This window comes from Hemitrygon akajei, chromosome 20, assembly GCF_048418815.1.
Source record: "Hemitrygon akajei chromosome 20, sHemAka1.3, whole genome shotgun sequence".
NCBI lineage: Eukaryota > Metazoa > Chordata > Chondrichthyes > Myliobatiformes > Dasyatidae > Hemitrygon > Hemitrygon akajei.
Genome location: NC_133143.1, coordinates 41,897,414 through 41,969,502, shown reverse-complemented (window position 1 = coordinate 41,969,502; position 72,089 = coordinate 41,897,414). Strand labels below are relative to the sequence as shown.

At 43.1% G+C, this 72,089-nt stretch overlaps 1 protein-coding gene across 4 annotated transcripts; it reads left to right on the top strand.

The window, feature by feature from the left end:
• Positions 1-22,728: 22,728 nt before the first annotated feature.
• LOC140713975 (C-C chemokine receptor type 3-like) lies at positions 22,729-52,285 on the top strand. 4 transcript variants are annotated; one of them, XM_073024660.1, is made up of 3 exons: positions 22,729-22,803; positions 44,175-44,222; positions 49,761-52,285. In XM_073024660.1, the coding sequence occupies exon 3, from the start codon at positions 49,781-49,783 to the stop codon at positions 50,819-50,821; it is 1,041 nt and encodes a 346-aa protein (XP_072880761.1). In that variant the 5' UTR covers positions 22,729-22,803; positions 44,175-44,222; positions 49,761-49,780; the 3' UTR covers positions 50,822-52,285. The 4 variants fall into 4 exon arrangements, with proteins under 4 accessions (XP_072880761.1, XP_072880762.1, XP_072880764.1 ...); XM_073024661.1 differs by having other exon boundaries at positions 22,762-22,803; positions 44,172-44,222; XM_073024663.1 differs by lacking the exons at positions 22,729-22,803; positions 44,175-44,222 and adding an exon at positions 45,165-45,278.
• Positions 52,286-72,089: the final 19,804 nt, after the last annotated feature.

The following is a 72,089-nucleotide window of genomic DNA, read 5'->3' as shown; positions in this document are numbered from 1 at the left end:
CTTTAGTCTCTGTCTATATGCTGGACATAACTTACAACTTATAACTTGTTTTTAACTGACATGTGGCTGTTGTGTTTTACTATTTATTGTTATGTTTATTATTTAGTGTTGCATTTGTTATGTTATGATTGCACTGCTCCTGGGAAACGCTGTTTCATTCTGCCCTGCAGAGCTGATGTACGGCTAGAATGACAATAAAGTTTTTGAATCTTGAATCTTGAAATAAAAGTGCAGCCAGGACCTTCCAAACTGTGGGCATGGGAAGGTACGGTATGCATTTTTGATGGTGGTATGTATATCAGTGGTCAAGTATGTTGTCTCTATTGGTTCCATGGGTGATATTTTGGCTGAGGTTGTTCAGGCACTTCTTCAAGCTGGCCTGGTTGAAATTTCCTGGAATTATGGGGAGAGACATCAGGATGTGCGGCTTCAAGCATGCTGATTACATTGTTCAGCTCTTCCAGAGCCTGCTTGACATTAGCCTGAGGTAGAATGAACAAATCTGCCAGGATGATGGCAGAAAACAACCTTGGTAGATAAAATGGACAACATTTGATGGGTAGATGTTCCAGGTAGAGTGAGCACAATTGACACAGAACTGCCATGTCTGTACACCTCGATGCGTTAATCATGAAGCATACTCGCCCTCTGAAGCAGCATTATGGGGGTGATTGATAAGTTCGTGGCCTAAGGTAGAAGGAGTCAGTTTTAGAAAACCTAGCACATTTATTTTTCAACATAGTTCCCTCCTACATTTACACATTTAATCCGGCGGTCATGAGGCATACGGATCTTGGACCTCCAGAAAGTGTCCACAGCAGGGGTGATTGATAAGTTCCTGGCCTGATGAGTTATGCAGCTCTAGTTACATGCACATGCAGGTCAACTCTTTGAGTGATTATGCAGGAAGTTTGAAGTTAATAACTCGTCTCCTTCTACCTTAGGCCACAAACTTATCAATCACTCCTCGTAAGGGGTGAAACATAGGTGGAAACAGGCAAGGCAAGGTAGGTTTAATCTTAGGCGGAAACGGGCAAGGCAAGGTAGGTTTAGTCTTAGGGAGAAACAGGCGAAGCAAGGTAGGTTTAGTCTTAGGTGGAAATGGGCGAGGCAAAGTAGGTTTAGTTTTCAATTTTTCCTGTTATTTGAGGAAAGGGGGAATTATGAGTGTGGGGGCAGCTTGTTGTTCTCGGTGTCAGATGTGGGAGGTCCTGGAGTCTCCTAGCCTCCCGGACATTCACATCTGCGCCAGGTGCGCCGAGCTGCAGCTTGATGACCTTCGTCTGGTCAGGGAGAGTGAGGAGTTGATAGAGAGGAGTTACAGGCAGGTAGTCACATAAGTGGGTCATGGTTAGAAGAGGGAAAGAGAAGAGTCAGGTACTAGAGAGAACCCCAGTGGCTGTACTCCTTGACAATAAGTACTCCTGTTTGAGTACTAAACACAAAGTACACTGCAGATGCTGTGGTCAAATCAACACGTACAAAAGCTGGAGGAACTCAGCAGGTCGGGCAGCATCTGTTGAAAATCTTCAACGGATGCTGCCTGACCTGCTGAGTTCATCCAGCTTTTGTACATCCTGTTTGAGTACTGTTGGGGGGGCCAGCCTACCTGGGGGAAGCAGCAGTGGCCATGTCTCTGGCACAGAGTCCGGCTCTGTGGCTCAGAAGGGTAGGGAAAGGAAGAGGAAGCCAGTAGTAATAGGGGACTCGATAGTTAGGGGTTCAGATAGGAGATTCTGTGGATGCAATCAGGAGACCCGGATGGTAGTTTGCCTCCCTGGTGCCAGGGTCCGGGATGTTTCTGATCGCGTCCAAGATATCCTGAAGTGGGAGGGTGAGGAGCCAGAGGTGGTGGTACATATAGGTACCAATGACATAGGTAGGAAAAGGGAAGAGGTCCTGAAAGGAGAATATAGGGAGTTAGGAAGGCAGTTGAGAAGAAGGACTGCAAAGGTAGTAATCTCAGGATTACTGCCTGTGCCATGCGACAGTGAGAGCAGGAATGGAATGAGGTGGAGGATAAATGTGTGGCTGAGGGATTGGAGTGAGGGGCAGGGATTCAAGTTTCTGCATCTTTGGGACCTCTTTTGGGGCAGGTCTGGCCTGTACAAAAAGGACGGGTTGCATTTGAATCCTAGGGGGACCAATATCCTGGCGGGGAGATCTGCTGAGGCTACTGGGGAGACTTTAAACTAGAATGGTTGGGGGTGGGAATTAAATTGAAGAGACTATGGGAGAGGAGGTTAGTTCAAAAATAGAGAAAGCTTGTAGACAGTGTGTGAGGGAGGATAGGCAGGTGATAGAGAAGGGGAGCGCTCAGACCGAAGATGTAGGGGAGAAGGAAGATGAAGATAGTAAAGTTGTTTGCACCGTTAGGGATAAACAGAGAGTAAGAGTTGGAGAATTTCTTAAATGCATTTATTTTAATGCTAGGAGCATTGTAAGAAAGGTGGATGAGCTTAGAGCATGGATTGAGACCTGGAAATACGATGTTGTAGCTATTAGTGAAACATGGTTGCAGGAGGGGTGTGATTGGCAACTAAATATTCCTGGATTTCATTGCTTCAGGTGTGATAGAATCAGAGGGACAAGAGGAGGAGGTGTTGCATTGCTTGTCAGAGAAAATATTACAGCGGTGCTTTGGCAGGATAGATTTGTCAGGCTTGTCTAGGGAGGCTATTTGGGTGGAATTGAGGAATGGGAAAAGTGTAGTAACACATAGGGGTGTATTACAGATCACCTAATGGGGAGCGAGAATTGGAGGAGCAAATTTGTAAAGAGATAGCAGATATTTGTAGTAAGCACAAGGTTGTGATTGTGGGAGATTTTAATTTTCCACACATAGACTGGCAAGCCCATTTTGTAAAAGGGATGGACGTTTGGAATGAAAAAAGGTTTGGAGTTTGTAAAATGTGTGCAGGATAGTTTTTTGCAGTCAATGCCTCCAGAAGACACGGTACATCATTAAAGACCCCTCACACCCTCTCCATGAACTGTTTGTTCTTCTGCCATCAGGCAAACGTTACAGGAGCATCAAAACTAAAACCACAAGGCTACTAAACAGCCTCCTCCCACAGGAAACTTGATTTTAACTGACATGTGGCTGTTGTGTTTTACTATTTATTGTTATGTTTATTATTTAGTGTTGCGTTTGCTATGTTATGATTGCACTGCCCCTGGGAAACGCTGTCTCATTCTGCCCTGCAGAGCTGATGTACGGTTAGAATGACAATAAAGTTTTTGAATCGTGAATCTTGAATCAATACATAGAGGTACCAACTAGAGAAGGGGCAGTGTTGGATCTCCTGTTAGGGAATGAGATAGGTCAGGTGACGGAGGTATGTGTTGGGGAGCACTTCGGGTCCAGTAATCACAATGCCATTAGTTTCAATATAATTATGGAGAAGGATAGGACTGGACCCAGGATTGAGATTTTTGATTGGAGAAAGGCTAATTTTGAGGAGATGTGAAAGGATTTAGAAGGAGTGGATTGGGGCAATTTTTTTTCTGGGAAGGATGTAATAGAGAAACTGAGTTCAATTAAAGGTGACATTTTGAGGGTACAGAATCTTTATGTTCCTGTTAGGTTGAAAGGAAAGGTTAAAAGTTTGAGAGAGCCATGGTTTTCAAGGGATATTGGAAACTTGGTTCAGAAAAAGAGAGAGATCTACAATAAATATTGGCAGCATGGAGTAAATGAGGTGCTCAAGGAATATAAAGAATGTAAAAAGAATCTTAAGAAAGAAATTAGAAAAGCTAAAAGAAGATACGAGGTTGTTTTGACAAGTAAGGTGAAAATAAATCCAAAGGGTTTCTGCAGTTATATTAATAGCAAAAGGATAGTGAGGGATATAATTGGTCCCTTAGAGAATCAGAGTGGACAGCTATGTGTGGAGCCAAAAGAGACGGGGGAGATTTTGAACAATTTCTTTTCTTCGGTATTCACTAAGGAGAAGGATATTGAATTGTGTAAGGTAAGGGAAACAAGTAGGGTAGTTATGGAAACTATGATGATTAAAGAAGAGGAAGTAGTAGAGCTTTTAAAGAATATAAAAGTGGATAAATCTCCAGATCCTGACAGATTATTCCCTAGGACCTTGAGGGAAGTTAGTGTAGAAATAGCAGGGGCTCTGACAGAAATATTTCAAACGTCATTAGAAATGGGGATGGTGCCGGGGGATTGGCATATTGCTCATGTGGTTCCATTGTTTAAAAAGGGTTCTAAGAGTAAACCCAGCAATTATCGGCCTGTAAGTTTGACGTCAGTGTGGGTAAATTAATGGAAAAGATTCTTAAAGATGGCATATATAATTATCTGGATAGACAGGGTCTGATTAGGAGCAATCAACATGGAATACTTAGTTGCCAATCAAACCCCTCCTGCAACCATGTTTCACTAATAGCTACAACATCATATTTCCAGGTATCAATCTATGCTCTAAGCTCATCCACCTTTCTTACAATGCTCCTAGCATTAAAATAGATGCATTTAAGAAACTCTCCACCTCTTCCTCTCTGTTTATCACTAACAGTGCAAACAACTTTACTATCTTCATCTTCCTTCTCCCCTACATCTTCGGTCTGAGCGCTCCCCTTCTCTATCAGCTGCCTATCCTCCCTCACACACTGTATACCAGCTTTCTCTATTTTTGAACTAACCTCCTCTCCCCTAGTCTCTTCAAATTGATTCCCACCCCTCAACCATTCTAGTTTAAAGTCTCCCCAGTAACCTTAGCAAATCTCCCTGCCAGGATATTGGTCCCCCTAGGATTCAAGTGTAACCCGTCCTTTTTGTACAGGTCACCCCTGCCCCAAAAGAGGTCCCAATGATCCAGAAACTTGAATCCCTGCCCCCTGCTCCAATCCCTTAGCCACACATTTATCCTCCACCTCATTCCATTCCTACTCTCACTGTCGCGTGGCACAGGCAGTAATCCCGAGATTACCACCTTTATGGGCCTACTTCTTAACTGCCTTCCTAACTCCCTATATTCTCCTTTCAGAACCTCTTCCCTTTTCCTACCTATGTCAATGGTACCTATATGTACCACGACCTCTGCCTCCTCACCCTCCCACTTCAAGATATCTTGGGTGCAATCAGAAACATCCTGGACCCTGGCACCAGGGAGGCGAACTACCATCCGGGTCTCCTGATTGCGTCCACAGAATCTCCTATCTGAACCCCTAAATATCGAGTCCCCTATTACTACTGCCTTCCTCTTCCTTTCCCTACCCTCTGAACTACAGGGCTGGTCTCTGTGCCGGAGGCACAGCCACTGTTGCTTCCCCCAGGTAGGCTGTCCCTCCCCACAACAGTACTCAAACAAGAGTACTTATTGTCAAGGGGTACAGCCACTGGGGTACTCTTTAGTACCTGACTCTTCCCCTTCCCCTTCCTAACCGTGACCCACTTGTCTGTCTCCCATGGCCCCCGGTGTGACCACTTGCCTGAATTATAGGAAGGATATCAACAAAATAGAGAGAGTACAGAGGAGATTTACTAGAATGTTATCTGGGTTTCAGCACCTAAGTTACAGAGAAAGGTTGAACAAGTTAGGTCTTTATTCTTTGGAGCATAGAAGGTTGAGGGGGGACTTGATAGAGGTATTTAAAATTATGAGGGAGATAGATAGAGTTGATGTGGATAGGCTTTTTCCATTGAGAGTAGGGGAGATTCAAACAGGAGGACACGAGTTGAGAGTTAGGGGGCAAAAGTTTAGGGGTAACACGAGGGGGAACTTCTTTACTCAGAGAGTGGTAGCTGTGTGGAACCAGCTTCCAGTAGAAGTGGTAGAGGCAGGTTCGATATTGTCATTTAAAAAAAAATTGGATATGTATATGGACAGGAAAGGAATGGAGGGCTATGGGCTGAGTGCAGGTCGATGGAACTAGATGAGAGTAAGCATTTGGCACAGACTAGAAGGGCCAAGATGGCCTGTTTCCGTGCTGTAATTGTTATATGGTTATGTGGTAAGCTTCTTATATAAAATCACAATTACAAGTAACCAATATTGAATATTTCAAATACTTTTCTTACAATGTAGTTCACAATGATATTCTAAAAGCTTCTGAATACAAAGACTATTTAACCAAAATATACTCTTTTACCACAATTTTGTAAGGAATAGGTCTTTGGACACACAAATATTACAGGTAAATGGAACAAAAATAATGACGACTACATTAAGAGTCAAAGAGTCACAGAATGAAAACAAGCCCTTCAGCACATCTATTCCAAGATGTACCATTAATCTGCCTAGTCCCATTGATCTGCACCATGACCATAGACTTGATTAACTCTCCTATCTATGTACCTATTAAAATTTCTCTTAACTGTTGTAATAGATCCCTCATCCACCTCTTGCACTGACAGAATGTTCCACACTCTCACCATTCTCTGAATGAAGAGGTTCCTCTTCATGTTCCCTTTATTCATTTCACCTTTCACCCTTAAGCCTTTAGTTCTAGTCTCACCCAACCTTATGGAAAAATCCTGCTTGCATTTGTCCTAACTATACCCCTCATAATTTTGTATACTTCTAACAAATCTCCCCTCAATCTTCTATGTTGGGGAGAATCAAGTCCTCATTTATTCAACCTTTCCCTTTAACTCAGGACCTCAAGAGTCAGCCACATCTTTGTAGATGTTCTCTGCACACTTTCAACCCTACTTACATCTTTTTGGTATGTAGGTGACCAAAACTGCACATAATGCAGTTAATGCAGGACTGAAGATGCTGTATTTAAAAGAGCATAGCATTCAGAGTAAGGTGGACGAACTCGTGGCACATTAGAGGTTGGTCAGTATGACAATATGGGCATCATTGACTTGTGGCTGAAAGAAGGCCATAGTTTGGAGCTTAAATTCCAAGGATATATTTTGTATCAAAAGGACAGGCAGGAAGGCATGGGCAGTGGTGTGGCTCTGTTGGTAAGAGATGGAATTATGTCTTTAGAAAGAGGTGGCACAGGGTTAGAGAATATTGAATCTTTGTGGGTGGAATTAAGAAACTGCAAGGGTTAAAAAGAATCATTATGAAAATCATACATAGACCCCCAAATAGTAGCCAAGATGTGGTTTTCAGATTGCAAAGGGACCTGGAAAGGACATGTAATAAAGGTATTGTCACAATTGTAATTGGGGGACTTCAATATGCAAGGGGATTGGGAAAATCAGGTTGGTGTTGGATCGCAAGAGAGGGATTTGTTGAGTGCCTACGAGATGGCTTTTGAATGCAGCTTGTGCTTGAGCCTACTTGGGGAAAGGCTATCTTAAATTGGATGTTGTGCAATAATCCAGGTTTTATTAGGGAGCTTAAGGTAAAGGAACTCCTAGGAGACAGTGATCATAATGTGATTGAATGCATACTACAATTTGAGAGTGAGAAGCATAAGCCAGATGTATCAGTATTGCAATGGAATAAAGGAATTATAGAGGCATGAGGGAAGAGCTTGCCCAGGTGGATGGGAGGGTGGGATACTGGCAGGGATGACAGCAGAGCAGAGGTGGCTGAGGTTCCTGGGCATAGTTCACAAGGCACAAGATGGTTATATGTCCCACAGAAGAAATAGTTCTCAAATGACAGGGGTAAGATCTTAAGGTGGATGGATGTCACTTGGATCGAATGGACTACATCCCAGAGTTTTAAAAGAGGTTGCTGAAGAGATAGCAGATGCATTGGTTATGATCTTTCAAGAATCACTTGATTCTGGCATGGATCTTGAGGACTGGAAAATTGCAAATGTCACTCCTCTCTTTAAGAAGGGAGAAGGCAAAAGAAAGGAAATTATAGACCCAACCTCAGTGGTTGGGGAAGTGTTGGAGTCAATTATTAGGATGAGGTTTTTGGGTACTTGGAGACTAATGATAAAATAAGTGAAAGCCAGCATGGTTTCTGTGAAGAGAAATCTTGCCTAACAAATTTGTTAGAGTTTTTCAAGGAAATAGCAAGCAGGATGGACAAAAGAGATGTAGTGGATGTCATTTACTTGGATTTTCAGAAGGCATTTGTTAGGGTGTCACACATGAGGCTGCTTAACAAGATAAAATCCTATGGCCTTACAGGAAAAATACTGGCATGGATAGAAGAATGGCTGACAGGCAGGAGGCAGCAAGTGGGAAGAAAAGGGGACTGCAAGTTCCTGAGGGGTCAGTTTTGGGACCGCTACTTGTCGCATTGTTTGTCAATGATTTAGGTAATGGAATTGATGGCTTTGAGGCAAAGTTTGTAGCTGATACGAAGGCAGGTGGAGTGGAAGATAGTGCTGAGAAATTACTGTGATTGTAGGAAAACTTAGACAAATTGGAATAAGGTGTAAAAAAGTGGCAGATGGTATACAGTGTTGGGAAATATGTGATGATGCATTTTGGTAAAAGGCACAAAAGTGCAGACTATTGTCTAAATGGGGAGAAAGTTCAAACACCAGAGGTGTTAGGAGTCCCATGCAAGACTTCCAGAAGGTTAATCTACAGGATGAGTCTGTGGTCAAGAAGGCAAATGCAATGTTGGCATTCATTTCATGGGGAGCAGAATATAAAAACAAAAAATTATGCTGAGACTTTATAAGACACTAAAAAGGCCGCACTTGGTGTATTGTCAGCAGTTTTGAGCCCTGTGTCTCAAAAAGGATGTATTGTCTTTGGAGACAGTCCAGAGGAGTTTCACGAGGATGATTCTGGGAATGAAGGGATTAATATATGAGGAGCGTTTGGCAGCTTTGGGCCTGTACTCACTGAAATTTAGAAGAATGCGGGGGTGGGGGGGAATCTCTTTGAAACCTACCAAATGATGAAAGGACTAGATAGGATGGCTGTGGAGAGGAGGTTTCCTATGGCAGGGGTGTCCAGAGCTAGAGGGTGCAGCTCAAAATTGAGAAGGAACCTTTTAGAACAGGGAAAAGAAAGAATTTTTTAGCCAGAGAGTAGTGAATCTGTGGAATGCTCTGCCAGATAGCTGCGGAGGCCAAGTCTGTAAGTATACTTAAAGTAAAAATTGATAGTTTCCCGATTAGTCAGGGCATCAAAGATTAAGGTGAGAAAGCAGATATATAGGGTTGAGTGGGATCTACAATCAGCCATGATGGAATGGCAGAGCAGATTTGATGGGCTGAATGGCCTAATTCTGCTCCTATGGCTTATGGTCTTATGGTCTAATGGTTGACTATCCCAAATCAGCCCCTATTTATCCAAATATTTAGATATCTGGTCCCTTCAAATATCTTCTAATAACTTTCCCACTAGTGATATCAGGCTCACCAGCTAAGAGACAACATATGCCCTTGGAATCTCATGTGATTTAAATTCTGGAGTTAGGACATGGGGCCACTTTTTTAAGTCACAATGGCACAAAATCTGGCATTTCCAAGACGTCTAATGTCTGATTTTAATATCTAAGCATTCATTTGTAGTTTCTTAGAATCAATTTGCTCAGTGTAGTTGTGACTAAGGTTTTGATTTAGTCCAATTGACATAGACCTATTGACTGTACAATGCCAATGCATACAATCACATTAGATTTGATTTTTGTTCAATACTTCAGACCCATCTCTCTGTGTCATTTACTTAAATGGCCTACCATGTCATAACCACGGACTCGCCAACAGAGTCTCACAGGAGGGCAGCTGAAAGAATTCCCATGAGAATGCACATTCCGGCCAATTAGGGATTCTTGGTGGTTCTAATTAACTCCCTTCCTTTTCGAGTTCTGTGCTCGGTTCTGGTCACCTCACTACAGGAAGAATGTGGATACTGTAGAGAGAGTAGAGAGGAGATTTACAAGGATGTTTCCTGGATTGGAGGGAGTACCTTATGAGAATAGGTTGAGTGTACTTGGCGTTTTCTCTTTGGAGCAACGAAGGATGAGAGGTGACCTGATAGAGGTGAATAAGATGATGAGAGGCATTGATTGTGTGCTTAGCCAGAGGCTTTTTCCCAGGGCTGAAATGGCTAACATGAAGGGGTGTAGTTTTAAGGTGCTTGGAAGTAGGTACAAGGGAGATGTCAGAGGTAAGTTTTTCACACAGACAGTGGTGGGTGCATGGAATGCACTGCTAGTGACAGTGGTAGAGGTGAATACAATGGGGTCTTTTAAGACACTCTTAGATAGGTACATGGAGCTTAGAAAAATAGAGGACTATGCAGAAGGGAAATTCTATGTAGATTCCAGAGTAGGTTACATGGTCAGCACAACATTGTGGGCCAAAGAGCCTGTAATGTGAGGTAGGTTTCTATGTTCTAATGTTCCCATTGCCCCTCTGGACCTGGGGACTGGCTTCAGGTTTGGCAGGTGTCTTGTTATCGATAACGTTCTCAGCATATGCCCCTGGGACTGTAGTAGCATCAGGTTTAGCAGGTGTCTTGTTAACGATAACATTCTCAGCATGCCCCTGGGACTGTAGTAGCATCAGGTTTGGTAGGTGTCTTTTCTAGGAAAAATATTCTCAATTTCCGATGTCACGTTCCTGTCAGTGACGTGATCATCTCTGAGAGGTTAGTCCGGAGACTGTAATGTGCCCATCTTGTTGAACGCAATCGACTCAGATGTGTCCTTTGGTTGGACATCCAGTATCTAGTCCATATGAAGTCTACATGTCTGATCCCCAACATCCACTGTGTACATCAGTGGTCCAGTTCTTGTAGCCATCCTGCCACTTTTCCACTCGGTAATCACACACTAGGACTTCCTGCCCAGTCTCAAAACTCCTTGTTGCTTCACTTGGCAACCAGCTGAACTTTTTATTCTGTACTTCCCTCCAGAGGTCTGGTTTCAGAAGGTCTATGCGAGATCTTCGGATTCCTGCTCATGAACAGCATTGTAGATGTTTTTCGCATGAACAGAGTTCCAATACCACAAAAAGGAAGGAGTTGACCTTGTGCTGTAGAGAAATGCCATCCTTGTCCGTCATATTAAAGGACTTCTTGAAGGTTTGGGATAAACCTTTCAGCTTACCCATTCTTTGCTGGTGACGAGGAGCTGACTTGAAATGTCTGATGACATTTTGCTTCATGCACAGTTGAAATGCTTCTGATGTGTATTGTGGTCCGTTGACACACACAACTTATTCTAGCAAGCCATTTCTGGCAAAGATAGTCCTCAGAGTGGAGGTAGTCTTTGCTGAAATGGTTGACTTTGTTGGTATAACCTCCAGCCACTTCGAATGAGCATCCACAGCAATCAAAGACATGGAGTCCATGAGTGAGCCAGCACTGTCAATATGTACTCTTTGCCATGGTGAAGACAGCCGCTCCCATGCACGTAATGCCTGTGTGGGTGCATGTTGAACTTTTTGGCATCCCAAACAGTTTTTTGGCCAAGTCTTCGAACTGTTTATCTATTCCCTTCTCAAACACCTTCTCATTAGCATTAAGCAGCTGTGCCAGTCTCTGGTCAGTGCTACCATTTGGGCTGTCATTACCTGTTGATGCCACACTGAGAGTTTTGTTTGAGTGCCAGCCTAGATGGATTTCTCTCAACCATTCACATATGAAGAGACATAGAGCTTTAAATGCTGTATTTAACCTCCTTGACCTTATCTGCATGTTTATATGCATTGGGTTGCTGCCACATGATGGCACGAGCAGGACTACAGGTGTACCTAATAAAGTGGCCACTGAGTGTATATTGCCAAGCAACTGAAGAGTTGCAGTAAGAATTTACAAAATGATTTCTCCAAAAAAAAACTCAACAGCTGAGTCTGTTTGCTCAAACAGACAACAAAACTCTGGGAAATAAGTTTTTTTAAACATATGAGGGGTTGGCAAGGTAAGTATAGAGATCTTCTCAGTTACAGGCAAGTCAAAGATTTTGGGGCTCCAGTTGTCAACATAGTCACTGCTAAAGACAAGAAAGCATTAACGAGAAGCTTCTTCATTCAGAGGGTGTTTCCAAAGTGGATCTTACCACCACAAATTGGTGAAAAAAAGGAAGTCTTTCTCCAGTAATAGTCTTAGATATAACATCATAGATGAAAGTTTGAGTGGAGCAGAAATAATATCAAGCCCCAAGCCCGTAGAACTGTATGGAAGTTAACAATCCTTGATTGGAGGGGTTGGGGTGGATGCTGCGGCATCCCTTGACCCAAGGGACTGTAGTATTATACCATTGTTAGATGAGCGTGCCCTTAGTAAACCCTGGGCTGGAATATCCCTTGTCATCCCACAACTATCAGTTTGGTGTGTCACTGGCTGTCATGTAACCATCAATCTGGAGTGAACCAGGCAGTCCTGTAACAATAAGGCCAGGCTATCCTGTAACTATTAGGATGCCGTGTACCCGTTACACTGGGCTGTCTTTACCCATTACACTGTGCTGTCCTGTACCCATTACACTGGGCTGTCCTGTACCCATTACACTGTGCTGTCCTGTATCCGTTACACTGTGCTGTCCTGTATCCATTACACTGGGATGCCCTATACCCATTACACTGTGCTGTCCTGTATCCGTTACACTGTGCTGTCCTGTATCCATTACACCGGGATGCCCTATACCCATTACACTGGGCTGTCCTGTACCCGTTACACTGGGCTGTCCTGTACCCATTACACTGGGATGCCCTATACCCATTACACTGGACTGTCCTGTACCCATTACAATGGGATGTCCTGTACCCATTACACTGTGCTGTCCTGTATCCATTACACTGTGCTGTCCTGTACCCGTTACACTGTGCTGTCCTGTACCCATTACACTCAGCTGTCTTGTACCCATAACACTGGGATGCCCTGTACCCATAACACTGGGATGCCCTGTACCCATTACACTGGGCTGTCTTGTACCCATAACACTGTGCTGTCCTGTACCCTTTACACTGGGCTGTCCTGTACCCGTTACACTGGGCTGTCTTGTACCCATTACACTGGGCTGTCCTGTACCTGTTACACTGAGCTGTCCTGTACCCATAACACTGTGCTGTCCTGTACCCTTTACACTGGGCTGTCCTGTACCCATTACACTGTGCTGTCCTGTACCCATTACACTGGGCTGTCCTGTACCTGTTACACTGAGCTGTCCTGTACTCATTACACTGTGCTGTCCTATACCCATTACACTGAGCTGCCCTGTATCTGTTACACTGGGTTGTCCTGTACCCATTACACTGGGCTGTCCCATACTCATTACACTGTGCTGTCCTGTACCCATTACACTGAGCTGCCCTGTATCTGTTACACTGGGTTGTCCTGTACCCATTACACTGGGCTGTCCCGTACTCATTACACTGTGCTGTCCTGTACCCATTACACTGGGATGTCCTGTACTCATCAGGCTGGACTGTCCTGTAACCAGCAGACTGCTCTGTCCTGTAATGGAGGTCTAAGTGCCAGGCTGGATTGAAAAGATCAACATGGCAAGGAGCGAGCCGATTCAGATCGCTGCTCAAAGTGAAGAATCCGATGTTTGGATGGAGAGTTAAGCGCCCGGCCAGATCGAAAAGGTCAAAGTGTAGGGGCCCGAGGCGAGGTGCTTCACATTTGTTTGGCTCTGCACTGAACTTTGGGTCTGGAAGTCTCTTTGCGAACTTCATTTCAGAAACACTATTTGCATGTTGTTTATTTTTTCATTGCACATTGAGCGTTCAACGGTCTTTTTTATGGGTAATTTTACTGTCTTAAGGGCATGATGTGTTTTGTTCTAAATTCTCTGCACATTGGGTGTTTTTTCAGTCTTTTTTCATATATGTAGGGTTGCTTTTTGTGTTTCTTTGTCTTGCGGCTGCCTGTTAGGGGATTGTGGTGAACTACATATACCTGTCTGGACACGCCCCCCCTGCTGACTGCTCCTGTGGCTCTTCCCACAGACCCCGGTATAAAGGCGATTGGGGCGTCAGTCTCCAGGATGTAGCATGGTGGTCAATTGCTGATTGTTCTTTCTTCCAGTCAATAAAAGCCTATATCTCATCTCACGTCTCAGAGAGTTATTGATGGTGCATCAATGATGTACTTCAAGGTTCTATAATACTGTATATACAATATTTCCACAATGTACTTTGAACTTTTGAACTTTAATCAACATCATTCCTACAGGAGATTCTCGTAATGAGACGGGCACACCACAGCACACTCCTTAATCAGGATCATTTCCAACAGCTACTGTGAATTACTTGGGTTACATCCAAAAGAATGGCTACCTCTTTTTCATGGGAAACGGGAAATGGGAAAGCTGCAATACAAGTCTATTTTATTGTCTCTACCTTAATTGTTTACCATTCAACTGAAGCCAGAACACTTGTTTTTGTGACCAGCATGGCTAACAATCTGGTTTACCATTTCCTGAAGTCTATCTAACACATCTCTAAGTATGCCCTTAACCAACTTTACAAGTTCACTTATCAGCTTCTTCCTCCAATGTTACAAAATTTTAGAGGCAGCCACGGTAGCATAGAATGTAGTCTGTGCTGTATCACTAAACAAATAAATGATAACTTTGCTGGACTTGCTGAAAACTTGCTGCACACTTATTAAATTTACTGATAATATTTGAGCTTCCAAACCTTTCTCTTACAATAAGTCAAGGACTTACAAACAAGGCATTTCAGTTGACCACTGTAACTCCCCTTTTCATTACCTCAAGTCAAAGATCTGTGGAACCCTGCCTACTGTGGTAGAGGGGAGGCTGTGCATGAAATATATAGAAGGCAAACTCTGAAAGCAAGACATACATATTTTTACCAAATGGAAGAGCATTCAGTGTATCTAAAAAAAAATCTTCAAGTGCCAAATGGAGCTCTGAACTTCAGCAGATAGGGAAGTACAAACGTTTGTACTATAGAGTGAAACACCCCACTGTATGATGTAAGCCATGCTGCTGTTTAAAATGCCTGGAGGAAATGGTCAATCAGAGTGCTAATAAGAACCAAGAACCAAGAAAGTGGGGAAGTGGTAGAGACAAACTTAATAACAATAGTTTAAAAGGCAGTTCGACAGGTAGGTAAATATTAACCAAGGTACGAGAGTTAAGTTCCTCTTCAACACTCAGGATTTGCAAGCTATTAGTCAGAATGCACTTGGAGTATTGTGAACAGCTCAGGACCAGTAAGCACCTAACAATGACCAGCTTCTGACTTCATTCCCCCTCTCCCACCTACACACCTTTCCCCTTACCTGGTTTCACCAATCATCTGCCAGACTTGTACACAATAAGACCATAGATCATAACACAGGAGCAGTATTAGGTAGTTTGGCCCAGCGAATGTGCTCCACCATTCAATGGCTGATCCTTTTCTCCCCTTCCTCAGCCCTGCTCCCCGGCCTTGTCCCTGTAACCTTTGATGCCATGTCCAACCAAGTACCTATCAATCTCCGCCTTAAGTACACCTGGCCTGACCTCCACAGGTGCCTGTGATAACAAATTCCTTAAATTCAACATCCTCTAGCTAAGGAAATTTTTCTGCATCTGTTTTAAATAGATGCTCCTCTATCCTGAGGCTGTGCCCCCCCCCCCCTTGTCCTAGACTCTCCCACCATGAGAAGTATCCTTTCCACATCTACTCTATCTAGACCTTTCAACACTTGAAAGGTTTCAATGAGATCCCGCCTCGTCCTTCTAAATTCCAGTGATTACAGTCCCAGGGTCATCAAACGTTTCTGATATGATAACCCTTTCATTCCTGGAATCATCTGAGTGACCTCCTTTGAACCCTCTCCAATGCCAGCACACATCTTTTCATAGATGAGGAGCCGAAAACTGTACACAATACTCAAGGTGAGGCTTCACCAGCGTCTTATAAAGCCTCAGCATCACATCCCTGCTCTTGTATTCTGGATCTCTTGAAATGAATGCTAACAGTGCGTTTGACTTCCTCACCACCGACTCTACCAGCAAGTTATCCTTGAGGGTGTTCTGCACAAGGACTCCCAAGTCCCTTTGCATCTCTGACTTTTGGATTTTATCCCCATTTAGAAAATGCTCTGCACATTTATTTCTTCTACCTAAGTGCGTGACCATGCATTTTCCAACATTGTATTTCATTTGCCACTCTCTTGCCCATTCTCCTAATCTGTCTAAGTCAGGGATGGGCTATGGCGCATGTGCCAGAAGTGGCGCATTGGATGATTAGAAGTGTCGCATTGCACCCCAGTGATAATAATAAAAATGTAAGTCTATTAATGCAAAAAGTATTAACCAAAAACTGATTTGTAGGGAAAAAAATCTATAACAGGAATTCAAGTAGCTTAGAGCTAGAAATGGGTTTTACAGAGAATAAATCTGAAACTTAGCAATTATTTTTAGTGATTTTAGTATTTTGTGCACTTCTTTTGGCGAATGTTATCTTCTTTCACATTAATCTGTTTTCCTTTTTTTTTTAAATGTTCAATGAGTCGAACTAGGAAAGAAGGACTTTTGTTCTGCTGTTGTTCCATAACTGTTCAATATGCGTTTGATACTTGTTTGATCCTGAGGCGCCAGGATTCTGCACCAGCGGTGCGTCGCAGGTTTTTGCCAGTCAGTTTACAATTGACACTCGTGTGCTACAGAGTTGTGCTTCATTCATCCTTTGTGAACATTTGCAGTTTTGTACTTTATTGAAAATTAAGCCTTGTTTTTACATTCAGTTACCCATCACAGTGCAAAAGAAAATGAGCAAATGAAAAGCAGAAAGTGATAGTAAGCGTGAACTCAATGAACAGTGGGAAAATGAGTTCTTATTTATAGCAGGTCCATCAGGAAAACCGTTGTGCATTGTTCACGAAAACACTTTCTCACATAATAGAAAGCATGATTTTAATAGACACTATAAAACACAACATCAGACTGAAATAGAAGAAAAACTGAAGCTAGTGCTTGGGTCTAAGTTATCGAAAGAATATGTGATTAAGAAAAAGGAAGAAATCAAAAGAAGACAAAATATATTTGTTAAAAGTCTCATTAAGGTAACTAATGTTTATCTTGTTTTTATATTAAATCAATATATCATGTAAAAATGCTAAATATGTCTATATTAACATTTTTACAAGAATTGAATGGGGTACAAGAGTTGTATGGCGCACCCTGAACTTGTGTGTGAAAAAATTGACGCATGGAATGTAAAAGGTTGGCTACCCCTGGTCTAAGTCCTTCTGCAGCCTTCTTGTTTCCTCAAAACTACCTGCCCCTCAGTCAATCTCCATATCATCTGCAAACCTGGATTTTTCCCTACAAATCAGTTTTTGGTTAATACTTTTTGCATTAATAGACTTACATTTTTATTATTATCACTGGGGTGCAATGCGACACTTCTAATCATCCAATGCGCCACTTCTGGCACATGCGCCATAGCCCATCCCTGACTGTATATCATTGATATACAGCATAAAAAGCAGTCCCAACTCTGACCCCTGCGGAACACCACTAGTCCTGGGCAGCTTACCAGACAAGGATCCTTTTATTCCCGCTCACTACCTCCTACCAATCAGCCAATGCTCTAGCCATGCCAGTAACTTTCCTGTAATACCATGGGCTCTTAACTTGGTAGACAGCCTCGTGTGCCAAATCTTGTCAAGGGCCTTCTGTAAGTCCTAATATACAACATACACTGCATCTCATTTATCTATTCTACTTGTAAACTCCTCAAAGAATTCCAACAGGTTCATTAGGCAAGATTTTCTCTTAAGGAAGCCATATTGACTTTGTCCTATCTAGTCCTGTGTCACCTAGTATTCCATAAACTCACCCTTAAAAATTGACTCCAACATATTCCCAATCACTGAGGTTGGGAATACAGAATACAAAAAGGTCTATAATTTCCTTTCTGTTGCCTCCCTCCTCTCTTTAAGAGTGGAGAGACATTTGCAATTCTCCAGTCCTCTGGCACTATGCCAGAGTCCAATAATTTTTTCAAAGATCATTACTAATACCTCCACTATCTCTACCGCTACCTCTTTCAGAACCCCAGGGTGCAGTTCATCTGGTCCCATTGACTTATTTACCTTCAGGTCTTTCAGTTTTTAGAGCACCTCTCCCTTGCACTAGTAACTGCACTCACTTCTCTTTCCTCACACCCTTCAACATCTGGCATACTGCGACTGTCTTCCTCAGTGAAGACTGATGCAAAATACTCATTTAGTTCATCAGCCATTTCCTTGGCCCCTGTTGTTATTCCTCCAGCCTCATTTTCTAGCAACCCTAAATCCACTCTCATCACCCTTTTCATTTTTTACATACTTGAAAAAGCTTTAACTGTCCACTTTGATATTATTTGCTAGTTTGCATTCATAGTTCATCTTTTCCCTCCTAATGATTCTTTTAGTTACTCTCTGTACTTTTTTAAAAGTTTCTCAATCCTCTACCTTCCTGCTAATTTTTGCTTTGTTGTATGCCCTCTCTTTTGATCTTACATTAGCTTTTACTTCCCTTGCCAGCCATGGTTTTACTATTTTGCCATTTGAGTATTTCTTCATTTTTGGAATACCTCTGTCCAGCACCTACCTCATTTTTTCCCAGAATCTCACACCATAGCTGCTCTGCTGTCATCCCTGCCAGCATTGCCTTCCAATTTACTTTGACCAACTTCTCTCTCAGACCACTGTAATTTCCTTTACTCCATTGAAATACTGCTGCATCAGACTTTACTTTCTCCCTATCAATTTTCAAGTTGAACTCAATCATATTGTGATCACTGCCTCCTAAGGGTTCTTTTACCTTAAGCTCCCTAATCACCTTCAGTTCATTACATGACACCCAATCTAGTATAGCTGATCCCCAAGTAGGCTCAATGGCAAACTGCTCTAAAAAGCCATCTTGTAGGCATTCAACAAATCACCAGCCTGGTTTTCCCAGTTGATCTGAAGGTTGAAATCTTCCATGACTATCATAACATTGCCCTTTTGATATACCTTCTCTATTTCCAGTTATAACCTGTGGTCCACATGCCAGCTACAGTTGGGAGGACTGTATGTAACTGCCATAAGGGTCCCTTTACCCTTGCAGTTTCTTAACTCAACCCACAAGGACTCAACATCTTCTAGTCCTATGTCTCATCTTTCTACTGATTTTATGCCATTCTTGACCAGCAAAACCATGCCACCCTCTCACCCTCTCTCATACAACATGTAACCTTGGACATTCAGCTCCCAACTATAACCATACTCCAGCCACGATTCAGTGATGGCCACAACATCATACCTGACAATCTGTAATAGTGCAACTAGATCATCCATCTTATTTCTTATACACCATGCATTGAGATATAACACTTTGAGTACTGTGTTTGCTAGCTTTTATGATTCTGCATCCCTAATGCACTGATATTACTGAGGTTGAACAAGTTGGGTCTTTATTCTTTGGAGTGTAGAATGTTGAGGGGGGACTTGATAGAGGTATTTAAAATTATGAGGAGGATAGATAGAGTTGAAGTGGATAGGCTTTTTCCATTGAGAGTAGGGGAGATTCAAACAAGAGGACATAAGTTAAGAGTTAGGGGGCAAAGTTTAGGGGTAACACAAGGGGGAACTTCTTTAGTCAGAGAGTGGTTGCTGTGTGGAACCAGCTTCCAGTAGAAGTGGTAGAGGCAGGATCGGTATTGTCATTTTTTAAAAAAAATTGGCTATGTATATGGACAGGAAAGGAATGGAGGGTTCTGGGCTGAGTGCAGGTTGGTGGGACTAGGTGAGAGTAAGCTTTTGGCACGGACTAGAAGGGCCGAGATGGCCTGTTTCTGTGCTGTGATTGTTATATGGTTATACTGGCTGGAATTTTGTCCTGCCATCTGCCTGCCCTTCCTGATAGTCTTACTGCATGCTATCTTTGTTTTTCCAGTCCTATCCTGAGTCCCTTCACTCTCATTCCCAACCCCTGCCAAATTAGTTTAAACCTTCCTGGGCAGCTCTTACAAACCTGCCTGCAAGAATATTGGTCCTCTCGGGTTCAGGTGCAACCCATCACTTTTGAACAGGTCATACCTCCCCAAAAGAGATCCAGTGATCCAAGAACCTGAAGCTCTGCCACCTGCACCAGTTTCACAGCCACACATTAATTTGCCAAATCATCCTGTTTCTACCTTCTCTGGCACATAGCACAAGCAGCAATCTAGAAATTACTACCTTGGAGGTCCTGCTTCTCAGCTTTCTGCCTAGCTCTCTAAATTTTCTTTTCAGGACCTCTTTGCTCTTCCTTCCTATGTCATGGGTGCCAATATGTACCAAAACATCTGTCTGCTCTCCCTCCCTCTCCAAACTGCTGTGGACACGATCCGAGACGTCCCTGACCCTGGCACCTGGGAGGCAACATACCATCCTGGTGACCTGTTCACATCCACAGAATCTCCTATCACCACTGCTCCCCTCTTCTCCCTCTTTTCCTTCTGCACCATAGACCAATGCTCATTGCCAGTAACCTGGTCTCTGTGGCATTGCCCTGGGAAGTCATCCCCCACAACAGTATCCAAAACAGCAATGGCCACGGGGGGGGGGGGTCCTGCACTAAATGCCTATTCATATTTCTGTTTCTCTTGACAGTCACTCAGCTACTCGCCTCCTGCAACTTAGGGGAGACTACTCCCCTATGACTCTGATTGATTATCTGCTCAGTCTCCCATACAAGCTGAAGGTCATCCAGCTGCTGCTCCAGATCCCTAACGCAGTCTTCAGGGAGCTGCAGCCTGATGCACTTCAGACAGATGTAGCTCCCTGGGAGACTCTGGGTCTCCCAGAACTCCAACATCCAGCATGCAGAGCACACAATGTCCATTTGGTTCACTAGGTACAGTAAGAGAAAAAAAAAGAAACCTTAACAGAAGCCTACCCACAGCCAACGCCTCTTCTGAGCTGAAGCCTGACACTCCTACTCTCACCAGCAGCCTACTCCCAATAATGGCTGCCCCGCTTGTCCCTTCTATACTTTCAAACGAGCGTTGCCAACCTACAAGCAACCTTGTCGCTGTGGCCTGATCCTGCTGCTGAATGGGTTGCCAGAATGCCCTCCTCCCATCTTTTTATTCTGGTTTCTTCCCCCAAGCATTCCAGTCCTGATGAAGGGTGAAGCAGCTTGAAACGTTGATTGTTTTTCCCTCTCCATAGGTCCGGCCTGACCTGCTGAGTTCCTCCAGCATTTTGTGTGCGAAGTTCTGCAGATACTCAGTAGGCCAGGGAGCACTAGTGAAGAGGAAAACAGGAGGATGGCCAAGGAGGGGGAACAGTAGAAACAGGGAGAACAAGCCCACTGCTTCTGTAAGGAGTTTGTGCATTCTCCCCATGACTGAGTGGGTTTCAATCAAGTGCTCCAGCTTTCTCCACAGTCCAAAGATGGATCAGCTGGACAGTAAGATGTCTGGCCATTATAAATTGTGCATGATGAGTCTAGGGTTATATCAGGGGTTGCTGCACGGTGTGGCTTGAAAGGCCGAAAGGGCCTATTCCACACTGTATCCCAATAAATAAACAAACACAGAAATAAACAAACAAACAAACAGATAGATAGCTTGATAGATAGATAAAAATAAAGAAGTCAACCTGATGTTCTACCCAGTCCTGCCATTTTACTTATTAACCTGATTAGTGAAGGTGGGACACCTCTGTAACATATGAACACATGCAGGTTGGAGTTTGAATACTCTATTATGCACTAATTGCAGTTCTAACCTGGTCTCTGCTCCCTCATCAGATCAAGGCAGACAGCAGAAGATCCCGAACTAGAAGAGAACATTTACTGTATTTAATTTACACTTCATTGTAGTGTCCACTTGGGCAGGAAAATCCTATCAGTTAACATTCTTGAGTGAAATTGAATGATTCTCTGTCAAATAAATTTCTACCTTGAGCCACTACTAGTCATCTATTTGCACCTGTGTATCCACCAAACATACCACTAATGTGGTTAGATTTATTTGTGCTTGGTCTGACTAGGTCAACATTTGCTATATTTGCTCACAGTTTTGTTACGCAGTAAAGGTTAAAATAATCAACCAGAACATAGAATCATAAATACAAGAGGTTCTGCAGATGCCGAAAATCCAGAGCAACACATACAAAATGCTGGAGGAACTCAGTAGGTAGACAGCACCAATGGAAAAAAATAAGCAGGTAATTCTTTGGTCCAAGATCAGGACTGGAAAGGAAGGGAAAAAATGCCAGAAGAAGAAGGTGTGGGTGAGGGAGGGAGAGCAAGCTAGAAGGTGATAGGTGAAGCTAGATGGGTGGGGGGATTAAAGTTGGGAAGTGATAGGTAGAAAAGGTAAAGGATGGAAAAGGAGGAATAGAATAGGAAAGGAGAATGGGAAGGTAATGGGCAGATGAGGAGAAGAGGTGGGAGGCCAATGAGGGAAATTGAAGAGTTCAATTGAGGAATTGAAGAGGAATTGAATCTGCAACACACACAAAAAATGCTGGTGGAACGCAACAGGCCAGGCAGCATCTATACGGAGAAGCACTGTTGACATTTCGGGCGAGACCCTTCATCATGACTAACTGAAAGGAAAGATAGTAAGAGATTTGAAAGTAGGAGGGGGAGGGGAAATGCAAAATGATAGGAGAAGACCGGAGGGGGTGGGGTGGAGCTGAGAGCCAGAAAGGTGATTGGCAAAAGGGATACATATATATCATATATATATATATCTCAGGGATGGGGTAAGAAGGGGATGAGGGGCATTAATGGAAGTTAGAGAAGTCAATGTTCATGCCATCAGGTTGGAGGCTACCCAACCAGTATATAAGGTGTTGTTCCTCCAACCTGAGTTTGGATTCATTTTGACAGTAGAGGAGGCCATGGATATACATATCAGAATGTGAAAGTACAACTTGTGGCTATAGTGGTTAGAAGCAAAAAAAAACAGAATCCATAGATGAAACTATAGAGATCGTATTCCTTTGAACAGGACTGCAAAAAGGTCGAAGAGGTAATGTTGAGTCTCTCTATATAATAATTAAAAATGTATGTATTATATAACTTTCAGATGAGTTCTAGCTAATTTGTAAATGTCTGTTGGCATTGTTCTTAAATAGTATCTGCTTGCTAAGATGAACAGAGAACAGATAAAGATTTGACTTTGTTTATTCACCTTCACAGATTTTTCTGGAGAGTGTGCAGAATTTATCCACAATTCTTATCATGATATACGATGTTATTGCTCAAGATGGGAGTAAAAAGTGATCAGATTTATTATGATCTTCAGGTACTTGCTGTGCATGGCAGTGAAGTTGATTTGTCAGTTAGGATCATTAAAAATAAGTTCTGCGCGAATATTGGCTGTGAATACTGCCAAACCACAAATCTCTGTAATTTTCTCCATAAACATTACAGCTCTCCCTTATTAAGATACCCTTTAAAATCGATTTATATGGCCAAGTTCATAGTCATCTGTCCTAATACCTTCTTATATGGTACAGTTTCGACTCCCTGGAGATGTTACTCTAGGTAAAAAGAAGCATAAGTAAATTGAATTTATTCACATTTTGAAATTTTACTGCCTCAGTTTGCCTCAAAAGGAAATTGAATCATTGAAAAAGTTATTAGTGGAATTGTAACAACAGAATTCAGTACTCTGCTACCTCCTCTATCTGTGATGAGAAAGTATAATGTAATTATAGTAAGATTATTTTTAATGACAGTAATATTTAAATCCGGGCAAAGTTTGAAGCTTTACTTGTCCAATCCATAGGGTATTTCCAGATCCTCTGCACCTAGGAGTCTTTGTCTTTCTCAACTTGCTTGCAGCTTTTTCAGTTGCTTTATGAACGGGAGTGGCAATGAGACTGGCTTGTGAAGTTTACTGTAAAATGGAGTCGAGGACAGAGGAGGTCTATAATTGTTACCGCCAGTATTAATTGACTGTGCTTTGTCTTTTTTAAGTTCACTTCCATTCCTGGTTCTCAATAGATTGGATCTTGAAGGGTCTGGGTCTCTCTGGACTTGACAAAGCATAAGAATCCACTTACGTTCTTTAAGTCACAGACATTCTGTTGGACCTCAACATTCAGATGGTGTTCCTTTTCCTATGGTCATAGCTGAGCTTCCAAACTAAAACTATCTGTATAATATAAATTAGCCCATATATCTCCTTGTCATTCTCATCAAGACAGCCCTGATGTCCTCTTGTGAAAGGCACAGAATCTCTACATGGGTGTATTTCAGAGCAGATTGTTTACCCCAGGGTCATCTTTTGTCTGATCATCAAGAAATCTTGGCTGTGTTGTTTGAGCAACAGTTGCAACTTCAAAGCCTTCTCTATCTGGGACATGAAGGACATGCCGAGGACTTCAATGTCATAATACTAATAACATATTTGTGAAAGGAGAACACACTGCGGCAACAATTCATTCAACAGCATTGGAATCTCCCTGCTGACCGTCACAGGGCCATTCCTAATTGCTGGAGAGCTGCTTCTTGAATTGCATCATTGAATGTCTTCATCCAGAGCAGACTTTCTCAACCTTTTTGCCCTGGAGGAAACTTTGAAATAATTTTCAGGTCTCAGGGAATCTCGCACAAAAAATTATTGTATGTACAGCTCACAGGAAGTTAGAGTGATCAGTAAGTTGTAGATATAATAATCCAAAAATAATCGTCAATGCTCTTTGTAGTAGAGAATGAATTTTTAGCCAATCTTCCTTGTTTTTGCTGCATAAATATTCAATTCTGGGTTGAACTTGAGATGAGCACACATGGATTTCATCTTCACTGAAATGAGATGATTTCTATCGTTATTTTTGATGTTTGTTAAGCAAGAAAAAGCTTGCTCACACATGTAAGAAGTTGAAAGCTGCAGCAAAATCTTCATTGCTTTCCAATGAATGGCAGGATACTCTTACTTCACTTGTCCAGGGTCAGGTCAGTGAATCTCATCTTGAGTGCATGATCAGAACGCAGCCCACAAAGTTTACCTCTTCTCTCAAAGTCAAGTTCTTTGGCTGAGCAGAAGATTCAGAGAAAGGCTCCCTCACCCAGTCATACACTTGTGTTGAAAGGGAGAAAAAAAACTGTTCAATTTTGATCTGCAGGTGTTCTTCTAGGTGGTATACAATAAGACTCGAGGCTTTCTGATCTCCTTCCTCACTCACAAGTAGTGGAAACATTTCAAGATTTCTTTTTGCAACATGAATTTTCCAAGGAGTCCGTTTCCTTTTAAATCCAAGAATCTTATCACTTGGAGTCAGAACAATTTCTCCAGGGCTCTGCAGAGACTTAATCAACTGGTTCATATGATGAAAAATGTCTGCTAAACAGGCTGGTTTCTGCAGCTATTCTTCATCTTCAAAGCTCTCAGCAAAATCAGGCCTACTGTTTTCTTGAAAGTGCTCCTACAATTCACTTTTCAGCTCAAATGCACTGTTGAGAACTCCTCCCCGGTGAAGCCACCGGATTTCTGTATGTAGCAGGAGATTGGTGTGCTCTTTCTCCAGGCTTTCACACCATTTTTTAAACATTCTCGAGCGAATTGGTCTTTGTGTAATAAAGTTAACCAATTTTGAAGCATCATCCAGAATTTTTTCCATTTCATCTCCAAGAGTTTTTGACATCAGCCCCTCTCTGTGAAGAAAGCAGTGTGAGGTGATAACACAACTTATGTTCCAACCCTACACTCGTATCAACTACACTCACATGGGTCCTAGCTATGCCTCCCTTTCTTGCAGCTGTGCAGAAAAGTCCATGTTTAAAGCCTAGAGTGGTATCAACTATGCTTGCATGGGTCCTAGCTATGCCTCCATTTTTGTTAGATATGTGGAAAAATCCATGTTTCAAGCCTACTCTGGTATCACTCCCTTACTTTTCCTACACTGCATCGACAACTGCATTGGTGCTTCTTCCTGCACCCATGCGGAGCTTGTCGACTTCATCCACTTTGCCTCCAACTTCCACCCTGCCTGTGTCGTCGGGGAGGCTGGAAAATCTTTCGCTGTGGGCCCGAAGACCCGAGATCCTTACGATCTTCGGACACAGAGCTTGTAAAAAGCGACAAAACGGACTTCTTAACATCGTAAACGAGTGGGTTGTTGTTACGTCTCCCACTCACTGTGAAAATGGGGGACACTTCCCTCTCCCTTATTAAGGAGAGAGAGATCCTGTGGTTTGTTGAATTGCAATAGTCTTTCGGGTAACTGCAAGGTGTGTGTCTTTGCTATCACTTAGCTCACACTTGTGCTCGGTAGTGGGTGCACTTTATTTGCCTGGGCAGAGGGGGGATTGTTGCCTTGCTGCCGCTTATGTGCGGGAGGGGAGAGTTGGGGGTGACTTTGGGGTTCTAACGTTTAACTGTCGTTCATTCTTTGGGGCACTTCTCTGTTTTCATGGATGTTTTGCGAAGAAAAAGCATTTCCGAATGTGTATTGTATACATTTCTCTGACATTAAATTGAACCTTTGAACCTTTGAAATTTACCTGGTCCATTTCCAACACCTCCCTCCCCTTTCTTGATCTCTCTGTCCCTATCTCTGGAGACAGCTTATCTACTGACATCCACATAAACCTGACTGTCTCAGCTACATGGACTATACCTCTTCCCACCCTGTTACTTGTAAAAACACTATCTCCTCCTCTTAATTCCTCGTCTCCGCCGTTTCTGCTCTCAGAAGGAGGCTCTTCATTCGAGAATGAAGGAGGTTTCCTCCTTTTGCAAAGATATGGTCTTCCCTTCCTCCACCATCAACGCTGCCCTCAACCACATCTCTTCTATTTCGCGCACATCTGCCCACACCCCATCCTCCCACCTGGGATAGGATTCCTCTTGTCCTCACTTACCATACCACCAGCCTGTGCATCCAGCACGTAATTCTCTATAACTTCTGCTTTCTCCAACAGGATCCCACCACCAAGCACACCATTGCCTCCCCCCCCCCCCCCCACCCCACTCTCTGCTTTCCGCAGGGATTGCTCCCTATGCGACAGCTTTGTCCATTTGTCCCAACCCACCAGTCACGATCCTGGCATTTATCTTTGGAAGCAGAACAAGTGCTACACCTGCCCCTACACCTCCTCCCTCACTACCATTCAGGGCCCCAAACAGTCCTTCCAGGTGAGGCAACACTTTTCCTGTCAGTCTGTTGGGGTCTATACCCGATGCTCCTGGTGTGGCCTCCTGTATATCAGTGAGGCCTGACGTAGATTGGGAGACCACTTCCCCAAGCACCTAAGCTCCTGCCAGAAAAATCGGGATCTCCCAGTGGCCACCCATTTTAATTCCACTTCCCATTCCCATTCTGACATATCAGTCTATGACCTTCTCTACTATCATGATGAGGCCACACTCAGGTTGGAGGAGCAACACTTTATATTCCATCTGGGTAGCCTCCAACCTGATGGCATGAAGATCGATCTCTCGAACTTCAGGTAATACCCCCCATCATTCAATATTTCCCAACACATTTCCCTCTCTCACCTTAACTCCCTATCTGCTTATCACCTCCCTCTGGTGATCCTCCCCCTTTTCTTTCTTCCATGGCCTTCTGTCCTCTCCTACCAGATTCACCCTTCTCCAGCCCTGTACCTCTTTCACCAATCAACTTGCGAGCTCTTTACTTCACCCCTCACCCCTTCCAGTTTCACCTTTCACCTTGTGGTTCTTTCTCCCCTCCCTCCACTTTCTTACTCTGACTCTTCCTCTTTTTTTCTCCAGTCCTGATGAAGGATCTTAGTCCGAAACATCAGCTGTTTACTCTTTTCCATAGATGCTGCCTGGCCTCTGAATCCCTCCAACATTTTGTGTGTGTTGCTTGGATTTCCAGCATCTGAGGATTCTCTCTTGTTTGTGTTGTTGCAACGTGAGGCATTTCTTTTTTTTACAAGAGAAACAAAACTTCTCATGGAGCAAACCTCTGATGGGACACCATCAGTAAAGATGCCAGCATAGTTCCTTGATGACAGACCTTTTGTTTCCAGATATGAAGACAAAATATTAAATATATCTTGGTGGCGTGCAAGGGGAGGTTGGGGGAGGTAAGTCAGGAGGGAGAGGCTGACATCACAGCCCAAGTTGAGTAAGTCTATTCAATGCTCTTAAAACACACTTCACGCTCCTCATCAGCTCACTGTCCTCCATTCCTGCAATACAGCACTCACCAATTATCAACGGCCTCCCCTAGCTCTCGTCAAAAACTGAGAATGGACTCAACCGAATAAACAAGGTCACACTGGGCTGAGAAACCTCTAAGGAGATTGCTAATGGGGCTGCTCGGTCACAGCCCTCCACAGTGAGCGCTGGCATCACGTGTCACATGAAGTTAAAAAAAAGATGATTTTTTTAAATCACAATCTCGCGCGGAACCCCTAGTGACCTCTTGTGGAAACCCGTCTGAGAAACCCTAGTCCAGAGAGTTGATGAACATGATCTTCATTATGTGCCAACGTCAAAAGGGGAACAGAGCACATCATCAGTCTCTATATATGACCATGTTATTTGACGTCAGGACTTTGACTCGATCAGTAAAAAAGAGCATATTAATCAAATTAATATGTGTGGTGGAGGAACTGGTGCAGGGAACAGGGATTCAGATTTATGGATTGTTAGGATTTCCTCTGGGGAAGGTATGAACTGTAAAAAAGAGACAGATTACACCTGAACCTAAAGGGGACCAATACCCTTGTGGCAAGTTTTCTAAGGCAGTTCGAGATGGTTTGAACTAATTTAGCAGGGGAATGGGAATCGGAGTGCTAATGCTGAGAATGAAGTGGTTGGCTTACAGAGCCAGTCTGCAGTGAGACTGCTAACAGGGAGAGGCAAATGTTAGGGCAAAATCGCAGGCAACAGGATGAGTTGCAATATTAAAGGTGGACAAAATCAAAAATACAGGACTGAAGGTGTATTTGAATGTGTGCAGTACACAGTATAAGACAGATGAACTTGTAGCACAGTTACACATTGGCAGGTATGACGTTAGTGGCATCACTGAATGGCTGGAAGAAGATTATAGCTGGGAGCTTAACATCCAAGGATACACATTGTATCAAAAGGACAAGGAGGAAAGTAGAGTGGTTGGCATGGTTCTGTTGGTAAAAAAAAATGGAATCAAATAATTTAAAAGAGGTGATATAGAGCCAGAAAGTGTTGAGTTGTTGTGGGTAGAGATAAGGAACTGCAAGGGTAAAGAGACCCTGATGGGAGTTATATATAGACCCCCAAACAATAGTAAGAACATGCTCTACAAATTACAACCCAGAGATAGAAAGTGCACGGCAAAAGGGCAATCATACAATGGTCATGGGGGATTTCAATACACTGGTAGATGGGGAAAATCAAGTTGGTGCTGGAACCCAAGGGAGGAACACCTACAAGATGGCTTTCTAGAGCAGCTCATGGTTGATAGGCATTTCTAGATTGGCTTTGTGCAATGAATCGGAATTGATTGGAGAGCATAAGATAAAGGAACCCTTTGGGGAAAGTGATCATAATATGATAGAATTCACCCTGAAACTTGAAAAGGAGAAGGTAAATTCAGATGTATCATTATTATAGTGGAATAAAGGGAATTACAGAGGCACAAGAGAGGAGTTGGCCAGAATTGATTGGAAAACAACACTGGCAGGGATGTCGCCAAGGCTGCAATGGCTGGAATTTCTGGAAGCAATTCAGAAGGCACTGGATAGATACATTCCAAAGAGAAAGAAGTATTCTAAAGGAAGGATGTCACAACCATGTCATCTTCCCTTCAGTCAAAGTGAATATAAAAGCCAAAGGGTGGGCATATCATAGAGCAAAAATGAGTGGGAAGTTGGAGGATTGGGAAGCTTTTAAAATCCAACAGAAGGCAACTAAGTCATTAAGAAGGAAAAGATGGACTACAAAAGTAACCCACCAATGACATTAAAGGTGTTACTAAAAGTTTCTTCAGATACATGAAGTCTAAAAGAGAGACGTAAGTGGAAATTGGACCACTGGAAAATGATGTTGGAAAGGTAGTAACGGGGGACAAGGAAATGGTGGATGAACTGAATAAGTATGTTCCATTAGTCTTCACTATAGAGGACACTAGCTGTATACCAGAAGTTTGAAAGTATTAGGGGGAAGAAGTGTGTGAAGCTGCCATTACTAGAGAGAAGGTTCTTAGGAAACTGAAAGGTTGGAAGTTACAAACGTTTGTAGAATAAGTCTACTGGAGGAGATGGTATGCACGCCAAACTTTTGAAAGAGTTGACTGAAGAGATTGTGGAGACATTGGTAGATGATCTTTCAAGAATCAATTGACCCTGGCGTAGTTCCGTGGAAGGGAAAATTGTGAATTTCACTCCACTCTTTAGGAAGGGAGAGAAGCAGAAGAAAGGAAATTATTGGCCAGTTAGTTTAATGTCAGTAGTTGGGAAGATGTTAGAATCAATTGCTAAATATGTGGTTTTGAGGTATTTGGAGGCACATGATAAAATACACTATAGTCAGTATGGTTTCCTCAATGGAAAATCTTACCTGACAATCTGTGGGAGTTTTTTGAAGTAAGAACAAGCAGGATCGACAAAGGAGAATTGGTGAATGTTGTGTATTGGATTTTCAGAGAGCCTTTGACAAGGTGTCACACATGAGGTTGCTTAATAAGTTAATAGTTCATGATATTACAGGAAAGATTATAGCATGGATAAAGCAGTGGGTGATTGGCAGGAGGCAAAGAATGTGAATAAAGAGAGACTTTTCTGGTTGGCTGCCAGTGACAAGTGATGTTCCACAGGGGTCTGTATTGGGACCAATTATTTTACGTTATATGTAAATGAATTGGATGACGGAATTGATTGCCTTGTAGCAAAGTTTGCAGCCAATACAAAGATTGATAGCGGGGCAGATGGTTTTGAGGAAGTAGAGAGGCTATAGGTGGACTTGTACAGATTAGAAGAATGGGCAAAGAAGTGTCAGATGGAATACTGTTGGGAAGTGTATGGTCATGCTCTTGGTAGAAGAAATAAAAGGGTAAATTATTTTCTGAATTGAGAGAAAATTCAAAAATCCAAGGTTCAAGCAGACTTGGGAGTCCTTATATAGGATTCACTCAAGGTTATGTTCCAAATTGATTCAGTGGTTTGGAAGGCAAACATGATGTTAGTATTTACCTGCTATATTGTGAGCAGTTTTGGGCTCTTTATCTAAGGAAGGATATGTTGACGTTGAAGAGATTTCAAAGGAGATTCTTGAAAATGATTCCAGGATTGTAAGGTTGTCAAATGTAGAGTGTTTGATGGCTCTGTGCCAACACCAGCCTCCTAGGCCTGAGTCAATGTAGTGGTACAGCCTCTACTCACTGGAATTCAGAAGAATGAGGGTTGACCTCATTGAAATTTTTTGAATTTTGAAAGGCCTCGATAGAGTGGATGTGGAGAAGATGTTTTCTGTGGTGGGGGAGCCTCAGAATAGAAGGACATCCTTTTAGAATGGAGATAAGAAGGAATTTAGGGTTGGAAGGTATTGAACCATTGTGGATAGAGTTAAGGAACTGAAAGGGTAAAAAAACTCTGATGGAAGTTACAGTATATACAGCCACCCCCCCCCCCCCCCCCAGCAAATAGCAGTAAGAATGTGGTCTACAAATTACAACAGGAGAAAATAAATGCATGCAATAGGGCAATCATACAATAGTCATGGGGGATTTCAATATCCAGGTAGATTGGGAAAATCAGGCTGGTGCTGGATTCCAAGAGAGGGAATTTCTAGAGTGCCTACAAAATGGCTTTTTAGAGCAGCTCATGGTTGAGCCTTTTAGGGGATTAGCCATTCTGTTGTGAAATGAACCGGAATTGATTAGAGAGCTTAAGGTAAAAGAACCCTTAGGAGAGAGTGATCATGTTATGATTGAATTCACCCTGAAATTTGAGGATGTATCAGTATTATAGTGGAGTAAAGGGAATTACAGAAGCATGAGAGAGGAGTTGGCTAGAATTGATTGGAAAAGAATGCTGGCAGAAAGTCGGCAGAGCTGCAACGGCTGGAATTTCTAGAAGCAATTCAGAAGGCTCGGAATATATACATCCCAAAGAGGAAGAAGATTTCTAAAGGCAAGATGACACAATCACAAAAATAACAAAAGAAGTCAAATAAAACATAAAAGCCAAAGAGAGGGCACATAATAGAGCAAAAACCAGCGGGAAGTTCGAAAACTACCAAAAGGTAACAAGAAAAGACATTAAGAAGGTAAAGACTTTCAAAGATTTCAAGTTCCCAGGCCCCAATCATCTTTATTTCATATGGATATCCAGTCCCTATACATCTCTATCCCCCAACAAGGAAAGCTCTTTGTTTCTTTCTGGACACCAGACCTAACAAGTTCCCCTCCACCACCGCCCTCTTTCCACTGGCAGAACTTGTCCTCACTCTTAATAATTTCTCCGTCAGCTCCTCCTACTTCTTTCAAACAGAGGCTGTAGCCATAAGTACTTGCATGGGTCCAACTATGCCTACCTTTTTGTCGGCTACGTGGAAAAGTCTATGTTCCAAGCCTACACTAGTATCACTCCCTAACTTTTCCTACGCTACTTCGATGACTGCACTGGTGCTGCTTCCTGCACCCATGCGGAGCTCATCAACTTCACCAACTTTGCCTCCAACTTCCACCCTGTCCTCAAATTTACCTTGTCCATTCCCAACACTTCCCTCCCCTTTCTCGATCTCTCCGTCTCTATCTCCGGAGATAGCTTATCTACTGATGTATATTATAAACCTACTGACTCTCACAGCTACCTGGATCACATCTCCTCCCACCCTGTTATTTGTAAAAACACCATCCTTTTCTCTCAATTCCACTGTCTCTGCCACATCTGCTCTCAGGGTGAGGCTTTTCATTCCAGAGCTAAGGAGATATCCTCCTCCTTCAAAGAAAGGGGCTTCCCTTCCTCCACATTCACTGCTGCCCTCAACTGCATCTCACATACATCTGCCCTCATCCCAGCCACCCACCATCCTATCAGGGAGAGGGTTCCTCTTGTCCTCACCTACCACCCCACCAGCTTCCTCATCCAGCACATATCTCTCTGTAACTTCTGCCATTGCCAACTGGATCCCACCATCAAGCACATCTTTCCCTCCCCACCGCCCCTACTTTCTGCTTTCCACAGGGATTGGACCGTACACAACTCCCTTGTCCATTCATCCCTCCCCACTGATCTCCCTCCTGGCACTTATTCTTGCAAGCAGAACAAGTGCAACACCTAACCCTGTATCTCCTCCCTCACTACCATTCAGGGCCCCAAACAGTCCTTCCTGTAAGTTTGTTGGGGTCATGGTATGGCCTCCTGAGTAGCTGAGAGACCCGGCACAGATTGAGAGACTGATTTGCTGAGCACCTATGCTCCAGCTGCCAGAAAAAGTGAGGTCTCTCAGTGGCCACCCATTTTAATTCCACTTCCTATTCCCAAACCAACATGTCAGTCTATGGCCTTGTCTACTGTCGTGATGAGGCCACACTCAGGTTGGAGGAGCAACACTTTATATTCTGTCTAGGTAGCCTCCAACCTGATGGCATGAACATCAATTACTCGAACTTCTGGTAATACCCCCACCATTCAACATACCCCATTCCAATTTCCCTATCTCACCTTACCTTCCTATCTGCCTATCACCTCTCTCTGCTGGTCTTCCCCATGGGCCCTTCTTTCATGGCCTTCTATCCTCTCCTATCAGATTCCTCCTTCTCCAGCCCAGTATTTCTTTCACCAACCAACTTCTCAGCTCTTTACTTCGCCCCTTCCCCTCCTGGTTTCACTTATCACCTGTGTTTCTCCCTCCCTTCCCCCAACTTCCTTACTCTGACCTCTCATCATTTTTCCAGTCGTGATGACAGGTCTTGGCCTGAGACATCAACTTTACTCTTTTCCCTGGATGCTGTCTGACCTGCTGAGTTCCTCCAGCATTTTGTGTGTGTTATTAAGAAGGTAAAGATGGAATATGACAGCAAGGTAGCTGATAATAGTAAAGAGGATACCAAAAGTTTCTTAGGTACATGAAGTGCAAAAGAGAGATGAGAGTGGATATCGGACTGCTGGAAAACTGTTGTGTCTGTACAACTACATATCAATTAAATAAAATAACGTACATGGAGGTGGCTTTAACTGGCATATTCACATTGCTGAGAGAGAAAGAGCTATCAATGTGAATGCATAGTTATCAGCCCATAACCAGTGCTAAGGGGAGTCATTGTGCTAAAAGAAATAGATCCATACATTGCACTTCCTCCCCCTTTAGATCAATGTAATAAACTATATGCAACAAAACATTCAGGTTCCCTTTAACAAACCATATTCAGATAAACATGCTTGCACCATAACAGTCCATAACTAACATCCATATACAAAAGGTTCACTCTTTTGGGTGGCACTCTGTTTCTTTCCGGATAGTGCCTTTGGACTGTGCAGTGGCATCAGGTTTGGCCAGTGTCTTGTCAAAGACAACTTTCTCTGTTGCAGCTGTCACATTGCTATTGGTGACATGATCATCACTGAGAGGTAAGTCTGGTGGCTGTAATGAGTCCACCTAGTTGGATCCAATTGACTCAGGTGTGTTCTTTGGTTGAGCATCCAGTATCTGGTCCACATGACATCTCCACATCTGATCTCAAACATCGACTGTGTATATCTGTGGTCTAGTTCTTACTGCTAACCTACCGGGTGTCAACTTGCTTTCCCAGAAATCATGCGCTAGGATTCCTGTCCAACCTTGAAGCTCCTTGCTGATTTGCTTAGCAACTAGCTAAACTGTTCATTCTGCACTCCCCAGCATAGATCTGGTTTCAGGAGGTCTATGTGAGATCTCAGATTCCCGCTAATGAACAGCATTGCAGGTGTTTTCTTTGTTGTCACGTGAACAGAGTTCCGATACACAAAAAGGAAGTTGGCCACCTCCTACTGTAGAGAAATGTCCTCCTTGTCCATAGCTTTAATGGACTTCTTGAAGGTTTGGACAAACCTTTCAGCTATCCCATTTATTGCTGGGTGGTGTGGAGTTGACTTGAAATGTTTGATGCCATTTCTCTTCATGAATATTCTGAACTCTTCTGATGTATATTGCAGTCCATTGTCACTCACAGTTTGTTCTGGTAACCCATTTCTGGAGAAGATAGCTCTCAAAGCGGAAACAGTCTTTTCTGATGTGATTGGCTTCATTGGTATGACCTCAGGCCACTTTGAATGAGCATCCCCAGCAATCTGAATCAAGGAATCCATAAAGAGCATGGTAAAGTCAATACGTACTCTTTGCCATGGTGATGATGACCACTCCCACGGGTGTAATGGTGTCTGTGGAGGTGCATTTTGAACTTTGTGGCATCCAGATCGGCTTTTGGGCAAATCTTCAATCTGTCAATCTATTCTCGGCCATCACACATAGCTGTGAGCAAGACTCTTCATCTTGACTGTAGGTACCCAGCTGTCCTTCATGCAGATTTTCTAGCACCCAGGTGCACAGTTCAGAAGGAACCACAACATGAGATCCACACAACAGCATTCTTTGATGTACAGACATTTTGGTCTCACCTCACTGATAACTCTGGAAATATAGGATTAACATAAGCTTGGCCATCCATGCATGGTGATGTCATAGACTATTGACAACATTGGGTCATTCCTTATTTCTCTTTGTGTTTCAGAATTTGTTACCAGCAATTAGTCCACCAAAGCTGAGTGGAATACTCCTGCTGGGTCACAGAATAAAGACTTTTCTTCTTCAGTTATCAATAGCGGAAGACGTGCCAAAGCATCAGTGTTGCTGTGTTGTTTGGTACCCTTGAACTCTCCATCAGAAGAGTGGGCTCCTAGGAACAGTGCCCAACATTGCAACCGGATAGCAGTCATCACTGAGATTCCCTTCCTGGGTTTGAAAATGGACACAAGGGGCTGGTGGTCTGTCACTGGCATAAACTTTTGTCCGTAGCGATAGTGGTGGGACTTCTTTATTCCCCATACTAGATGAAGGGCCTCTCAGTTGATCTGCATGCAGTTGTGTTCTGTGCTCACCGGTGATCTTGAAGCAAATGCAACCAGATCTTCAGATCCATCTTCCATAGTATGTGACAAAACAGTACCAGTGCCATAAGGGAAAACATCGCATGCCAGTCTGATGGGCTGTGATGAGTCATAATGGGTGAGCAGTTCATCTGATGTTATTGGTCTCTTTGTTTCCTTGATTGCTCTTTCAAATCTTTCTGACCATTCCCACTTCGCTGCTGTCTGTAACGGTGTGTAGCGATGTTTGAAAGAAACTGGCGGAAGTAGCTTACAAGGTCCAAGTATGACCTCTGTTGTGACGCATTTTCCAGTTGGGTATCTGTGGCACTGCTTCAGGCTTCTCTTATGACTTATGTAAGCCATACTTGTCAATAACATGTCCACTATATGAGGTTTCATTCCTGAAAAACTCACATTTCACTCTCTTTGCATGTAGACCATACTCACTCTGCCTGGTAAGCACTTTATCACGGTTCTGGAGGTGCTCTTTATCATTCTTGCCAGTCACAATGATGTCATCAAGGTTTCATTATATTCCTGGGATAGCTTGGTGCACTTACTTTCGGCCACGCTAAAAATGAGACGATTATACTGGAACACTCCATTTTGAGTATTGATTGCGAGGAACTTCCTACTTGACCATTCAATCTCCATTTGCAGATTGGCTTGTAATAAATCAATCTTTGAAAACCTCTCCCCACCTGCCAAAGATGTGTAACAGTCAAGACAAGGGATACTGCACAGTATGCAGCACAGGTGTGATGATCACTTTAAAGTCCCTGCATATGGAAACAATTCCAGTCTTCCCTTTCTCAATCACTGGAACAATGGGCGTGGCCCAATTGCTTTACTCAACCTTGGAGGGAATACCAGACACCTCCAAGATCAGAAGTTCAGCATCCACTTTAGGACGTAGTGCGTAAGGCACTGGACACGCTTTATGGAATCTTGATGTCGCTGTTTCATCCAGTTCAATTCTGGCCTTCATGCTTTTGAGTTTATCAATCCCCTTCTCAAACACCTTCTCATTAGCATTAAACAGCTGTGCCAGTCTCTGGTTAGTGATATTGTTTGGGCTGAAAATGCCTGTAATGACACTTTGAGAACTTTGATTGTGTGTCAGTCTAATTAGATTTTTCTCAACCATTCACATCTGAAGAGTGTTGGCCTTCCACTTTTCAACACATAAAGCTCTAACTACTGTGTTTTGCCTACTGTGTGTTGTCATATCTACTTTCCTTTTTCCTTTGGGAGACACTTGTGTATATGTGTAACACTTTTGTAGGTGTTTTGCATCACTGAGTTCTTTTCTCAAGGTAACTTAGAAAACAGTCCGTTGTAGTCAGCCTCTGAAAATATAGACAAAGCTGACTCTGCATCCAGCTCCGTTTTATGTTTTGCACCAGACACATCTATTGTGATCCATATGATTTTGTGACCTTCTTCAGTAATATTATGTAGTTCTAGGCACAACAGCTCACCTTTGTCAGACTCTGTTTTGTCTGATTCTGTTTCACTTTCAGTCACTTTGTGCATTTGTTTAGTTTTGTGTTTGAAACTTTTCACTCTATGTGTTTTTTTTTTCCTGTTTGTTTGACTTGCACACTCATTCAATGTGATCTTGTCTGTGACACTTCCTGCAAACTCTTTTTCTTTGGGCCAACAGCCATTTGCATCATGGGAGGATTTGCCACGTGGATAACATTTTTGGTTTTTTTGCACCTTTCAGGGACATTTTGTATGCTCCACATTCTAAAATCCATTTCTGTAGTTCCGGCACATCCTTTTCTGCATTCTCTAACAATATTGAATATTGCAATGGTCAATGCCGGTTCTAAGATTAGGTCTGTTTTGAGTGCTTTGACTATGCATGTACAAACCTGCCCCTTACTGCATCAGAAAGTCCATCTCCAAAATCACAGTACTGGGACAGTTTGTGTAGTTCTGCAATATATTCAGAAATGCACTCATTCGTTAACTGGACCCTTTTGTGAAATCTAACTCTCTCAGCTATTACCAGCGGTTTAGGGCTCAAGTTATTTTGTAAATTTGCAACAACTTCGCTGGACATCTTGCTTGTTGGCTTCTCAATAGTTACTAAGTTGTGTAAGAACTTTTATGGTTTCGCACCTATTCAGATAAGAAGCCTGGAGGCTTTCTTTTCCTCTTCTACATCATCTGCATAACAATACAGTTCAACCTCTCCATATACGATTCCCAGTCCTCATTAGCACTATCAAATTTGTCAACTTTCCCAACTAAGGCCCTCTTCACGTTATTTTCACTTTAACTTTGTTAGTTGTGCTTCTCTGGCAAATCTGTTGTAATTCTTTGAAGAAATATCAAGCAGGATAGACAAAGGAGAATCGATTAAAGTTGTGTACTTGGATTTTCAGAAGGCCTTTGACAAGATGCCACACATGAGGCTGATTAACAGGCTACAAGCGCATGTTATTACAGAAAAGATTCTAGCATGGATAAAGCAGTGGCTGATTGGCAGGAGGCAAAGAGTGGGAATGAAGAGAGCCATTTCTGGCTGGTTGCTGGTAACTAGCAATGTTCCACTGGGGTCTGTGTTCAGACCGATTCCTTTTAAATCAAGTCAAGTCAAGTCAAGTCAAGTCAAATCAACTTTTATTGTCATTTCGACCATAACTGCTGGCACAGTACATAGTAAAAATGAGACAACGTTTTTCAGGACCATGGTTTACATGACACAGTACAAAAAACTAGACTGAACTACGTAATAAAACACAGAGACTAGACTATACTAGACTACAGACTACAGACTACTGGACTGCATAAAGTGTACAAAAACAGTGCCGGCATTACAATAAATAATAAACAGGACAGTAGGGCAAGGTGTCAGTCCAGGCTCTGGTTATTGAGGAGTCTGATAGCTTGGGGGAAGAAACTGTTACATAGTCTGGTCATTAGAGCCCGAATGCTTCGGAGCCTTTTCCCAGACAGCAGGAGGGAGAAGAGATTGTGTGAAGGGTGCATGGGGTCCTTCATAATGCTGTTTCCTTTATGGATGCAGTGTGTAGTGTAAATGTCCGTGATGGCGGGAAAAGAGACCCTGATGATCTTCTCAGCTGACCTCACTATCCGCTGCAGGGTCTTGCGATCCGAGATGGTGCAATTTCCGAACCAGGCGGTGATGCAGTTGCTTAGGACGCTCTCAATACAACCCCTGTAGAATGTGATGAGGATGGGGGGTGGGAGATGGACTTTCCTCAGCCTTCGCAAAAAGTAGAGACGCTGCTGGAGCTTTGCTATGGAGCTGGTGTTGAGGGACCAGGCGAGATTCTCCGTCAGGTGAACATCAAGAAATTTGGTGCTCTTTACGATCTCTACCGAGGAGCCGTTGATGTTCAGTGGAGAGTGGTCGCTCCGTGCCTCCTGAAGTCAACAACCATCTCTTTTATGTTATGTGTCAATGATTTGGATGATGGAATTGATCACTTTGTGGCAAAGTTTGCAGCCAATATGAAGATAGCTAGAGGGGCGGGTGGCTTTGAGGATGTAGAGAGACTATAGGAGGTCTTAGACAGGAGAATGGGCAAATAAGTGTCAGATAGAATATAGCGTCAGGAAGCGTATGGATATGCACTTTGGTGGAACAAATGAAAGAGTTGACTCTTTTCTAAATGAAGAGAAAATACAAAATCTGAGGTGCAAAGGGATTTGGGAGTGCTTGTGCAGATTTCCCTGAAGGTTAATTTAAAAGTTGAGTCTGTGGTGAGGAAGGCAAATGTGATGTTAGCATTCATTTCAAATGGACTAGAATGTAAAAGCAAGGATGTAACATTGAGACTTTATAAAGCACTGGTGAGGCCTCAATTGGAGTATCGTGAGCAGCTTTGGGCCCCTTTGTCGCAGAAAGGATGTGCTGACTCTAGAGAAGGTTCAAAGGAGGTTTACAGAAATGATTCCAGGGTTGTCATAAGAAAAGCGTTTGATAGCTCTGGGTCTGTATTCACTTGAATGCAGAAGAATGAGGGATGACCTAAATGAAACCTGTCGAAAGGTGAAAGGCCTTAAAAGAGTGGATTTGGAGAGAATGTTTTCTGCGGTGGGTGAGGCTAAGACTAGAGGACATAGCTTCAGAATAGAGAGCCATCGTTTCAGAACAGGGATGAGGAGGAACTTCTCCAGCCAGAGGGTGGTGAATCATTGCCACGTGCAGCTGTGGAGGTTGATCGACTCTTGATTGGTCAGGGCATGAAGGGACATGGGGGGAAGGCAGGAGACTGGGACTGAGAGGAAAATGAATTGGAATGGTGGAGAAGACTCGATGGGCCAAATAGCCTATTTTCTTATAGTCTTATGTTCTTATGGAATTTCTTTAGCCAGAGATTGACAAATCTGTGGAATTTGTTGCCAACGGTGGCTGTGGAGGCCAAGTCATTGGGTATATTTAGGGCAGTGGTTGATAGATTCTCGATTGGTCAGGGCAGGAAGGGATATGTTGAGAAGGCAGGAGATTGGGGCTGAGAGGGAAATGAATCAGCCATGATGAAATGGTGGAGAAAACTTGATAGGAAGGTGGCCTGATTCTATTGCCTTAACTTATGTTCTTATTTACTTCCAGAAATCTGTCTCCATTTTATATTTGTATTTAGTCCATAGCATACCAAAACTCAGAGCTGACTGTTAAGCAACACGGCAACATCACCCTGTACTTTCCTCCATCATTCTCTGCATCCCGTAGTATCTCACAAATATCAAGCTCCCAACTTTGACTGAAACTGGTCTACAGGTCACTGGTACAGACTTCAACATACGCCACCTCGAGCTTAAGTCATCGTCTGCAGCAGACAGACGTTGCTTGTGTTTGTGCACAAGCAGGTGCTGAGTTTCAATTCGACAAGTTTTTCACTGAAGTGTATGAAACAGTGGGCCTTGCACTTAACGTACTTGCAAAGCCAGAGTTGTCTACCTACTCTTCCCCATTGTACAACACCGCTCTCTGAAAATAAAGAACCACGAATAACCCATGGGAAATGTGCATCATATCTTGGGAGCATATCAATGAATAAAAGTTCCCCATTGTATTCAGTGAGTAAGTGCAACCTTCAGTTATCTGCAGAAGAAAGTGGTTGAAGATTAAACAAAGTTCCAAATCCACTCCCCCACTGTATTCTCTCACACATGGCCCAAAAATCCATCTGATAAAGGTACTTTTTAATTTGACACCTCCGGAGGACATGATGCAAATCTGCCCACGGACAGTAGACCGCAATGTGCTTAAAATATGAAGGAGTTGGCTTACAAGTTCTGTGTGGTCTTGGGGGCAAGAAAATAGAACAGCTGAGCACAGGAACATATCCATCAGCCCACCACATCCTCACTGACCATAATGACATCGGTCATGTTTTTGTTGTGTTCATGTGTCAGCTTAAATGCCTCTTAAACATTGTATAAAATGCCTTAGGGTTATCCATGATACTATTTGCCAAGGACATCTCATGGCCCCTTTTAGCTCTCCTAAACGTTGAAGTCCTTTCCTATCACTTTGTATTCCTCAAGTGCCTGTCTAATCCAACAAATGCTTCTTTCTGATCAAACTTACAATATCTCTTGTTATTCAAGGTTCATAAACTTCCATCTTCACAGCACCACTTTTGTCCCAAACTTTAATCAATTGGCCTTTAAAAGAATCCAACATGTCAGATGTGCACTTATCCTCAAACAGCTGCTCCCAATCTGCTTTGTCCAATCACAAATATGTCATAATCATGGGGCTGATGGAAATCCAAAGCAACAGACACAAAATGCTGGAGGAACTCAGCAGGCCAGACTGAAAAGGAAGAGGAGAAGTCAGGGTAACAAGGTGATGGGAGAGGAGGAAGAAGTACAAGGTGATAGGTGAAACCAGGGAGACGGAGAGGGGTGAAGTAAAGTACTGAGAAGCTGATTGGTGGAAGAGATAAGGGGCTGGAGAAGGAGTATTTGATAGGAGAGGACAGAAGACCATACAAGAAAGGGAAGGGGAGGAGTACTAGAGGGGAGTATTGGGCAGGTAAGGAAGTGAGCTGAAAGAGGGAAACAGGAATGAGGAATGATGAAAGAGAGGGGAGCAGTTAGTGGAAATATGAGAAATCGATGTTCATACCTTCAGGTTGGAGGCTACCCTAATGGAATATAGAGGTGTTGCTCCTTCAGCCTGAGTGTGGCCTCATCATGGCAGTAGAGGAAACCATGGACTGACATATTGGAATGGGAATGGGAAGTAGAATTGAAATGGGTGGCCACTGGGAGATCCTGCTTTTTGTGGCAAATGGAGCGAAGGTACTCGGTGAAGTGGTCTCCCAGTCTACATCAGGTCTCACCAATACCCACACCGGCAGCACCGAACATAGTAGATGACCCCAACAGACTCACAGGTGAAGCGTCGCCTCACCTGGAAGGACTGTTTAGGGTCCTGAATGGTTGTGAGGGAGAAGGTGTAGGGGAAGGTGTGGCACTTGTTCCACTTGTAAGGATAAGTGTCAGGAGGGAGATCAATGGAGAGGGACAAATGGACAAGGGAGTCACATAGGGATCCCTGTGGAAAATGGAAAGTGGGAGTGGGGGGAGGGAAAGATGTGCCTGGTGGTGGGATCCCGTGGGCAGTTCGGAAGTTATGGAGAATTATGTGCTGGACATGGAGGCCAGTAGAATCGTAGGTGAGGACAAAAGGTAACCTAGGAGGAGCAAAGAAACCACAAATGGTTATCAGTAAACACAATCTTCAAAGGTAGAAGATAACAAATGTATTCAAGCAAGTCTTTCACAGAATGTGGCTAACACTGGCAAGGCATTTATTGTACAATCCTACTTTTTCTTACATTCACCTTCTAGGCAGTTTGGAAGTGTGGAGGAGAATCAATCACAGTGCTGTGGATCCGGATATACAAATATATCGGACATGTTAGATGTTGTAGATGTCTCCTGTAAAAGACATTCATGAATCAAATGAGTTTTCACAATAAAATTACATTATCATCACGATTACTTAACTACATTTTGGTATTGATTTATTTAACTATTCGAATTCAAATTCACCTCTAGCCAAAAGGATTGTAGTTGTTCAAATAGGCACCTCAGCACTACTTTGCCTGTGTGCTTAGCCATCTACTCTATTTACTTTATACTTCTGTCTGTGAGGCTAAGCACAGCTCCAATGCTGTATTTAAGTTCGCTGATGACACCACTGTCATTGGCCAAATGAAAGGTGCTGATGAATCAGCATATAGGAGGAAAATTGAAAACCTGGCTGAGAGGCGCCACAACAACAATCTCTCATTCAATGTCATCAAGACCACGGAGCTGATTATTGACATCAGGATGAGGAAACCAGAGGTCCATGAGCCAGCCCACATCAGGAGATCCAAGGTGGAGAAGGTCGGCAATTTAAAATTCCTTGGTATTATCATTTCAGAGGATTTATCCCGGGCTCAGCACCCAAGTGCAATGATGAAGAAAATACGGCAGTGCCTCTACTTTCTTAAAAATTGGTGAAAATTTGGCATGGTATCAAAAACTTTGACAAACTTCTTAGATGTGTCGTGGAGAGTATATTGACTGGTTGCATCATGGTCTGGTATGGAAACACCAATGCTCTTGTATGGAAAATCTTACTAAAAGTAGTGAATATGACCCAGTCCATCACTGATAAAACCCTTCCCACCAATAAGCACATCTATATGGAGTATAGTCACAGGAAAGCTACATCGATCATCAAAGACCACCAGACACCCAAGTCATGGTCTCTTCTCACTGTTGCCATCAGGAAGGAGGTGCAGGAGCCTCAGGACTCACACCACCATGTTGAGGAACAGTTACTACCCCTCAACCATCAGGCTCTTGAACCAATGGGGATAACTTCACACAACTGCACTGGTCTCATCACTGAACTGTTCCCACAAACTTTATCTCATGGTCTCAATATTCGTTGCTTATTTACTGATTATTATTATATTGTTTGGGGGGGTTTTCTTCATGTATTTGTACAACTTGTTGTCTTTTGCACATTGGTTGTTTGTCCATCTTGCGTGCGATTTTTCACTGATTCTATTGTGTTTCTTTGTATTTACTGTGAATGCCTGCAAGAAAATAAATCTCAGCGTTGTATGTGGCAACGTATATGTACTTTGATAATACATTTACTTTGACATTTGAAATTTGGAATGCAGGATTATATTTTCTCTTTAATTTTTTCCAAAACTGGACGGTATAAGTGGAAAATTAGTCCTTCAATTCAGTTGAAAAAGAAAAAAAATCAGATGTTAGATATATGTATGCAGTTAATTTAATTCCAATAACTGTGTCCACTTTGTTTATTCAACTCATTAATATTAATAATTTATTTTCCCCCAGTAGATTTATTCCTTGTCTCCATTTAATACAGAAGGACCTCATTCTGCTTAGGTATGTACATTTTGTTTTATTAGCTAGTCAGAGAGTTTTTTTAAAATCAGAAGTGGGTGTTAAGAATATTATTGTGTAGGGTCCGCCAGAAAAATCAGGATCTCCCAGTGGCCACACATTTTAATTCCACATTCCATTCCCATTCTGATATGTCTATCCATGGCCTCCTTTATTGTCAAAATGAATCCAAACTCAGGTTGGAGGAACAACACCTTATATACCGGCTGGGTGGCCTCCAACCTGATGACATGAACATTGACTTCTCTAACTTCCGTTAATGCCCCTCCTCCCCTTCTTACCCCATCCCTGACATATTTAGTTGTTTGCCTGTTCTCCATCTCCCTCTGGTGCTTCCTCCCCCTTCTTTCTTTCTCCCGAGGTCTCCCGTCCCATGATCCTTTCCCTTCTCCAGCTCGGTATCACTTTCACCAATCACCTTTCCAGCTCTTAGCTTCATCCCACCCCCTCTGGTCTTCTCCTATCGTTTCGCATTTCCCTCTCCCCCCACTACTTTCAAATCTCTTACTATCTTTCCTTTCGGTTAGTCCTGACGAAAGGTCTCGGCCCGAAACGTCGACAGTGCTTCTCCTATAGATGCTGCCTGGCCTGCTGTGTTCCACCAGCATTTTGTGTGTGTTGTTGTTTGTGTTTGTAAGTACTTCCTTGGAGAGAAAATTGATGTTTCCATCTATAGGTTTGGTTGACCCTAACAAAGATTATGAATGATGGATTGATTACATGCCTGAACACAGCTTCCACTACTCATCAAAATCCTTCTTTACAGTACATGACCCACGTGGACTAAGACCATTCCTCTTCAATGAAGCATGACTAGCTCTAAGGATATAGTGGGAAGTGTCTTTGTAAATGTTTTCTTCAGTGTATTGCAAATCTCCATTCGCTAACAGAAGCACAATGACACAGCTGGCCATTTCGCCCTAGTCACATGGATTCAATCCTGACTTCCTGTGATGCCTGTGTGGAATTTGAACGTTTACCCGTGCCCATCTAGGTTGCCTCCAGTTGCTCCAGTTTTCTCTCATATTGTATGAGCTGGTAGGTTACTTGACCACTGGTAAGTTGCTCCACGGTAGATTAATGTGGACCCTGTAGGCTGAGGGCCTTTCCTCGTGTATAATGCCTCTACAACTTACCATAATGAAATTCTTTGAGCTGATCTGTGGCAAAACATAGTTTAGTAATTTCCAAACTGCTTTAAAAATATGTTGGGTTAAAACTCTATCATTATTTTTCCATACAATCATTTTGAAATAGTTGCAGTTCATTTCAGTTAAAAGTCCATTTGGACCCAACATATTCTGCATACATCTAGAAAATTTTGTGACCATCTCCTCCAGCATCCTGAGAAAGTCCGCAGATAACACCAAAAGCACCATTCAATTATACCCACAAATGTACGCACAACATTTAAATATTGCTTTTCAAGATTATTGATAATTAATTTCAACTTCTAAAAAGATTCAAAGTATGTATCCGATATATATCTTCTCCGGATAGCCCCAATGGAAGTCGTTCAAAGAAAAACATAAACCCTCTGCTCACAAAAAAAACAAATCGCACATATGGCAACATGAAACCTCCTCCCCATGCAGAAAGACAAATTGTGCACACGGCAAGAAATAGATGCCCAGCACCCCTCCCCATTGCACAGAAAAACTGACAAATCACTCCAAACAGCAACAAGAAATAATAAGTGTTTCACTGATCTTACAACTGTTGAAGAAAGAAAACTGCTAAACTATGATCCATTTTCATTTACGCCGTCTGAAATCAACGTACTGGTCACCTTCACTTTGTAGGTTTCATTGCAAGCTAACATTCATGACATGTAATCCAAGTCAATATTCTTCTATCGTGTTTGCCGCCATCGGTTTATATTTGTTTAACAACAATTCAAGTTTCTGAATGTTATCTCTTAAGATAGTTCATAATCAATGAAGGAACTTAAAGAACAGTTTAACAGAGACTAGATTTTGGGTGTTCAAATAGAAAACAAAGAGAACACTCAGCTGGAGTTAGTTCTATGAATAATGACTTAGAAAAATTAAACTGTGAATCATTATTCAAAGTTGAATTTACAACATGAGGTTGATTCGGCACAAGGCCCTCATATCTCAGATGAACAAAATGTAAATGAAAATTTGGCAAGATTCTAACCTTTCCTGCTTTCACAAGATCATTCAAGCTTTTGTCACAGTGGCCTGCCTTTTTTGTTTGTTTTTGAGAGAGTCCCATGCCTCTGCAACTTATCTCCTCGCTGTTCCAATTCCTCACTTGTCAGGCTTCTTCCAATCTGACCCCGTCATTCTCATTCAGTTCAGAATTTTAAGGTCTGCACATACAATTTGTGTGCACGCAGCATTCAGTGAGTGGAAATAACCTGGGTCAGCTAGGCGTTCTCTGACCTGAGAAGTACTTGAGGTGATTTCATAGTACCTGGCCTAAAATACGGTGCTAGCTAAAATGTCTCCAAGAAATGGAGCTAGAAGTATCTGACTTAGATTTACATGGAAGAAGAAGCTGATCTGGAGCTCAAGTGAGTTGTAAATACCTTAGCTAAGGAATACTTCCACAAGAGATATTTATTTCCATTTTACACTGGAGATGAAGCTCTGGGCTGCCAATAAATATTTAAGTAAATTAGCTGAACAGATTCTGACATGGTAAAATTACCCGGTGGATGAAAGTCCTATTCTGCTACCATTCTACCTCTCCATTTACCCCATGAAACTTCAAGATAAGACATTTATTAAATATAAACTAGCCAAGAGAATTCTGATCAGGTTTAGGAGGTGGAAAATATATCTTGCAGTCGCTCTGTTCCCTCCCTCATTTGTGTTCCCAGGAAAATGACAGTCAGGTCCATTACATCACTCATTATTAACTTTATTCTATCCTAAACAATGTCTGTAAGTTATCTTTGTCATTATTGATTTTAAAATCAACATGCCTCAAAGCTGTGAGGTGATTAGCAGATTTGGAAGCGGGGATGCGTTCCTGTTTTAACTACATGGATTATTTGACATGTTGTTTGCTGCCTCCTTATCTAAAAGAAACACTATTCACAACTTTTGACAAACCTTCAGCAATGTCCCGATGAACTCCAGCAGTTGACTGCTTATTCATTTCCACAGATGCTGCCGGAACTGCTGAGTTCCTCCAGCATTTTGTTTGTGTTGCTCCAGCAGTACCTTCCATCAGCAAATCCTATACTGCACCTGACCTGGTAGTGTAGCGGTTAGCATAACACTTTTACAGTGCTTGTGATCGGGGTTCAGATCCTGCTGCTGTCTGTAAGCAGTTTGGGTGTTCTCCTCATGACCCATCGGTTGCCTCTGGGTGCTCCATATTCTTGCCACATCTCAAAGATGTACAGGGTAGGATTAGTAAATTGTGGGCATCCAAGTTGGCGCTGAGGCATGGCGATACTTGTGGGATGCCCCCAGCACGTCCTCAGACTGTGACACAAGTGACACATCTCACTGTTTGTTTTGATGTACATGTGACAAATAAAGCTAATCACTTCATCCGTAATCTCTTTAAATTTTTATCAGCTGTGTACGTGGGAAGATCAGAGGACTGAACGTCAAGTGCATAGTTTATATTAGCATTTAAGACACATGACTTCACATTTAAGCTCTGATTCAAATTCAAAAAGTACATTTATTATCAAAGAATATTTTATTTATACACCTTGAAATTTGTCTGCTTACCAGCAGCCGCAAAGCGAGAGACCCGAATAATCCAATAAAAGAAGACCAAAAACCATGGCGCAGGGAAAGAGAGTAAAAACACAGACACACAACAGAAGCAAGCCAAAAGCAGCCCATCCCAGATCCATTCCCAGAGCAGCTGGAGTAGGCCCAAAGCCTCGGCCCCCAGTTCACCACACCAGCGGGGCAGAAACACACAGCAGCCGGCTAACTTCACAGCCTTGGCACCACGGAGAAAAGGATAAACATCCGCAGGAGAGCGAGCAAAATCAACCCGACCCTTGCCTCCGAACCCAACCGTCAGGCTTCCGATCTACCTGGACCGGTATTTAAGTTGTCCAAGCACTGAGTAGTGCCACATTCTAGGAACTGGATGCCAGTGAGCTGTCACATACCTTTGGTGGCACCATCTTAAACCAGATTCATTACTGAGGAATAATAGAATAAAAATATGCCAGTATCAAAGTTGATTGGGATATTGGAAATTGTATCACATCAAATCACATAATAAAATAGTTTCAGGAATTTAAGTTTTAGTCCAGGCATCAATAAGTAGCACCACATTCTTCCTTCAATATTATAGAATGCATAAATTTATAGAGCTAAGCACAGCATTATTAATCTGCTGATTTAATATCCCTGCTGGACATTACCACAGAATTAACCTGACTGCTCAATTTTACCCCACAAACCATTTGAAATATTCCACTTGCGATCTTCTGAATGGTGAATTGAATCAACAAGAAGCATTCATCAAGTCCATGGAGTGAGGAATGATATTCCCTGCCCTCTGGCCGAGAGGCATTGATCACTGGTACTTGATAATTCAAAGAGCAGGGGCCAACATCTTTCAAGTGCCATCCTAATAAACAGGCCTGATGAATGAAATCCACCGAGTGGAGCGAATGCAGGTGCAGATTGAACTGTGCATACCATGAAGAATCGGGTCTAAGAAGACCTGTTTTGTTCAAGTTCAAGGAATTGATGCATGCATGCAATTTTCAGGTGGAAGGCACTGATGTTTTTAACAGAGTCATTCAAGATTATAATTCTGATGCTACTGCATCGGTTATGTGACATCAATGCCTGCCACTCTCTGTAAGGAGTTTGTGGTTTTCTTCCACATTCTAAAGACGTACGGGTTAGTAAGGGTTAGTAATTTGTGGGTATGCCATGTCATGTCAGCTTTACATTACTTGTGGGCTCACCCCACCACATCCTCAGACTGTGATGCAGGTGACGCATTTCATTGTATGTTTCAAGTACACATAATAAATAAAGCTAATTTTTAATCTTTAATACGGTTGCATTTCCAGGACCATTTGACCTTGCTACAGGGACTTTCCTGCATCTGATACAATTCAGCAATTTGATCTCCTCTCTGACCTGCATTTCAGTAGCATGGTTCACCATGGATTCTTGTAAATGGAATAGTTCCTTTGCCTTCAATCTCCTGGTTTAGGGAATTAATGTCCATAATCTGATCCCTGTTTATCATTTGCCTTTTAAAAGACCTTTGCAGGTTACATGACTTCTGAACCCCTAGTCAGGGTGCCTTCTGATTATTGCTCTGAGGACCACTAGTAGAACTTCCACAGCAATCCAGAGCATAAAATTGCACAATAGGATGGCGAGAATAAAAGGTTAAAATTCTGATACAAAGAATTATTTCAACAAAGGTTTAATCGAGTAAAAAGGGCAAAAGAATTTAATGAAAGATAGCACAGTGTTTCCTGTGAAATTTTAAATTAACTAAAAGGCAAACCATGTAGAAATGATTTAAATATCTTTTTTTGAAAAGCAGATTCCTTCTATCTACCAACGATGAACGTCACAACAGAATATCAAGATTATGACGATGACTATGAACTTATTTGTGATAAAGAGGCCGTCAACGATTTTGCAAGGCAACTGCTGCCTCCATTTTATTCACTTGTGCTGATGTTGAGTCTACTTGGAAATGGACTGGTTTTGGTGATATTGGTAAAATATGAATACCTAAAAACAATTACAAATATATTCATTCTTAATCTTGCCATTTCAGATTTGCTTTCTGCTATTAGCCTCCCCTTCTGGGCAGTGCACCATATATTGGGATGGATCTTTGGGAATGTAATGTGCAAAATAATGAGTGGGGTATTTAATATTGGCTTTTACAGTGGCATAATGTTCCTAACACTGATGACAATTGATCGGTACCTTGCAGTTGTTCATGCAATAAGTGCTGTGAGATCCAGAAAAGTTCGCTACGCAGCAATAACAAGCACTTTTGTCTGGCTAGTTAGTATAATCGCAACCATCCCTGAGTTTCTGTTTTCCGAATCTATGATGGGCGATGATGATATCTTTATTTGTGACAATACCTACCCAAAATCTAATCCGGTTCCATGGATACTATTGAAAAATTCTCAGCAAAATGCATTGTTCTTCATTCTTCCATTGATTATCATCGTGTACTGCTATTTTAAGATAATTCAAACAATAATAAAGTGCAGAACAGTACAGAAACACCGGACCCTAAGAGTAATATTCTCCATTGTAGTGGTGTTTTTCTTGTGTTGGGCACCATACAATGTTGTGATTTTTTTGAGATCTTTGGAGGAGCTCGGAATACTAGATGCTCGGAACTGTGATTATGATAAACGCATGGATTATGCATATATCATCTCTCACAGCATAGCTTATTTCCATTGCTGCCTCAATCCCATTTTTTATGCTTTTGTTGGTGAAAAATTTAGAAGGCACCTAATTTATTTCTGCGGCCATTGTATGCCCTATAGTCTGGCTTGTCCTGTGCAGATAAGTGTCAGCAGGAATACCAATTTAGAAGGATCTGATGGAAACGATACAACAAATAACTGGTAAAAACATGCAAGGTAGAACAGTACAGCAGAGGGCCTGGCCTGTTTCCACCCACTGTGATGCAAAGAGCATTATGTGCAGAGCTGATTGCCACACCATAGGAAGGATGTGGAGGATTTGGAAAGAACAGGAAAGGTTCGCCAGGATTTTGCTGGATTAGGGAATATTATCCATAAGGAGACACTGGAGGATTAGAAACTGAGGGGCAACCTGATAGAAATATATAAATTTACGAAAGGCGTAGAGAGGGTAAATTGTCAGATTCGAATTCAGATTCTTTTATCCCAGGGCAGAAATATCGATATGACAAGGTACAGATTTTATGGTGGGGGGTTGGGAAGTCTTAAAGGAGATTTGTGAGCCAAGTTTTCTTCCTAAGCAGAGAGTGGTAGTTGCATGGAGCATGCTGCCAGTGGAATTGTTTGAAGTAGGTACACTCGCCACAATTAAGAGGTATTTGGACAAACACATGGATAGTCAGAGAGCAGAGGGATAAAAGTGGTGCATGCTAATAGGATTATTTTGATTGGTATCTTGGTCAATGCATACAGGTTGGACCAAAGGGCCGGTTCCTATGCTGTACTGTTCCATTAAGTTCTACATTCAAAGGCATGCTGACTCTCCCTAATAAGCCGATGCTTTTCCAAACATGTGTAAATCTTATTCCTAAGAATCTTCTTCAATAGTTCCCTACTGCCGATGTGAGTCTCATTCCCCAGTTTGTTGCCGTTGCCCTTCCTAAACAAAGGGACAACATTATCTATTGCCCAGCCTTCTAAAGATGATGCTAAGTTCTTTGCTGAACCCCAGCAATCTCCACCCTGAGATAAATTCTATCAGGCCATGAGGAATTATTTCCCTTAATGTTTTTCAAGCCAATAAGTTCCACCTTATTATCAACATTCCTTAAAATATCAACTTATCGCTCCCTAAACTCATCATCCATACTCTTCTCCTCGATGAATGCGGATGAAAAGTACTCATTTAACACATACCCATTTCCTGTTGCTCCATACATAAATTCCCTCTTACTTCCTTGATCATCTACCCTTTTCACAGCTACTTTCTTGCTCCCTTTGTATATATAATACTTTGTTTTTTAAATCTGTTTTAGAAAGTATATTTGAAGTCAAATTTTTACCTTTGCAATTTATGATGCCTTTGTTTAGTAACTGTGACGATAAGTTTTGATGTAAAATAATGAGATGTTTTAAGAAATCTAAACCAGAAGGCGACATATCAGAAATGTTTGAAATATTTTTTTTTCTCTCAACTTCAGACTGGCTTCTCAGCACAAATGTAGCCGCGCTTTCAGTCATGATCAGCTTTGTGTTGCTTTTGAATTCAATATCACTTCTGTGATTTTAACTTGTCTACATGTCCTGGGATTGAGAAATTGTGCTACTAATTATTGCTGAGCCTGACAATGTTGAAAGTTATGCGTCAAAAGAGTGAAAGAAAAAATAAAAGGAGTTTATTGTTTCTTGCACACGTTACCTTTTATTTTAATAAATCGTGATATCACAATTATTTGTCAGTTAAAGAGGAAAGAAATTGAGGACTTAGAAAACACCATGGATGGAGTTCTACTTGCACTATATCAGGAGTATCAAAGGAATATGCTTTTTATTTGCAACGATTACCCTCAATTTAGTTGTGTTACATGTTTTAAAATATTCCATTTTTAATCATGTAACATCTCTGCTTAAGATAATAGTAAACCCCCTCGCCAAAAAATATTAAAGTAATAGTCACACACAATAGCAAATATACACAAATCATGAAACTACATATACATAGGTAATCTATTTTACATTTAACTGGGAAAAGATAGAAAGAACAACACCACAATCAATGAACATATTCACGCTAAGAACTTTGCTACCTTCCTCAGATGATGCATTTGGGCACGAACTACCAAACAAATTATAATAATTAACATAGGAATAAATCTAAATATAATGCAAGGTTCTCAATCTTCAGAAACATCCTCTGCAGGTGTATCCAGTACCGCAATGCTTCCAATCTGGTTATAAGTCATGTTAATGAGTCATTTCCCCAGAACCTCCCATAATGCACCCTTGATTCTATCTTAGCCTTACTCTGGCTTGCTCTTGATCTACTGAGAGCACTCCTTTGTGATCTTAGCATAACGCCAGGCTCATTTTCATTGATATCTAGCAAGAATCTTATAGTATTTTCTGCCTCCTTTCCAGATTAAAGAATCCAATTTTATACTTCAGTGTGTATTCATATCACTGAAAGCCCTTGTTTACTTCTCCTCTTCAATGAAGCTTCTTGTTTGTTAAATGTTTTTAATGGGCTCCTCGGTGATCTGGTTGTAACCTCAACTCCTCATTCCTAGCTGTTCCCAATAACCTTTCACCCCTTACTTCAAAGACTTTTCTTTACTACTCAGAAATGCTCTTGGGCTTGGCGGGAGCATTATGAAGACATTTCCCTAAAACTGGAACACAAAATTGCACACCTGGACCTTTGAATCTTCAAATCAAGGTACATTGAAGGAAGGAATATTAAGAAGTCAGAGAATCTACCATATTTCATGCAGATCCTACTGCAACAATTCAAGTCTGCAGGATTTCCTCAGCATTAACTTGCTGCTATTCCCATCACCAGTATCTTACACATTGTGTTTCCAAGGTTAGTAGTCAACCAACATCTCAGCTTGGTACATTTTGACAATGTATGTTGAGGCAAGTGTCATTACAGAGTCATCAAGCCTAGGAATGAATCTAGGGCAGACACTGACTACATGATAAGGCATAAGTAACCAGATTTATATTTGTACCACATTCACATGCTTTGAGTGTCATTGGCACGGCCAACATTCATTGTTGATCCACACTATTTCTTGAATTGAGTGGTAATGACAACTGTTTTTCAATAGAGAGTGTTTCAAAATTATCAGTGAATTGTGCATGCTTTTATAACATCTGGCTGTTATATGGTCCCCACTAATGAAACGTATTCTCAAGATTCGTTAATGTCATTTCCAGTATACAAGTGGTTCCTTAAGGTTGTCATAGCCAGGGGAAGGAGGATAGTGGGGATAAGCTCCCACTGTAGGTCTACACAAGTAAAACAAAATGAGGTGTTTTACATTCAATGAAACCCATAACACATTTTATTGAATTCCAAAATCTACACACAAAAGCACACTAAAACTCTTTACGTAATAACGTCATCACATCAGACCAGCTTCTTAAAATGAAACCCTAACTCAATGTCGGTGATTGTGAATTATGTGCCTTTCTCCCAATTACATCACCCTACACCACTACCTATGAAATTCTCCCAATGGCCTCTGTCTCAAATAGTCTCTGACAACCAAGTCCAGTTCCTGCCTTTTATGAGTGACTTAGCTACTAAGCCTGGTGAAACTATTTCTACTGACAAAAGCAGGTTACTAGTATCTTAAAACCAGTTGCTTCAAGCTGATGAGGCTCATCAAGTGTCAGGCATGGTTGACAGCTCATCTAGGAGAAGGAAAACGCTGATTTCAAACCTCCTCGGCCTTGCGGCTCTACCTACTCATAGGAGATGCATCGGGAGTAAACCCCAGGAAAGACTCCAGCTCTGGAGTTGCAAAGGAAGTCCTACATTGAGTTCAATGATGAATGCCAACTCCCGCGATGCCACTGGTGCCAAACTGTATCGGTCTCTGCCATTTCTTTGGATTCATCGACTGTGTGGAGAGAAGGAGCCTGCCGCGTAGGCAACAGCTTGCTCTCCATATTGTACTGCCCTGGCTTGCTTACTGGCTTGTGTATCAAAGGAAGGCAGCTGGAACGCAACATCCGGAGTCGACACAACAGAGGGCCTTCAGAACTTAAGTGTAAAGGGGAGTGAAATAATTGTCACTTCAGGTCAAAAGAACAAACAAAATACAATAAGATAAAGAACACAAAAAATAAATATAAAAATCATGTTGACCACCAAAAAGCTTTTGATGCTGTCCAACACTCATGGTTAATAGAAGTTCTTAATATATATAAACTACACCCAATACTTCCTTCAACACGGGATGAAGCATCAGCATACTTTAAACACCAAAAAAGAACAGCCACCATTGTCAAATCAAACCCAGGCATTTTCCAGAGCGACTCTACAAGTCCAGTATGGTTCTGTCTAGCTTTAATCTTGCTCTTTAATTTGCTTAATCTGATGAAAATTGGGTATCAAATCAGAAACAACGAAATGAATTGTACCTTGATACAATGTCTATGCATGGACAATTGGAAATGATATGCTCCTTCATCAGTAATTCAAATAAGAGAACAATTTTCAAAAGATATAGACATGAACTTTGGACTGGATAAGTGCAGAAAAATAAACATAAAGAAAGGTGCAATAGGGCTAATAGAGTACAAAATAGAGCAGCAGTATAAATTCCAACTGGTGGACGAATATGAAACATATAAGTATCTGGGATATCAACAAGGAAGAAAATAGATCATGGTGTTGTAAAAGGAAAACATTTGACAGTTACAGAAGTACAAGAAGGCTTACAAAAATCTTCCAAGCAGAGCTCAAAAGACAATAAGCACTTTTGGTTTACCCATGTATTGCGCTGTAAGGATTCACTGCTAATGTAATGGCTTCTTTGTAATGTTTCACTGCTAAGGGCAATGTAATGGCTTCTCTGTGCTGTTCACTGCTGGGGTGACGGTTTCTCTGTAGCAGCAATGCTTGGGTTACGGCTGGAGATAACAGGACTGTGGTATGCATGTTAGCTAATCAGAGCTTGTTGTTCTGTCTTGTGAATCTGGAAGGAGGTTTTTTGTGGTCTTTGTTGAGGAGAGATGATGAGAGAAGACACGTGTGGAGAGAGCTGGTAGACCAGCAGATGGAGTAGGCTGGGATCGGAAGGTCTGAAGGTCAGTGACGCTCGGAGGAGATCGATGGTGGAAGAATGACTACTGAGTGAGCTCCAACGTGCACTCTTGACTTTTCCTTGATTTGGGCCCTTTTTTATTTTCATTACTAACCCTATATTCAGATTAAGATTCATTAAGTTTGATCATTTAATTGCATATGGTATACTGTCTGATATTTTGCGTCATGGGTTTGTAACTGTGTGGTGCGTTACACAGCATCCACACAAACGTGATTGCTCAGTTTGGTGGGGCCAAAGGTTGTTTTCTGCTAGACGAACATGAGCTGGCGAGCCTGGGGTTTACACCCATATTAACATATTCTTTTGGCATAATATCTTGTTCTGAAATCTATCTAGAAAATTTACAAAGAAAAATAAGAACTGAAAGGACAAATTTCAGAAAACATTATATACACTTGAACGTGCTTAGATTACTATTATCTCGGACAGAAGGGGGAAGAGGAATAACAGACATTAAAAATCTATACAACAGTCAGATAAAACTTCTAAAGATATATTTTCATCAACAAAACAGAATTCAGCACTCCACAAGGGCATATGCAATTCTGATAAGAAGTGATGCACCATCAGTAACTCACTCTGAGACGTAAAAGCGAGATATCGGCTTTTATTGACTGGAAGAAGGAACGAGCAGTGAGTGACCACCATACTACATCCTGGAGACTGAGAGGCCGGGCTCAGACCTCCATCACCTTTATACAGGGGTCTGTGGGAGGAGCCACAGGAGCAGTCAGCAGGGGGCGTGTCCAGACAGGTATATGTAGTTCACCACAAGAAGTACACACCACAAAACTTAAATGAGAACACAACCCAGAGAAATGAAGAAATTCTCACCTTTGAAGAAAAAGTTAACCAATGGAAGAGCATATCCCTCCATGGAAGACATCCCCACTGTCTGAGCAGACCTGATGTCACATGCCTGGCTCAGAGTTGGAGACTTCCCAGAAACAGATGTGTTCCTTGTGGCAAGACAGGACCAGGTGGTGAACACAAAACTACCAAGAAACATAATAAACCAACAAATTCAAGACATTAAATGTAGAAATTGCCAAGAGAAACCAGAAATAAGCCAACACATTACAGGAGCCTGTAGCAGTTTAATTCAATCTGATTACTTACACAGGCACAATCAAGTGGCAGAGCATCATTCACCAAAATCTTGCTTTAAAATACAAACTCATAATAGAAACTATATCGGACTATAAATACAAGCATGATCCAGTTTTAGAATCAGAATCCCACAAATTATATTATGACCAATGCGTTATTATAGAATCAGAATCAGAGTTAGAATCAGGTTTATTATCACTGGCATGTGACATAAAATTTGTTAACTTAGCAGCAGCAGTTCAATGCAATACATAATCCATCAGAGAAAAATAAAAATAATAAATAAAATAAAAACAACAATACATTAGGTATCATTGTCCCATCACCCAGTAGACAAAGCTGTGGGCACAAGGGCAGTGTAGGACCCGAACAATTCCCCAACAAATCAAGAACTTTACGCCAAAATGGACGAACCATGGAATACTCCCAAATCATGTGAAAATATGTGCCCACCTCATTTTTACATTTCCAGCATAAATGATTATCAACAATCCCCATTTTGTAGAGTCTAGTTGGTGTCCAATAATATCTGTTTACTATCTTATACTGAATAAATTTCCCCCTCGCTTTCCTAATATGTCTACCCACATTTGATAAAATATTTGACCAGTCATAAACAATGACAAATTTACTATTTTAAGGGTGGGTCTCATCACAGCTGCAAGAATTATAACGCAAAACTGGAAAAAACCCAGATGTCCCACTGTGAGGGAATGGACTGAGGAAATGGTTAAGATTTCATCATATGAACACATGTTAGGAAGAATTAACAGTGAGGGAAAAGTGCAAGACGCGTGAGATCAATTTTGGTTGTATGTTAATTTAAACTTAAATTAGAAGTTTTTTTCTGTTTCTTAGTTTTATATGTTTTCCTGTCATGGGATGGTTGTGTAAATATGCTGTATTGTATCTGCTCTATGATATGCTGTGCTGCTTTGTAAAATAAGAATAAATAATAATAATAATAATTTGAATTACAAAAAAAGCAATAATAACAATAAACAAATAAGTAATCAATTATGTATACTGAATAGATTTTTTTAAATGTGCAAAAACATAAATACTGTATATTTTTTTAAAAAGTGAGGTAGTGTCCAAAGATACAATGTCCATTTAGGAATCGGATGGCTGAGGGGAAGAAACTGTTCCTGAATCACTGAGTGTGTGCCTTCAGGCTTCTGTACCTCCTACCTGATGGTAACAGTGAGAAAAGGGCATGCCCTGGGTGCTGGAGGTCCCTAATAATGGACACTGCCTTTCTGAGACACCACTCCCTGAAGATGTTCTGGGTACTTTGTAGGCTAGTACCCAAGATGGAGCTGACTAGATCTACAACCTTCTGCAGCTTCTTTCATTCCTGTGCAGTAGCCCCTCCATACCAGGCAGTGATGCAGCCTGTCAGAATGCTCTCCACAGTACAACTATAGAAGCTTTTGAGTGTTTTGTTGAAATGCCAAATCTCTTCAAACCCCTAATAAAGTATAGCCACTGTCTTGTCTTCTTTATAACTACCAAGTTTCCCCCGCTATTCGAAGGTAGAGCATTCCTATGAAACGGTCCATAAGCCGGAATGTTGTAAAGTGAAGAAGCAATTACCATTTATTTATATGGGAAAAACTTGTGAGTGTTCGCAGACCCAAAAAATAACCTACCAAATCATGTTAAATAACACATAAAACCTAAAATAACAGTAACATATAGTAAAAGCAGGAATGATCTGATAAATACACAGCCTGTATAATGCAGGAATACTTTTCCACAATTATTGCAGCACTGTCCACCGCAGAGAAAATCTCACACAAGCGCTCCCACCACCACTCGCAGCAGAAACACACGGCGCAAGTGCTCCCAGCAGAAACACTTTTTCCAGTAACCTTTAAGCTATGAAGCTACCAAATAACACATAAAAATACACAGCCTATATAAAGTAGAAATAATGTATGTACAGTATAGTTTCACTTACCGGAATCGAGAAGACAGCGAGCACACTGATGATGGTGTGTTAGGCTGAGTCGGAGGTTGGGATGGTGGGAGACTGGGGTGTCATCTCATCGTCGTCTGTATCCATCAGGGCAGGCAGGTCACCTTCTTCTACGTCTGCCTGCCTCAATGTCAAAGGTCGAGTTTCGTTGTCTGCTGTGGCTGATGTGGAAGGCTTGAAAAACGACAGTATGCTTGACTGCTTAGCCTCGCGCATTTTTCTATCATACAGTTCCTTGTAAGCACTCAAACCCTCCTGCAAATATGCCCCAAACCTACGTACCCTTTCAAAATTAAAGTCATACTTTACTGCAATCATTGCAGCGTTGTCAATCGCGGCGAAAATCTCACGCAATTGCTTCCCATTCAGTTCCTGGACGACTTCACTTTCATTAATGAGTTCAGTTTCAATTGTTCTCATTTCCTCTTCATCAGCTCTTCATCTGTCAGTTCTTGGTCATGGGATGCCAAAATCTCTTCAACATCATCTTCGTCAACTTCCACAAACCCTTAGCCAATCTCACTATATCCTTACTTTGTTCACCATGATCGAAACACTTAATTATGTCTAGTTTTACGCTAAGTGTAACACCCTTATGCGCTCTTTTCAGTTTTTCTGTTACCTTAGAACTCATCTTGCTAACGGATGCACAAAATAAATCGACATAAAGCACAGATTCTCACAGGCACGTGTTTGAGCAATGCTGGCTAGAATGCAGTTCCGGGGGAGGAGCTTGGCTGCTCGACGCGCACTACCTTTTCTCGTAACGGCCTAAACACCTACTGTTAGCGAAAACAGGTAACTAATGTAGGTCTTCCGTAACAGTGAGTTGATGTGAAGCAAATGTTCGAAAAACTGGGGACACCTGTATTTAGGTTTTTTGCGAGCAGCCTGCACCACGTCACCATGATTCTTCAGTGCCATCTTGGATAGCATTTAGGCTGGTCCTTATGATGCCTTGGGCAGTTTTAACTACCTGTAGTAAAGACTTCCTGTAGTTTCTTGATCGTGTATAATAGGTTCTGGCACTACGAGACGTTGTGTGAGATTTGCACTCCCAGGAGTTTGAAACTACTCACAGTTTCCTCTGCTGTGCCGCTGATGTAAAGATGGGTGTGAGTGGTACGAGTTCTCCTGTCTCAATAACCATCTCCATTGTCTTATTGACATTGAGGAAGAAGATGGTTGCCTGGCATCAGGACTTGAGCTCTTCCACCTCCTTTCTGTAGCTCATCTCACTGTCGTTAGTGATAAACCCTACTACTGTTGTATCATTGGCAAACTTGCCAATGTGATCATTTAGGTGTTTGGCAGTGCAGTCATGTGTGAGCAGAGTGTACAGCAATAGCCTCAGCACAAAACATCAGGGAGCATCCATGTGCTCCTTCATGGCCGGTGGGGATGATGGGAAAGGAGGAGCAGTTATGTATTCTGATTATCTGAGGTCATTTGGTTAGGAAGTCCAATACCCAGTTGTACATTGGTGTAGTTAGACCAAGGAGTAGGACTTTGTTCACCAAGGTCTATAGTGCTGAATACCAAACCAAGATCCAGAAAGAGCATTCTGATTAAGTGTCCATGTTTTCAAGGTGGGTCAGAACCGGATGTATGGCAGGTGCTATGACATCTCTCATGGAGTGGTTATGTCGGTAAGCACATTAATGGGTGTCCAAGGAGACAGGAAAGGAGTTTTTGATATTACAAGCTATTCAAAGCACTTCACAATGATCGGCATCAGTGCCACCAGGCGGAAGTTGGTTAGCTCTGAAGGTGTAGAGATCTTTGGCACAGGGATGGTGGTGGCTGATTTGAAGCATGTGAGGGCAGCAGCCTGGATAAGCGAAGTGTTGAAGGTGTCTATAAAGATCGCCGTGAGCTGGTGTTCACACTCCCTGAGCCCTCAGCCTCAGATGGCATCTGGCTCGACTGTCTTGCTACAGTTGACTCTTCCAGAGACATTGTTATGTCTGCTGCTTTTCCAATTTTTGTTTTGTTTCGTCAAAAGAATACTGAAGCTCTCAATATAGGAATTGAAACCATGTTTTGAGTTGCTTAGTCCAGGCTGTAACTATAATATACGTAATTCTACTATACCACATAATACTTGCTGAGGGAAATGAAATCACTCGAACAGGAAGATGCTAATTTGCCTCTTTCCCTAATAAGACTTTTAGAATAATAGAAACATAGAAAAACTACAGTACAATACATTCCCTTCGGCCCACAATGCTGTGCCGAGCAGGTACCTACTGTAGTAATTACCTAGGGTATTTCTATTCTTCCATGTACCTATCAGGAGTCTCTTAAAATACCCTATTGTACAGACCTCCACCACCATCACCAGCAGCCCATTCCAGACACTCACCACCCTCTGCGTAAAAGGCTACCTACTTCCAAGTAAGTCTGTACCTACTTCCAAGCACCTTAAAACTGTGCCCTCTAGTGTTAGCCATTTCAGCCCTGGGAAAAAGCCTCTGACTATCCACATGATCAATGTCTTTCATCATCTTATACACCTCTATCAGGTCACCCGTCATCCTCCGTCGCTGCAAGGAGAAAAGACCAAGTTCATTCAACCTATTCTCATAAGGCATGCTCTCCAATCCAGGCAACATCCTTGTACTTTTGTGGGTAGCTGGTTTTCTCATCAGTACAATAGCTGGGAATTTTTACTTTACAAGATAACAGGGAGCCTACACTGCCTATAAATGAGGAGACTGTGACACAAAGGATAAAATATCTCAAATTTCAATGAGAGATTCATGCAAAGTTTCAAATGAAGTCCAGTCCAAGTACCTTGAGGTGTTATATTAAATGACTGGATGGCTTAGGAATGACAAAGTCTGCATCTAATTTCAGAAATAATAATGTCCTTTAAGATCAACTAAAATGGCAGCTGACAGAAAAACTGAGGTTAGGGATCAATGGGATGATTTTGCAGTTGCACATGTTAACCAGTAGGGTGCATCAGAGATCAGCATTAGTTCATCAGCTGCTTTTAATATGATTTAGATTATGTACTGAGTGGAGGGACAGTTTAGAATGGATAAATGGAGGTAACAGGCTCCATTCACAGCTGGGTCACATACCTGGGATCACAGCATGAAAGTTGATGTGAGCAAAAACTTTCTTATCCCGAGATTAGACAGGATCTGGAATTCTTCTCCAGTAGGCGAGAGGAAAGAAAATCAATCAGAGCCTTCAAAGAGTAAATTAGACTTGTTCTTGGGAAGAATAATCTGCAGAGACCATAAGACCATAAGAAATAAGAGCAGAATTAGGCCATTTGGCCCAACGAGTCTGCTCTGCCATTCAATCACAGCTTATCTTTTTTTTCTCCTCCACAGCTGCACTCCCCGTTTCTCCCCATAACCTTTGATGCCGTGGCCCATCAATCCCCTGTTAATCTCCACCTTAAATACACCCAACAACCTGGTCTCCACAGCTGCCTGTGGTAACAAGTACCACAAATTCAACGTCCTCTGACTAAAGAAAGTTCTCCGCATCTATGTTTTAAATGGACACCCCTCTATTCTGAGGCTGTGCCCTCATGTCCTTGACTCCCTCAACAAAGGAAACATCCTTTCCACATCTACTCTGTCTTGTCCGTTCAGCATTTCAAAGGTCCCCCCCCCCCCCCCACATCCTAAGTACAGGCGCAGAGCTATCAAACATTCCTCATATGATATCCCTTACATTTTCGTAATCATCCTCGTGAACATCCTCAGTACCGCCTCCAATGCCAGCACATCTTTCTTTAGATAAGGAGCAATACTCAAGGTGAGACCTCACTAGTGCCTTATGAAGTCTTAGCATCACATCCCTGCTCTTATATTCTAGACCTCTTCAAATGAATGCTAACATCGCATTTGCCTTCCTCACCACTGACTCAACCTACAAATTACCCTTTAGGGTGTGCTACACAAGGACTCTCAAGTCCCTTTGCATCTCAGATTTTAGGAATTTCTCCCCATTTAGAAAATAGTCTGCACATTTATTTCTTCGAGCAAAGAGCATGACCAGGCATTTTCCAACATTGCATTTCATTCGCCACTTCCTTGCCCATTCTCCTAATCTGTCTAAATTCTTCTGTGGCGTTCTTGTTTCCTCAACACTACCTGCCCCTCCACCAATCTTTATATCATTTGCAAACTTGGCAACAAAGCCATCTTTTCCAACATCTAAATCATTGGTCTACGGCATAAAAAGAGGTGGTCCCAAAACAGAATCCTGGAGAACACCACTGACGTCAGGATAACCGTTCTATTATTTACTTGCTGCTGCTGCTCCCTCCTTTCTTAAAAAGTGGAGTGATATGTGCAATTTTTGAGTCCTCCGGAACCACGCCAGAGTCAATAATTTTTGAAGGACCATTTCTAATGCCTCCACAGTCTCTACCATGGCCTCTTTCAGAATCCTAGGGTTTAGTTCATCTGATCCAGGTGACTTATGTACCTTTAGGTCTTTCAACTTTTTGAGCACCTTCTCCTTTCTATTAGTAACTGGACTCACTTCATTTCCCTCACACCCTTCAACACCTGGCACACAACTAGTGTCTTCCACAGTGAAGACTGATGCAAAATACTCATTTAGTTCATTTTCCATCTTCCATTTCCCTAGCCTCATTTTCTAGTGGTCCTGTGTCCACTCTCATCTCATTTTATATACTCGAAGAAACTTTTTTCATCCACCTTGATATTGCTTGCTAGCTTGCTTTCATATTTCATCTTTTTCCTCCTAATGATGCTTTTAGTTGCTCTCTGTTGGTTTTTAAAAGCTTCCCAATCCTCTGTCTTCCCACTAATTTTTGCTTTGTTGTATGCCCTCTCTTTTGCTTTTGCATTAGCTTTGACTTCCCCTGTCAGCCATGGTTGAACTATTTTGCCACTTGAGTATTCCTTTGTTTTTGGGTGGGAAGAGTGGAGGAGGGATATGGAGGGGAAGGGAGATGGAGGGAAGGAGGGAGAAGGAGAGGGGGAAGAGTGAGCAAAGGAAAGAGGAAAGGGAGGGGGAGGGAAAGGGAGAGAAGGAGGGAGAGGGAGGGAGAAGGAGGGGGAGGGAATGAGAGGGAGAAGAAGGGAGGGGGAAGGAGAGGGGGGATAGGGAGAAGAAGAGGGAGAGGGAGATTGCAAGGTGGGTAATTTCTTCCTGCAGAGGTGGCCTGTTATACACAGCTGTATGCCAGCAGGAACATTGTGTGTAAGCAAAAATGTCCCAACGTATTCAGAAAATCTAGACATTTTTGTGAAACGATTGTGAGCTTTTGTGTGAAATGTAATTTTTGTAATTTTTGTCCCAGTGCCAAGAACGTAAGCTGAACAAGAAAAAAAATTAATAAACACAAGAGATTATACAAATGCTAGGTATCCAGAGCAACACATACAATATCCTGAAGGAATTCAGTGGGAGAGGCAGCATCGATTGAGAGGAATAAACAAACCATGTTTTGGACTGAGATCTTGAAAGGAAGAGAAAAGAAGGCAGAATAAGGTGATGAGGGAGAGGAAAGAGAACAAGTTGGCAGGTGATATGCGAAACCAGGTGAGGGGGTCAGGTGGGATGGTGGGGGAGGAGGAAATCCTGCGGAAAGAAAACTCTATATTAATTCAGTAAAAAATGAATGATAACAGAGAGAGACATCTGGCAGAAGAGGTGGCATCGAAAGCCCTGTTTCCATCCAATGGCTTACGTTAGAGTGTAAGTGTAGGAGTGTATACAACAAGAGTGCATGTCCATGGTCTTCTGCTGTAGCACATCCACTTCAAGGTTTAATGGTTCGTGTGTTCGGAGATGCACCTCTACATACCACTGTAACACATGGCTATTTGAGTTATTGTAACCTCCCTGTCATCTTGAACCAGTCTGGCCATTCTCCAAGCAACACACTGAAAATGTTGGAGAAACTCACCAGGCGAGGGAGAGTCAACGGTTTGGCCTGAGAACCTTCATCGGGACTGGAAAAAAGGATGAAGAGTCAGAGCAAGAAGATGTGGAGATGGGTGGAAGAAGTACAAGGTGGTAGGTGAGACCGGGAAGAGGTGAAGTAATGTGCTGGGAAGCTGACAAGTGAAAGGGATAAAGGGCTGAAGATGGGGAAAGCTGATAGGAGAGGACAGAAGGCCATGGAAGAAAGGGAAGGGGGAGGAGCACCTGAGGGAGATGACAGGCAGGTAAGGAGGTAAGGTGAGAGACGGAAACGGGATTGGGGAATGGTGAAGCAGAGAGAGGAGGCAATTACCGGAAGTTGGAGAAATCAATGTTCGTGCCATCAGGTTGGAGGCTATGCAGACAAACCTTATTTCGGCAGTAGAAGAGGCCGCAGACAGATACGTTGGAATGAGAATTGGAACAGAGGCTACCAGGAGATCCTGCTTTTACTGTGATGCACCATCAATAACTCACACTGAGACTTAGGAAGCGAGATATCGGCTTTTATTGACTGAAGAACAACACTACATCCTGGGGAAAATGAGGGAGAGCAGCAGCCCACAGTCGCCTCTATACAGGGGTCTGCGGGAGGAGCCACAGGAGCAGTCAGCAGGGTCTGTGGGAGGAGCCACAGGAGCAGTCAGACAGGTATATCTAGTTCACCACATTCACCCCCCCTTTGTTTAAAAAGAGTCCCCAAGTATATTTACAGGTTAAGTCTATCAGGTGGTCGAATCGTTCGCTGCGATCTACGTAGCTCCGGCTGCAATTGCACAGGTGCCGGAGGTGGTGTTTGCACCGGAGGCGGAGAGTGGGTTGGTTCTGTCCGAACTGGAGGTGTCAGGGATCCCTCGCGTGTGTGCGAGGTCCCCGGAATAGACGCGTACGAGATGCCCGGTACATGAGCGTCGTGAGGAGTCTGGGTGTGGCACGGTGTGTGCGGTGTCACCTCGGGTACAGGGTGCTTAGTTACCGTGGAATGTTCGGGGTAGTGGTCTGCTGCTCCGGCGGGCGCCAGGTCGCGGACAGAGACCGTGTCCTCCCGCCCATCAGGCAAGACCACGTAGGCATACTGGGGATTAGCATGCAGGAGGTGAACCCTCTCGACCAGCGGGGAGTACTTATTACTCCTCGCATGTTTACGTAGCAGCACTGGCCCCGGGGACGTCAGCCAAACTGGTAGAGTGGTCCCAGTGACAGACTTCCTGGGAAAAGAGAATAGGCGTTCGTGAGGGGTGGCATTAGTGGACGTACACAACAGGGAGCGGATAGAGTGGAGTGCCTCAGGGAGGACCTCCTGCCATCGGGAGACCGGCAACCCTTTTGACTTAAGGGCTAAAAGTGTGGCCTTCCACACTGTGGCATTCTCCCTCTCCACCTGGCCATTTCCCCGGGGATTATAACTCGTGGTTCGACTAGTAGCAATGCCCCTAGCTAGCAGGAACCGGCGCAACTCGTCACTCATAAAGGAGGACTCTCTATCACTGTGGACATAGCAGGGATATCCGAACAGAGTGAAGAGCTGGCGCAGGGCTTTTATGACCGATGTGGTAGTAGTGTCGGGGCAGGGAACGGCAAAGGGGAATCGCGAGTACTCGTCAATAATACTGAGAAAATAGACATTGCGGTCGGTGGAGGGAAGGGGGCCCTTAAAGTCAACACTCAGTCGCTCAAAAGGGCGGGTGGCCTTGACAAGCTGCGCAGTGTCAGGACGGTAGAAGTGCGGTTTGCACTCAGCGCAGATCTGGCAGTCCCTGGTCATCGTCCTGATGTCCTCCAGGGAGTACGGCAGGTTCCGGGCTTTAATGAAATGGTAAAATCGGGTGACCCCCGGATGGCAAAGATGGGCATGAAGGGCATACAGCTGGTCGAGCTGTGCGCTAGCACACGTTCCCCGGGATAGGGCATCAGAGGGTTCATTGAGACTGCCAGGCCGGTACAGGATATCATAGTTGTAGGTGGAGAGTTCTATTCTCCAGCACAAAATTTTATCATTTTTGATTTTGCCCCGCTGTTGGTTGCGGAACATGAACGCAACCGAGCGCTGGTCGGTCAGCAAGGTGAACCTTTTGCCGGCGAGATAGTGCCTCCAGTGCCTAATAGCTTCCACTATGGCCTGGGCTTCTTTCTCCACCGCGGAGTGCTGAAGTTCAGAGCCTTGAAGGGTACGAGAAAAAAACGCCACTGGTCTGCCTTCCTGATTGAGGGTAGCAGCTAGCGCGAAGTCAGAGGCGTCACTCTCTACTTGGAAGGGAATGGTCTCATCCACCACATGCATCGTTGCTTTGGCAATGTCCCCTTTAATGCAGCTGAAGGCCGCGCGGGCCTCGGCAGAGAGGGGAAAAGTGGTAGACCTGACCAGGGGGCGGGCCTTGTCTGCGTAATGGGGGACCCATTGGGCGTAATAGGAAAAAAAACCCAGGCACTGCCGGAGGGCCTTGAGAGTGGTGGGAAGAGGGAGTTCTTCCAATGGCCAATGACCCCGTTCTCCATGACATACCCAAGGATAGCGAGTCGTGTGGTTCTGAACACACACTTGTCCTTGTTATAAGTAAGGTTCAAAGCTTCGGCCACTTGGAAAAATCGTTGGAGGTTGGCGTCGTGATCCGACCAGTCGCGACCACAGATGGTGATGTTATCTAGATAGGGAAATGTGGCCTTCAGTTTGTACTGGTCCACCATCTGGTCCATCTCCCTCTGGAAGACTGAGACCCCATTTGTGACACCAAATGGGACGCGCAGGAAGTGATAGAGCCTGCCACCCGCCTCGAAGGCGGTGTAGGAGCGGTCCTCTGGGCGGATGGGGAGCTGGTGATAAGCGGATTTCAGATCTATTGTCGAGTACACCTTGTACTGAGCTATCTGGTTGACCATATCCGCAATGCGGGGTAGGGGGTACGCGTCAAGCTGCGTGAATCTATTGATGGTCTGGCTATAGTCCACAACCATCCTATTTTTCTGCCCGGTCCGAACAACAACCACCTGGGACCGCCATGGGCTTGTGCTCGGCTCAATGATCCCCTCCCCGAGCAGCCGCTGCACCTCTGAATGAATAAAGGCCCTGTCCCCTGCGCTGTACCTCCTGCTTTTAGTCGCCACCGGTTTACAGTCGGGGGTCAGGTTGGTGAACAGCGATGGGGGAGGGATCTTGAGGGTGGAGAGGCTGCAAGTAGTGTCAGTAGCACAGCTATCGGCATGGTGCTGGGTGGGATGTGTGGTTCGGTGTGTATGTGCGTGTGGTAACGGAGTATATGGCGAAGTCCCACCAAACTGAGGATTCCTGACAGTGAGTGGTGGGAAGGGCCCGTCATATGCCATAGTCACACTTTTGAGATGGCTCTGGAAGTCGAGCCCCAACAGCACAGGTGCGCACAGTCGAGGCATGACCAGGAACGCAAAGTTCCAATACTCTGTGCCCTGCACCACCAATGTTGCTACACAACCCACCTGGATGTCTGTGGAATGTGACCCAGAAGCCAAGGTGATCTTCTGACGTGCCGGCCGTGTCACGAGTCCACAGCATTGCTCTGTGGCCGGGTCAATAAAACTCTCAGTGCTGCCCGTGTCAAACAGGCAGCTAGTCCTGTGCCCCTCCACCAGTATGTCCATCATCGACCTTGCGAGCTGGTGCGGAGCGCTTTGATCGAGGGTCACGGTAGCCAGCGTTGAACGGGGCGAGTAGGGGGCGGGGCCTGGTGACGCCGGCAAAGATGGCCGCTCACATCCGGGCATGCAAGATGGCGGCTCCCAGGTCGCACACGGGTAGGTAGGGGCGGGGCATGGTGACGCCGGCAAAGATGGTTGTCCACATCCAGGCATGCAAAATGGCGGCCCCCAGGTCTCAGACGCAGCGCTGCTCGACCCCGGGCGTGGTTTAGATTTACAGACCTTGGCGAAATGGCCCTTCTTCCCGCAGCTGGAACAAGTCACTTCGCGAGCCGGGCAGCTGTTTCTGGAATGTTTCTGAAGCCCACAAAAGTAACAGAGTTTTATGCCTGGCGAATTCGAGGAGTTCGTGATACCGCGACTGGCAGCGGCGTTGGCGAATTCGCTCGGAACCGGGGAATCGCGCGGCTGGACCGCCTCGGCGTACAGCTGTGCGGCCTCCAACGTATCGGCCGTCTCTATCGCTGAGCGTAAGGTAAGATCAGCTTTTTCCAGCAGCCACTGGCGCAAATACACTGACCTGACTCCAGTCACAAAAGTGTCTCGGACCAAGAGTTCCGCATGCTGTTCCACTGTGAGCGTTTGGCAGTCACAAGTCCGCACGAGTGCCTGTAGAGCTCGGAGAAATTCAGCAGTCGACTCCGTAGGCCGCTGTTTTCGTGTTGCCACGCGATGCCGGGCATAAACTGCGTTCACCGGCCGCAGGTACTGTCTTTTGAGGGCGTCAAGTGCCCCCTCATAGGTCGAGAGGTCCCTGATGAATGAATAAACCTTTGGGGTGACCCTCGAGAGGAGAAGTCTGAGCCTAACAGCTGAGTCGGTGGCACGAACCTCCTCCAAGTATGATTGGAAGCATACAAGCCAGTGTTCAAAGGCAAGAGCTGCTTCAGGGTCTTGGGGGTCCAAATCTAAGCGTTCTGGGCGTAAAACGGTTTCCATGTTTTAACTTCCAGTCAATAAAATTGATGCACCATCAATAACTCACGCTGAGACTTAGGAAACGAGATATTGGCTTTTATTGACTGGAAGAATAAACAACACTACATCCTGGGGAAAATGAGGGAGAGCAGCAGCCCACAGTCGCCTCTATACAGGGGTCTGCGGGAGGAGCCACAGGAGCAGTCAGCAGGGTCTGTGGGAGGAGCCACAGGAGCAGTCAGACAGGTATATCTAGTTCACCACATACTGACAGACAAAGTATAGGTGTTTGGCGAAGTGGTCTCCTAATCTACATCAGGAATCACCGATATACAGGAGGTCACACCAGGAGCAACGGATGCAGTTGATGACCCCAACAGATTCACAAGTGAAGTGTCGGCTCACCTGGAAGGACTGCTTGGAGCCCTGAATGGTAGTGAGGGAGGAGGTTTAGGGGTAGGTATGGCACTCGTTCTGCTTGCAAGCATTGTGTGCATTGCTTGGATTTCCAGCACCTACAGATTTTCTTGAGTCTGGCTGTTCTTCTCTGACCTCTCATGAACAAGGCATTTTTGTGCACAGATCTGCCACTCACTGGATGTCTTTTGTTTCTGGTACCATTGCGTGTAGGCTCTTGTGCATGAAAATCCCAGGAGATCAGCAGTTTCTGAGAACTCAAACCACCATGTGTGACAGTAACAATCATTCCACGGTCAAAGTCACTTCGATCACATTCCTTCCCCATTCTGATGTTTGGTCTGACAAACCACTGATCATGCCTTTATGCATTGAGTTGCTGCCACATGATTGACTGATTAGATATTTGCATTAATGAGAAAGGTGTACAGGTGTACTAAATAAAGTGGCCGCTGAGTAAATATAACCATATAACAATCACAGCACGGAAACAGGCCATTCTGGCCCTCCTAGTCCGTGCCAAACTCTTAATCTCACCTAGTCCCACCTACCCGCACTCAGCCCATAACCCTCCACTCCTTTCCTGTCGGTTTTACCTTAAATGACACAACTGAACTGGCCTCTACTACTTCTACAGGAAGCTCATTCCACACAGCTATCACTCTCTGAGTAAAGAAATACCCCCTCATGTTTCCCTTAAACTTTTGCCCCCTAACTCTCAAATCATGTCCTCTCGTTTGAATCTCCCCTACTCTCAATGGAAACAGCCTATTCACGTCAAATCTATCTATCCCTCTCAACATTTTAAATACCTCGATCAAATCCCCCCTCAACCTTCTACGCTCCAATGAATAGAGACCTAACTTGTTGGTTTCCTTTCCAGAAAGCCATTCCTACTTACCTCTGTACTCTGAAAACCCAAGTGAAGCTTACAGAAATGCTATCAAATTCAAACTCATTGCTTCCTTACGCTTAAAAAGAACCCTGTCACATTATTAGTAGACATCTTGAGGATCACCAAAATATTGCAGATAAAACAGACTCTATCAGCCAAATTGGGTGTGGCTTGATTTTAGATGAACATGACTCTGCCTTCACATTTAGAAAGGACCTTTAGTTACACCATCAACCTTAGTAAAACCCTGGCACCCGTAGTCAGCACCAGGGGGCTAACAAACTGCAGCCATACGTAAAGAACTCATGTTCTTCCAGACAATACTCCAACCACTCCCTGCCATGCACTATGTGCGTAGATGGAAGCTGTTCTTCAACAGCTTGTGCGTGGATCCTGCCCTCATCCCACTCATGGAGAGGTCTACCACCCACTCTTCATCATTATAAAATGCATTCAGTCCTGGCCAACACTCTCCAAGAGGTGGTCGTATTGCTATATGCTCCAAAGTGGGCTATTACTGCCATTCATTCCTTATACTATGCAATCCATATCAACTTCAGTTAATCTTCTTAAATTTGATTTACCAGTTGCATTTCTCTGCAGCCTGGTTTCCATAAAACCTTCCCTAGCAAGGGAGGGTGCATCTTTCTCTATTGGGTTTGACTCTATCCTTTACCAATCCTAATAAGGTTATATTAAAACATAAATCTTCATACCATCTTAAAAGTTTCTTCTTTCAAGCAGTTAATCCAATCAACAATTCTAATTAGCTACTGCCGCTCCAAATCTATCAATTACTCCAATCACTGCACTTAAATACATTATTAATACATGTTGGCATTTACATATTCATGTATATTTTATTCCACATCCATACTTCAACCTCTAATTTTTTAATAATATTTTATTCTTGTAATTGGTGAATGTTGTTTGCTCTTGCATGCTGCACCAACCACCACAGCAAATTCCTAATAAATGTATATGGTAACTGAAGTTGTTACTTGATCATAGAAAACCTACAGCACAATACAGGCCCTTTGGCCCACAAAGTTGTGCCGAACATGTCCCTACCTTAGAAATTACTAGGCTTACCGATAGCCCTCTATTTTACTAAGCTCCGTGTACCTATCTAAAAGTTTCTTAAAAGATTCTATTGTATCCGCTTCCACCACCGTTGCCGGCCGCCCATTCCACGCACTCACCACTCGGAGTAAAAAACTTACCCCAGACGTTCCCTCTGTACCTACTCCCCAGCACCTTAAACCTGTGTCCTCTTGTGGCAACCATTTCAGCCCTGGGAAAAAGCCTCTGTTTATCCACACGATCAATGCCTCTCATCATCTTGTACACCTCTATCAGGTCATCTCTCATCCTCCATTGCTCCAAGGAGAAAAGGCCGAGTTCACTCAACCTGTTTTCATAAGGCATGCTCCCCAAT

Excerpts from the sequence above, each read along its gene's own strand:
- LOC140713975 (XM_073024660.1), top strand. The coding sequence starts at position 49,781 with ATGAACGTCACAACAGAATATCAAGATTATGACGATGACTATGAACTT.